The sequence below is a fragment of the Rattus norvegicus genome, chromosome 3 (assembly GCF_021556685.1).
Source record: "Rattus norvegicus strain SHRSP/BbbUtx chromosome 3, alternate assembly SHRSP_T2T, whole genome shotgun sequence".
NCBI lineage: Eukaryota > Metazoa > Chordata > Mammalia > Rodentia > Muridae > Rattus > Rattus norvegicus.
Genome location: NC_141536.1, coordinates 166,887,824 through 166,959,912, shown reverse-complemented (window position 1 = coordinate 166,959,912; position 72,089 = coordinate 166,887,824). Strand labels below are relative to the sequence as shown.

General features: G+C 46.6%; 1 long non-coding RNA gene and 1 pseudogene across 1 annotated transcript; one reads left to right on the top strand and one right to left on the bottom strand.

Moving 5' to 3' along the window:
- Positions 1 to 19,197: 19,197 nt before the first annotated feature.
- On the bottom strand, positions 19,198 to 39,383 carry LOC147995864 (uncharacterized). Its single transcript, XR_015684096.1, has 3 exons — positions 38,758 to 39,383; positions 37,166 to 37,320; positions 19,198 to 19,823 (listed from the first exon to the last, which is right to left on the bottom strand). It is a non-coding gene; the product is annotated as an uncharacterized LOC147995864 (long non-coding RNA).
- Positions 32,631 to 34,991, top strand: Tada3-ps3 (transcriptional adaptor 3, pseudogene 3; annotated as a pseudogene).
- Positions 39,384 to 72,089: the final 32,706 nt, after the last annotated feature.

Sequence of the window (72,089 nt, the reverse complement as noted above, 5' to 3'; positions counted from 1 at the left end):
TCTGTCTCTCTGTGTGTGTGTGTGTGTCTGCATCTGCATGTGTGAGACAGAGAGGGGGAGGGGGAAAGGGGAGGGAGAGGGAGTGGGGTAGAGAGAAAGAGAAGGTCTTGGGATGGTGCACACATATCTGGCGTGATTTCCATCCCAGGATCCTGACTTACTTAATTTTGACTCCTCCCATCACTATGTTACCCATACTCGGCTTTCAGGAGGGTGTGCCAGAGCCCCAACTGGACATCCACCTACCTCAGCATGGTCTGAAGCCCAAGCAGCCTCCAATTTTCCACCAGCAGGAGCCAGCAGGTAGGTGCTGGCCCAGCCCTACCCCTCTTCTCTGAGGAGCAGAGCAATATAGATGGGATTTGCCTGTCTCTGGGAGCTTTCCGCCAGATCCCCTGTGATTGCTCAAAGTGTGTGCTTAATCGAACAGCTTCTTTCATAGGTCTGAAGTGAGGTTTATAAAATACCAGTGCGTACACATGATCACGGGTGTAGCTTGCCTCTGCATATGTGGGTGTGCGTGTACACCCGCTGAAATGGCCTTTTCATTAATTGCAACTTGTAGTTTGGCTATTTAAAAACAAATTGGCTTCCAGCAAATTGTCGTGTTTTGGCAGGGAACTGGAAATAGACGGGGGTAGGCTGCTGCCGCATGCTATGATAGTCATTAATCAGAGCTTTCGCCCGGTGACTCCTTCCATGGAGCCTGTGTCAGAGAGATGGGTGGACGAATGGGTGAAGGGCGGCCTGGCCCCCTTTCTTACACATGAGGGGCTGCTGGAGGTAGAGGAGTCGTCATGGAAGCTGGGCAGAGTGTGGCTTCCTTCATTCTGTCATAGTACGCAGAGCCTTTGAGTGCACAAGACACTGACTAAGGGGCAGAGAGGCTGCAGGGATCAATGTGTTAATAGGATATGGATCCTGCTTGGGGGCCGTTGGTGTGCAAATCCAGTGAGTCTCACAAATACACATTATCTGTGCTGGATACAAGAGGCAGAACTCAAGTCTCAAGCATCGGGACACACCTTGAGGCAGATAGAGAAAGTGGGCGGAGTCCAAGTCACTCAGCCACCCATTAACTCACTCAGTCACTTACTCTCAGTCATTAATTCACTCACTCAGTCACAGAACCATTCATTCATTCATTCATTCATTCACTTATTTATTTATTCAGGATTTGGTGAGAGTCAATTATGTGTATTCTAGGTACCTGGGAGAGTATGGACTCTGAGAAATAAATCTGATTCCAGCAGAGGGTGAGGGGTGGGAAGGGCTTTCTCCACGTTTCCTCCTTCCAGTTTGTCTTGCAGCAAATTCTGAGTTCTGGACTGCTGCACTCTGAGCTTAAGTTGTCTGTAGATTGTTCTGTTAGTTCTCATCTTTCCAAGCTGACCTTGTAGGCTCAGGGACAGCAGTGGCCTTCATGCCAACCTAATCCCCTTTGGCCTGGGCTTTTAAGTCTCAGCTTGGACCTCACCTCCTCCCAGGAAGTCCCTCATGGCTCAGTAGGTTCCCCCTCCTTCTCTCTGCTGTTGGCCTGTGTGGCTTCTGTGAATGTGTCTGACTTCAGCATGGAGAGAGAGCATGACACCAGACATGTTTTCTGCTGTGCCCTCCTTTTTCCCAACAGGAAACCCCCAGCCCATGTGTATAAGAAACAAACATCCTGGCCAGGTAGGCAGATGGTGCACTGTGTCCCTCAGCACTGCAAAATCTGGGAAAGGAGGCAGAGAACCGAGGAAGCTGGCTGGTGTGCTAGAAAATCAAGATTGGCTGGCAAGACAGGTGTTCCCATAAATTTCCTAGAGAGAACCACAAAGGTTTGAAAAGGCAATTCCCATTTCTTTTTTCTTTCCTTTTAAAGATCTCTCTCTCTCTTTCTCTCTCTCTCTCTCTCTCTCTCTCTCTCTCTCCCCTCCCTTCTTCCCTCCCTCCATCATCTATCTATCTATCTATCTATCTATCTATCTATCTATCTATCTATCCATCCATCCATGGTCTTATCATGTAGCCTTGGCTTACTTGGAGCCCATTATGTGGACCAGGCTGACCCAGAACTCACAGAGATCAGTGCATCTGCCTCTGCCTTCTGAGTGCTGGGATTAAAGGCGAGTACGACTGTCTCCAATAAAATATGCATTTCTGTATGTTGGTTCTATTACACATTCAGATAATTGTGGTGTCTCTTTCTGTAACATCAAATGGCTCAAACAACTGTGAATATGGATCATTAACTAATGCAAGGCATTAAAGATCAAACAAATATATATATATACATATATACATATATATACATATGTGCATATATATATACACACACATATATATCACCAAGAGGACAACACACAAAAGTTCCCTAGGATTTCTGTGCAATGTGGAATGAGCTAAAAGAAGGGAAGCAAGACCCTTCCCCCCCCACACCTCTCCTTTCTCCCTTCCCCCCTTCCCACCAAGGAATAAGCAAGAAGCAACCCATGCAGACTCAAGAAGGGCTTTTCCTGCTCTGTCAAGAAATCAAGCACCCAGTTGAAATTTCTGTGACAGGGACATTGAAGTGATGGGTAGGGTTGGGTCACCATCTTGTGAGTATGTCCTTGTACCAAGAGAGTGAGACCAGAGCGGGAAGACCAGAAGCGCCTAAGTGTCTGGGAGCATCCTGAGACTAAAGTGCTGGCTCGCTGCCTCTGCAACAGTATGAATGAGAAACTAATCTGAGCCACTGTGGTGTCAGAAGGCTTGGATCACCGTGGCCTAGCGGGTTCCAGCTGGTACTGGCCAGTGGGTGAGGCCCCAGCATTTGATCACTTAATTCTGAAATACATTATGGACTAGCTTTGAGCTTGGGTACTGCAGAGAAACTGGGGAGGACTCTTGTTCAGGCTCCAACACCGCCCTTCACAGGCTCTCCTCCCTCCTTCACCCTGGGAAGCTTCAGAGGTCACTGTAATGGTGGATAGACAGCAAATCCTGGCTTCTGGTTCCTCTTCCTGAACAATGCCATTTGAAAAGATTACAGCTTAGCTGAGGTTACTGCTAAACAGCCTGGGTGGGGCTTCTCTGCTCTGGCTCGGCTCCCAACAGGACTGTGTGCATAGGGCAGTGGAGCAGCAGCCCCTCCTCTTTGCCATCAGTAAACTAGAGATGTAATTCAACGACAAGTGATAGATATTCCCCAAGCCCATGGAACCACACTGGCCCTGGACCTATCTCACACTCTGGGATCTGAAAACTTTCACTCTATGACTTCCGTGAGACACTCATCTCCCGAAACACTCCTAGAGATGTGCAGGGCTCCATTGGTTCAGGCTTCCAGCTCTGCTTTCCTTCTGCGTAGCTACTGACCACCCTGTTAGTAACATCCCATGATACTACACCTGCATGATTGTACCTGCTCCCTCGGAAGCTTCCAGACTGGCTGAGGAAGTGAAGGGCTTGCCATGAGGACTAGAGTTTATCCCCAGCACCTATATAAAGACCTGGGTATGGTTTCATATGTTTAGCTGAGTGTGTAAGCTCCAATCTCAGTGAATGATCCTCTCTCAAAGGAGAAGGGGGGTATAGAGAGGGACTTCAGGTGAGGGGACAGGGGAAGGGGGGCGGTGATCAGGATGTAAAATGAATGAATGAATAGATAGATAGATAGATAGATAGATAGATAGATAGATAGATAGATAGAAGGAAAGATAGATAGATAGATAGATAGATAGATAGATAGATAGATAGATAGATAGATAGATAGATAGATAAAATAAGAGAGCAATTGATGAAGAAGACCCTGGATGGTGAGCTCTGATCTCCACATGTACACAGGCACACACAACACCCATGTTCAAATATTCAAGTGAATACATACACATACCCAAAACATCCATGTGCCTTTGTTAATTCTATCATCAGTTTCTGCTTTCAGAGGTTATTGACTGAGCCATGTACTGAGGTATGATGCTAGATACACCATGTACCTGACGGGAAAGCACAACTCTACTCTCTCAGCCCAAGAAGGGAGATGCTAAGTTTCCCTGGAGAAGGCATGTTGGGGACAGTTTTCCCAGACTGCCAACAATGTGCTTAAGGAGTCACTGCTTGGCCATGACAGTGGAGGAAGGCAGCTCTATACACTCTGCAATTGTGTCCTGGCCCCAGCTGACAGACACATTGTTTCTAAACGTTGCCTAGGCTCCCTTGTGGGACACTCTTACAGTTGGTGAAGAACCTTACACAAAAGCTGAGGACTAGGTAATCTGCAGCAGGAATCAGCACAGCAAGGCCACTGAGAGGAACAAGGCACGAGGCCTGAGATGTGAATGAGCTCTTCCAGAGCCCATGGGGGCAAGCAGGGAGTGTGCAGAGGCTTTGGAGGCCAAGGAAGTAGTCCTGAAAGGAAGAGGGCGGGTGGTACTGACTCACCCACCTCCCGCTGGGCAGGCAAAACAATGTTTCCTGGGATTGTTCCCTTCAAAGTTTTCTTTCACTGGGAGATTTAACAGATAGCGGTCTCTCTGTGTGCTGGTGACAGGTAAGACAGTCTTATTTTGTACAAGATCAGGGAAGCAATAAAAACAAAAAATTTGCATCTTTCCTTGGCAGCGTGAGCCACTGTGGAACTGGGAGGAGGGGTAGACTGGGTTGGGCCTTTGGTGAAGTAGCTTCCTCACTACCACCAGGAAAATCACAAAGTACCTGTGGCTTCCAGCCTCAATTTCCCCAGAATCCCATAATTTCTGGCAATCATACCTTATGTAGTAGTGCATTGTCTTAAGCCAAGAAGGGCTGGGATAGTTTGTTACACACCAGCAGCCTGTGATAGATTCAATTCTACACCTGCATAGCCAGGAAAAGTGTGCAGAGAGACCTGAGCCGTGGGAAATCAAACTTGGATTTTTCAGTTTATACTTTTGAACATATTTTCCAAGCATGTCCTTGTCTTGGAAAGCATTTTGAAGATGGGGGTGAAGGGTGGGGAGTGGGGGGAATTTATTTAAGCTCTTCTTAGCTTGCACCTTCCAAAGAGCTATTTCGGGGCTCAGCTGCACATTCTCAGAACATTTCGGGGGTAAAACTGAGGAAAGGGCCTAGAAATGAAGAGGATCAAGAATCCATTCCCTTGTGGTATACAGATTCATGGCCAAAGCCCAGCATTCTACGTGTGTTGTCATGTGGGCGCCTGGGGCTCCAGGTCTTACTCTGAGGGATTTGGTACTTTCTCTTTCTTTCTTCCTTCCTTCCTTTCTTTCTTTCTTTCTTTCTTTCTTTCTTTCTTTCTTTCTTTCTTTCTTTCTTTCTTTCTTTTTTTCAGTTGTTGACTTCAGGGTCTGGCCATTTGGAGTTCTGAGACCCCTGAGGCCTGTGTGAAACTCTCTGTTTTTCATACCAAGAACTCTCTCAGCCGGTGTCAAAGGCCAGGAGGTGGCCATGTCTGTTCAGGTGCATTACTTGGTTTTCTGTTCTATGGTCCAGATGTCTGATCTCATGCTGACACTGGATGCTGCTGTCCTGTGAAAGTCTGAGCAGGGCTGGGCTGGGTTTCTCTTGTCTTCTGCATGGGTTGCTCGGATCTTGGTGTCTCCATAGGATTTTTTGTTTCACACCAACCCCTGACATTACTAATGATATTCTGTTATGCTTGTAGACAGGAACCTAGCATAACTGTCCTCTGAGTTCTATACCCAGCAGTGGTAGCATCAGCAGATACCCATAGCCAAACATTGGACAGAGGTTGGGGACACCGGTGGAAGAGTCAGAGGAAAGATCAAAAGTGCAGAAGTCGTTGGGAACTCCACATAAAGACCAAGAGTCAATAAACCTGGATCCCTGGGAGCTCTCAGGATCTGAGCCTCCAGCCAAAGAACAAACACCGGCTGAAACAATGTGGCAGACAGTTAGCTCAGTCTTCATGGCTGCCCTGTCTGGCCTCAGTGGGAGAAGATGCATCCAATCTGCTTGGGTTGAAGGATACTCAAGGGGGTCCCACCCTCTCAGAGGAGAAGGAGAGGAGGGATAGGGGAGAAGGGACTTGAGGGAGAGCAGCATTTGGGATGTAAACAAATTAATTAATTAAAAAAAAGAAACTTGTTTGAGCTCTGGTTGAATGTATATGGACCTTATAGATCACTGTCCATGTTACAGGCATTTTGCCAAACCAATTCTTCACACTCTTGAACACGGGATATCTTTCCATTTATTTCTGTCTTGTTTAGTCTCTGATTATATTATGTGATTTTTCAGGGTATAGATCTTTCGCCTTCTTGGTTAAATACATCCTTGAGTATTTTACCGTTTTCAGTGTTATCGCAGGTTGGATTTTCCTCTGTTCGCAGTATAAAGAAACAACTCTTTTTGTGTGTGTGTGCTGATGTTTTATTTTACTCTGCAGCCTTCCTGATTTTGTTCCCTGGCTCTAACGTTGAGGAGGGAGGCTTTAGGGCTTTGTACACACAGAGATCGTGTCACTCTGATGGGCTATCTTTTATTCCTTCTTTTGCGTGATTTCTTTGCTTCATGCCCAGAGCCAACAGCTGCAAAAACAAGCAAGCTAGAACAACAGCAAACTAAGGAGCTGCACAGTCAAGCTCAGGGGTTATTGTTTGCTATGCACTCTACCCACCGAGCCACACCCCCAGCGAGTATTTTCTGTAGTCGCTTCCTGAGTTTCTGAATCAGCAAAGATCCCCCGTACCGCGTGCACAGCTGTATCCGTCTGAGAGTCTACCCCCAAATCCCCCGCCCCTTCCCTCCACCTCAGATGCTCACAGTGTCCCCCATCTTGGAGTTGATTCCAAGGAGCGTTCTGATAACTGCCAATCAGATTCTTAAAGGAAAATTCTCCCCTTGATTATATCCAAGCTTAATGAAAAGACAGGTGTGGAAAATATTGTCAAAGAGGCCAAGAGGCTGAAGCCACAGCTTAGCAAATGCCACAGTTCCCGTCATGTGGAGGACATTTCTAGGGTGCAGAGATAGAACGGTTACTTTCTGTATGTTGTGATGCCCTTTGGCTTTGTGCCTTCTTCTATCTGAGGACATTCCTGTAGCATATTTCTGTATTTTTACTGTGTATCTGCATTCCAGCTTTATTATACATGTTATAAATGTGTGTGTGTGCGTGCACACGCCTAAGTGTATGTCTGTGCACCATGTACACTCAAGAGTCCACAGAGGTCAGAAGAGGGCACTGGATTTGCTGGAACTGTAGTTACAGGTGGTTGGGAGTCACCATGTGGATGCTGGGAACCAAACCAAACTCTCAGGTGTGCTCTGTGACAGTAGAAAGTGTTCGAAAGTGCAACACCATCTCTATAGCCCCTATATTGGGTTTTAAAGATCTATTCTGTGGGATACTCTACCCAGCTTTCCTACAATGTCTCACATTACCACTGGGTCCTACATTTCAGTGTCTATTCATTTAGTTTTATGAAGTTCTATTTCATTTCATAAACTTGGGTAGCCTCAGTATATGTGTATGTTACTACTTCCATGTATGTATGTATGTATGCATGCATGTATGTGCATAGCTTCATGTTCAAAGACACTCAGGTAATATACACACGCACTCATACACACACACTCACCGTACATGCTTACATATACTCACATACAGTATTATACACACACATTCACACACTCACACACACAACACACTAACTCACACACCCATGCTCACATATACTCACACAGGTTCTCTCTCTCTCTCTCTCTCACACACACACACACACACACTCACTCACATACTCACATACATACACAGGAATGTTGTTCGCAGGAAAATGGATGGAATGGGAGACAGTCGTGTTAAGTGAATTAAACCAAGTTCAGAAAAACAAGTATGTTTTCTTTAATTTCTGGTTACTAGATTATGTCCAGACACAGGAAGCCATGTGCTCTTACAGAGCTGTCAGGAAAGTTAAAATAGTGACAATATTTAGGGGACAAAGCTCTGTGCTGCTGTTCTTTGCTGTCATGAGTTCTGACCCCACGGTTCATTTTCTCTTTCTACAGTATGAAAAGATGGTTCAAGGCACACACACTTCCTTCAAAGGAGTTCATGTCCAAGCTGTCCTCTGAGGCCTCTAGTGCCCCCTTCTGTAATAAAGGCCAGAGGGCAAAAGGGCCAGTTGAAACCACCAAACTCGTTTCTGGTGTTCTGGCTTTGTCATCTGTGATGGTTTGTATATGCTCGGCCCAGGGAGTGGCACTATTAGAGGGTATGACCCTGTATAGTAGGTATAGCCTATTGGAGTACAAGTGTCACTGTGGGCGTGGGCTTTGTCCTAGTTTCCTGGAAGCCAGTATTCTGCTAGCAGCCTTCAGATGAAGATGTAGAACTCTCAGCTCCCCCTGCACCATGCCTGCCTGGATGCTGCCATGCTCCAGCCTTCATGAAGATGGACTGAGCCTATGAACCTGAAAGCCAGCCCCAATTAAATGTTATCCTTTATAAGACTTGCCTTGGTCATTGTGTCTGTTCACAGCAGTAAAACCCTAATTAAGTCTCCATCTCTAGATGCCCTCCTATTAACTGCTTAAAGAATTACTGAAGACCCATAAGCTGGAAGGGACAAACAGAAGCTGTTCCCAGAAGAAAAGGGAAACCCATGCTTTCAGGGAGGACTCTTGCTTTCCACCTCCTCAGATTCTAGGGATGCTCTTGGGTTTCCTGCATTGTCTCCTCCCTCCCCATGCCGCTGTGACAACATTTGAGGACGTGGGTGGCTGAACTCCTTTCACTGGGGATACAGAGGTTTTAGAATCTAGACACATGTTCATAACTACTCCGGAAATCATTCACGCTTCCTGTTAACTTCTCCTCAGTGGCTGAGCCCAGAGGGCACTCGGGCTAACCCTTGATGTCTCAGTGCAGTTTCATTCTCTAACATGGTTAGCGTTTATTGATAAAGAGTTGAGGTACTGACTCCCAGTAAATGAGCTTCTAATTTGTTCTGTCCACAATAGGAGTGTTCCAATGGGCCAGCTTTAGGCTCTGATGGCTCTGAAGAGAACAGCAGAGGTCCGGGACCTTGTTATACTCTATGGAGATGTCAACTCCCTGGAGGACCGGGGAGAAAGAGGCCACCTTGGAGACATTCTGAGCTTTTGGGTTGGTGGAGGCCAGGGATCTCTCAATAGATTCCAAAAGGATTCACCAGTCAGCTTCAAGGGCGTTGGGTCAGACACAACTGAGCAAGGCATGGCTGTTAAGAAGGCTAATGACAGCCCAAGGTAATGTCTAATTAGGCTCTGAACCAGCAACTCTCAATCTCTCTCTGAGCATTGGAGTTCTGGTCCATTACTCAGTCTTGCAGAAGGCTCACTGGGAGGCGGGGCTTCTTCCTGGAAACTTCATTCACTATGCATTTATCTAATGAAAAAATAGTTTTTTGTTTGTTTGTTTAACCCTTGAGGCACAACTCAGTGGCTAGTGCTTCAGTCTTCCAACTACACAATGCCACAGGGAGCTGGGAACCCCTGGTTCCCAACTCAATATCCATGCATATAAGGCTGGGAGATATCCCGAGAGTGTGGAGGGCTCCATTTCTTCCTAGTGCTCCATGGTCAATACTCCCCATTAGCACCGTGTGGCTGTATCCTGCCTGGCAGTCTGCCAACCACATGGTTCCCATTCTCATCCCTTAGGTTGCTAGGGAGCAGGGTTGTGCCAATTCCTCTGAGGTTGCCAATCATGTGGCAAGGGAATCAAACCCCTCCCCCATGGTTCAATGAGCAGATGAGCTGACTGCCAGCTTCTAGCTGGAGGCACAGCCCCACACTGGGAAGGGTAGGAGACACTATCAAAAGTCCAGCCCCTTGAACCTCAACCCCCAACCCACTGCTCCAAAAGTGTAAATGGCGGTCATTTGTGGCCCCTCCCCCCCAGGACAGCAGTGTCCGGAAAGTTCAAGGTCTGCAGTACTCACCCCTGAGTGCTAAGGAGCTGTGAGACGAGACGTGGGACTCAACACTGACCTCTCCGGGCCTTGCTGCTCCTGGTGTGAAATGAAAAGATTAGGTGGCCAAGGACAGTTCCCACTCTCCTGGTTCACGGTCACTGCCCCACCGGCTCTGTAGAAAGCCAGAAAAGCCAGCAACGGAGGCTGAAGTGGGCACAGGCAGAGGTGAGATCCCAAGGGCAGCCACATGATAAACGGCTTCTGCTTCCTGTGAACAGTGCTGGGAAGCCGCCTTCTGTGAGGCCTGGAGGTCCAGATTCACAGCTCTTCGTGTTGTCTCCGGGGCTGGGTTTGTTTGTACAGGGGGATTGGGTGCATGCCTGTGCATGTGGGGGTTCAGAGACGGGCCTCTGGTGTGATGCTCGGGGAACCCCCTCACCTCCTTTTGACATGGAGTGTCTCACTAACCTGGAACTCACCAAATACTGGCTGTCCAGCCTGTCTCCATCTCCTAGGTTCTGGGGTTCCAGGCATGAGCCACCACACCGGACTTTTACTCCTCATTTGTTCCCAGGCAAATGCCATCTCCTCAGGCTACGGATGAAGTTTAATTGGGAAATAGCTCTGTCCCTTTCGGGTCTGTCTCAGGCTGGCTTTCTCCTCATGGCCAAGGGACACTTCTTTGGCACCCTGGGGGCAGCCACACCAAGAAGTCTGCACACATTTGCATCCGTATAAATTGAAAGAGCTTTGGCTTATGTAAGTCTCTGAACTTGTGGATGCCACGGGCGGTTTTCTTCCTTTTCTTTCCTGTTTAAAAGCCAAAAAAATCGAGCAGAATAACCACACAGAGGCTCGGTCCTTGTCATCATGGGGCATTCGGCCATTTCCCCCTTCCAGTCACAGATCCAGTGATGGGACAGGAGGTATGTGGTGGGGGTGGGGAGGACCTCACAGAAGCTCTGTGGGGCGAGTGGCATTCAGAGAAGAGCAAGAACTGGGCTGAGGTTTCTGGGTATCTTCCTGATGAGGAGTCCAGGTAAAAAGTGAGTGTTGGGGTGCAGCATCACGTATAGCCTCAGGGTCTTTTCTGAATTTAACAGAGCATAGCCCTGCCCTCTCCTGGGTGTGTGGGGAGAGGACTCAGTCCTCACTCTTCTGTGTGTGTGTGTGTGTGTGTGTGTGTGTGTGTGTGTGTGGTTGGAGGACTTAGCTCCCAGGAGGTGAAGGAACCAGCCTGACACTGTGGGGTTTTCACTATGGTGAGGCCTCCTTCTTGCCTTCTGTTAAATATTATTTTAAAAATATTTGTTCCACTCACACTATGAAGCCATCTGCTCCTACACATACCCACCAGCCCTGAGAAATAATCGTACCCAACCCTTGGGAAAGTGGGGGTGGAGTAGAGCAGGTGTGAGAAGTCTCCAGTGGGAGCCAGGGCCCTCCTTACCTATTCTAGAGTCTAACCAGGGCCCTCCCACCCTGGGAACCTCACTGTGCAAAGGCTCTGGTCAGGAGGGCTACTCCCACCCCACCCCTTAACCCTGACTTCTGGGATTTGAGACAGGAATATAAAGGATGTCGTGGAGCATTTGTCAGTGGCAGACACTGTAATCTATCCACTGCCACTGTGATTGTTCTCTTTGGGGACATGTCTTTTGTCACAGTGGCCAGGTGAAGCAACTCACAGAGCTCCCAAGAGAGAATGAGATGTCCTGGAACTAAATTAAGGGTTCCGTGACTTCACATAGTCAGGTGGCATCTTGTAAGCCAGGGTTCTTCCTGGTGGCTTTTCTGTCCAGCCCACATCCCTGGAGGCTACAGAGACTCCCTCCCCATGAGGATGCTTCTAACTTATGAGCATGGCTCCTCCCACTGATTGCTGGCTGGAAATGAGTGAGTGACTGACCCTCAATGGCCCACGCAGGTTGAAATTATTCACTGCAGGTGACTTGACTGAGAAGAGATTTAACTTTGAGGCTGGAGTTCCTGTTGTGCTGGAGAGCCCTGTTCAGATACCTGGGGGCAGGAGGGGGGAGGGTGAAGAGAATAGGGGAAGGGAAGGAGAGGGGAGGGGATGGGAAGGGATTGAACACTAGGAATAGAGAGGAGACAGAGAAGTCCCCAGCGCAGGCACAAAGGCCTGAGACCAACTTGGTGCACACTGAGAGGCAAGAGGCAGAGATGTGGTTGCTGAATGGCACCAGAGCAAGGTTGGTGGCAGACTATGGGATCTCCTTGGTTGCTGCAGCTGACTAGTGCCTTTCCCAGAACACTCTGACCCCATCTTCTGTGAGATTAGCCTGTATTTTCCCAATCATCTCCTTTAATTCCCCATAAAACCTTGGAACAGATTTCCTCCATAGACACTCTGGATTCCTGTCTTTCAAAACACAGTCCACTCCTGTCTCCTTCGTCCTTAGCTCCACCTCCTATCCTGTCTTTCTCAGAATTATCCTCCACTTCATTAAGTTTCCCTTCATCTGTATCAAGTCTTTCAGTCATAGAAAGGATGGAAACATGTTGTCTCCATGGAGGGCCTAATGTAAGGACAACATGGATGTGTTATGTGGGCAGAAAACCGAACTGAGTTTTAATTATGATTACAGAATGTTGATGCAAACTCATCTCAAAGGGAAGAAAAGTTTATTCTAAGATGAATGCGAGTCACTCTGGCCCAAGAACGAGGATTCAGGTTGTCCCAAGTAAAATGTCCCAATATGGAGGCAGTGTTTGTCGTGAACTTTGTGTGGTTGCAGAATGAAAGACAGACAGGTCTTTTACAGAGGACATTGGTGGGAACATGAGGCAGGCAGCACAGCGTTCTGCTGTAGGTTGTAGATACGGTGTTGCTGTCTGATGCTGCTCTGGGGTTTTGGTTGGTGGGAGCCTACAGTCTGTTAAGAATACATCCCAGTGTTTTACCCGTCAGTCAAAGGGGTGTTAGGTCAAGCAACAAAGTGTGGGCAACAAGTGGCTTTAAGGGATAGTTTGACTCTGGGTCTGCAACACTTCAGTTCTCCACAGTGGGATGTTCTGATCAGTCAGACAGCATTTTAGACTCGTTAAACACAGGTGTGGCTTTTTCAGGGAAGTTTGGTCCAAGGTGTTTGACTAGTTAGTTAATGACTATTCTTCTGAACCCTGTTGTCTGGGGTAGTTTTCTTATCTTTCATTTTTACATATTTAAGGTTGTTTTTGTTTCCTCCAAAGAAGTAAAACAAAATAACCAGCAGGCAGGAACCTCAACCCCAGTGGATTTGGGGGTGAATGGAGCCCACTAAAGGGACTGCAATAAACACGGGAGGTGACTTTGCAGGTTACAAGGGGAGGGCTATCCCTGTGGCCAGTGAGGAAGAGGTGATTGTCTTCTGACAAGGTGCTGCACAAGCAGCCTTCAAGCAGACCCACTGACAGGAGCTCACCTTCACTCACCTGCTGAGTACCAATGCTCTGAAGAGGCTGTGGCTGTGCTGTGGGTCAAACCCATGTTCCCTCCATAGGTCCTGTTTCTGTCACCTCACAGCTCACTCAATTCTCTAAGGCAGGATTCCTGAAGTAGAGCAGTAGGTAACAACTACAGGTAGCCACCAAGCCAGGAAATCATGAGCAGAAGTCTGCTCACGACAATCCAGACGGGAAAGATCAGATGTGGAGGTGAGAGCTCTGGGTGTGCGTGAATGGACACATGTTTGGAAATGTGAAGAGAGACCCAGACAGCTCCAAAATAACTGCACAGAAAGGAAATAAATAGAACTGTACATTCCACACGCACACAGCGTATAATTAAAATTAAAAAACTCATCGTACGGAATCAACCCATTACAGCAAAGTGAAGGGGAAATTGCTAAGTGGAAAAGAGCTCTGAGCAAGTTTAGAACTCAGAATAAACAGACACGGGGTGGAGAATATGAAGGGGGATGGAGACAGAGGCATGGACACAGGGCGTGTGGCTACAGGAGAGAGAGGAAGCCGGGAAGCAGTTTATGCTTCGTAGAAGACAGTATGATGACTACCCAAAGCAAAGCCAGCCATGAGGATGACCCCAGCCCTCCTGGGCAGGAGAATCGGGAGCTCAAAGCCATCCTTAACTACATAGCAAGTTTGCGGTAAAGGAATGAACAAACAAACAAACAAACAAAAAAACCCTGGAAACAAGCAACAAAACGACAACTCTATACTTGATAAAGAGAACAATACGGAAATCGGAGAGATTGCTGTTTTTATGATGGCAAAGAGGACTATTTTCATGTGCACAAAACTGAGATTGTTATTCAGAATAAAGCAAGGTGAGCCAGGAGGAGGATGAGGAGGAGAGAAAGGAGAGAAGATGAGGACAGGGAGAGCACAGGAGGTGTGGCCTGAGTAGACTGAGACACACAGGCCAGCTCTGCCAGTAACTCAACACCACCAGTGGAGCCCTGACCCTAAGTCAGAACTGTCCATCACCCAGGCCTGGCAAGCTATGTTTCTCCCTCGTGATGCAAACAGCTGCAGAAGCCTGTGCAGCCCCAGGTCAGCCTAGCAGCACCAGTAGAAGAAACTGGCTACTCTGCAGACTGTGCTGGTCAGAGGATGAAAAGTGAGGGGCAGATCCCACTTACCATGATTCCCTGAGGATGGATGGTCAGTGTGACCCTGTGGTAAGCTGGGGAGGATCTCCATGAAACCTCGCAATTAGTTTGAGGTTGGAAGCAAGTGACAATGTTACATTTGACCAGCCGGGGTCTAAGGAGATACATTTTCCTCTGGTTCAGACTAGAGACATGGTAAAGAGATACTACATTTTCATCTAAAGAGATACATTTTCATCGGCTCAGACTAAAGACATGGTCGCCATAGTGAAAAGGGGGAAGCAGAGTATCCTGTGGAGAGAGGATCCATGTGCTGTTTTGACATAAGTCTTTGTTCCTTTAATTAACAATTTTGACAGTTCTTACTTGCATACATGTACTGTGGTCCACTTCCCTCTCCCCACTGCCTTCTCTGATACCCCCCACAGCTGCTGACCCTTTCTCCCTAACTCCTCCTCCCACCCCTGCACAAACCTCTGTAAATAGCCATAAACTCTGCTTTCCTGATCACAGCAGTCCCCTGCCGGGTCCTGTCACTCCCAGAAGGCAGCATTCCATATCTCACTCTTGGCTCCTACTGTCTTCCGGGCCCTTCTTCTGCCATGTTCCCTGGCTTTGCAGTTGGCAAGGCAGGTGTCTCTTTTAGATCTAACATTCCTGTACCAGGAGCTAGCAGAGGTTCTGAATTCCCACCCAGCCTGTGAAGTTGCAGGCATAGAGTGTGGTCACCACTGCAAAGTGAGAGTTCTGGCTACTCACTCATTCCTCCTTCCCACGGTGGGAGGAAATTTCTCCTCTGCAAAGCTGCCAGTAGGACCAAATTGAGTGATAGTGGAAGGGGGAGGTGTTGGCTAATGCTGAAAATGAAAACTTCAGGAAAGGGAGAAGGATGTTCTCAGGGCCCTGAGAGTAAAGGGTTACCAACCAGGAGCATCCTTTCAGCTCAACCTCCCTCAACATCAAAGCCAGAGAGACATCCCTGGAGAGTAGGAAGCTGGTCCATTCAGTAAGTTGCTTCCATGTAAACTATCAGGTCCTGAGTCTGAAGTTTTGGTACCCGTATGAAATGTTGGGTGTGGCAGCATGTTATTGCAATTCCAGTGCTGGGAAGGGAGGGACGAGAGGATCCCAGGGGCCTGCAGCTCAGTGAATGAAGTCAAATTAGGAAGTTCTGGGTTCATCAAGAGACCCTTCCTCAAAGGATAAAGAGAAGAACGATGAGAAAGAGTCCTGACCTCCATCACTGGGCTATGTGTACATGGTTATGTGCACGTGTGTACACCCTCATATACATGTGTGCATGCGCTCGTGTATGTGTGTGTGTGTGGAGAGAGAGAGAGAGAGAGAGAGGTTCTAAATAGGTCTTAACAGAAAGAATCTGGCTAAATGGATTCCTTCCACTAAGGTGGAAGGATACAAGTGGGAACGCTAAACCACACAACAAAACAACGAGAAATTAAAAAATAGATATTGATTTGCCTTTAAAACTTTTCTTCTCCCACCTGTTTTTAAAGCCCATCTGGTCCACAGATAATGACAAACCCATACCCACGGTGTAAGTCATGAAGCCTTAATGTGCATGACAGTGACCGGAGGAAGAGAACGGAGAGGCTCAGGAGTAAGTGGTTGGAGAGTGTTGAGATTGAGTCAGTCAGTCTCGGTATACACTGGGCTGTCTAAAGCATAAGCTGTCTGTGTGTCGGTCGGTTGTGAGTGCTGGGGCTTCATGCCCTAACTTCATAAAAGGTGGAGTGATTATGTTAATAGAAGGTGAATTAGACCTTAAGCAAAAGAAAACAAACCCTGGTGGTAGAATAGCTTATAAGGTTAAAAGGGTAACTCACGGGGACAAAACTACTGTAAACAGGTAAGCCCCAAACAACACAGGCCCCAAATGCATAAAGCAAAAGCTGAGTTCACTGAATGAAGTAGTTGATTCAATAACAGCACTGGGGACACTCAGTGGTTTGGTGTGGAAACAAGACTGAAGAGCTCGCCAGGCTTCTCCCTCACGTTGAAGCTGTGTGCCTGACCTGCTCTCTGCGATACCTAATTTGCTGTTTGAGACACAAGGGATCTAGTCCCTGAGTCGTGAGATACCCAGGCACACCCTCTGTTCTAGGTTCCCTCCTGTGGCTGAGATAGAACAGTCTACCCGGGAGCAGCCTGAAGAAGAAAGGTTTATTTCTGTCTACATTCTGGGTCACAGCTCATCACTGAAGGAAGTCAGGGCAGAGACTCAGAGAGAATCCACAGAAGGACACTGCCTACTGGCTGACTCTCTGGCTTGCCCGTAACCTATGCTGTTAGCTTTTTTACATATCCCAGGACTGCCTGTCTAGGAATGGTGTTGCCCACAGTGGACTGGGCTCTCCCACATCAATTGACCATAAGATAATGGCCCACAAACACGTCCGCAGGCCAATCTAACCTCAGTGGAGGCTCCCTCTTCCCAGATGACTCCAGATTAGCGTCATGTAGATGATAAAACTATTGAGAATGCACACCCCTGACATTTCCTCATGATCTCCTAGTGCATTCTCTGTTGTACACGCAGGGAACAGAAGTGGGTCTCCACACCAAAGCTTATAAACAGCAGCTCACAGACGCACTGTTCATAACAGCCAGAACCGGAGACCGAAGCCACTGACCACAGAGAAATGGAAAGTATTAACTGGGGACAGCAGCTGACATTCTCCACACAATGGGCGAATCCTGAGTATAGCTAAATAAAGGTAGCCAGATGCAAGTGGCCGTGTGGTGTATAATTCATCTCTGTGCAATCTCCAGAAGAGCCGCAGAGAGACAGAGAGTACATTAGAGGTTGACAGCAACTGGGCAGGAGCACGGAGAGTGACAGCTACGTGATGGATACTTAACTGAGGTAAGCAGGCCGGCAAGACTGCTCTAAAATTTGGGTGTGTTTGGTGTGGCTATAGGAGCAGCCGCTTGCCAATGCGCTTTAAACCGGCAGCTTCTGTGCTATATAAAAGGCATCTCCATGAAAGTGTCAAGCAAAGACACTTCATAGTAAAAGGCAAGCGCTGCGTGTGTAAGGACAGCTCACCTGTACGTCGATTGACTTTCAGTAAAAACACCAGTATTTCAACAGAGAGGGGACAGCAAGCCGTGTCAGCAAGTGGTTTGCTTGAGCAGACAGATGCCAATGCTGGGATCTGAAGCTGATCCCTACCTTGTAATATATGGGAATCGACCAGATGTGGATCACAGACTGAGCTGCAAAATCCCTAACACCAGCATTCTCAAGTAATAAAATCCACGAGGGGACTCTTTAATCTTGTTGGGGCTGAAGTCTTAGGATAAAAAAGGCATAAACCACATGCACGCATATATACAACACACAAACTACACACAAACAGATACATACATTGACACACAGACATACACAGACACACACACAACACAAACAGACACAGACACACACACAACATAGACACACAACATACACAGACACACAACATATACAGAAACACACACAGATATGCATACACACAGATACATACACAGATAGACAGATATATAACACATACACACCACATATAAACATATACACACAGACACATAGATACACAATCACATACACACACAGATATACAATATACAGGCACACACATATGTATACACACAGACACACATATAGACACATAGATACACAAGCACAGGAATATAATATACAGTCACACAGATATGTACACACATAGAAACACACACAACACATACAAACAGATATACACACAGACATATGCAGGCACATACAGTCACAAAACACACACAAACACACAACATATACAGAAACACAACATATACAGAAACATATACAGATATGCATACACACAGATAAAATACACAGACAGACAGATACACAGCACATACAAACATACCACGTACAAACGAATGTACATAAGCACACAGATACACACACAGACACATAGATACACAAGCACAGACATAAACAGACATACAATATACAGGCACACAGATATTCACACACAGATACACATACAGACACATAGATACACAAGCACAGACATATAATATACAGTCACATAGATATGTAGACACACACACACAACACATACAAACAGATACATACAGACACAGATACACACACACAAATACAATCACACACAGACACATACACACAAACCACACACATAGACACACAGATACACACACAGAGACATACATAGACACACAGACACAAAGAAACACAGAATCACACATAGGCTAGCTCAAGGGCACAGTCCATGTGAAGCAGTTGGTCACACCTCATTCTTGGATGGGAAGAAGAGAGTGATGGACACTGAGGCTCAGCTTTCTGTCTCCACCAGCTCAGTCCAGGATCGCAGCCTGGGAATAGCGCTGCTCACAATGGCAGGTCTCCATGACTCCATTAATTAAATCAAAATAATTCCCAACAAGCATGTCCAGAGGCCAGTCTCCAAAGATCATGTCTAGATCACATCAGTTGAGTTGGCATTCACTACCATAAAGGCATAAAGACAAATCACAGATCAGAAAGATAGTTGCAACATACAGCCCAACAGGACAAGTGTGTACGGTATGGGAATCACCCTCACAGCTTACAGTGAGAAATTGCACAAAATGCCCACATGGGCACTGTAGCAGATAAAAGATACACTTACTGCTGTTTGGAATCATTAGAGAAATGCAGACTGATACCATGGAGCCAGGGCAGAGACAAACAAGGCTTTGAATGGGGTGCCCAGAATGGGGGATGGGCAAAACTTGTATTCACTACTGGGGAAAGACAATGGAGGGGCTGATGAAAGCAAGTGGACTGTTTTTGTTAAGATAAAGTTAAACTGAAGCAGTAAACAATTTGTCTTTCAGGTATCTACCCAAGAAAAATCTAGACGAATGCTCACACAAGTGGTCTTTTGACATCGGCTTTGTTTACAAGGCCTTCAAACGGTATAAAACCACATCTGTATTGTTGGTGAGTGTAGGGGTGTCACGTGTCTACACAATGGAATATCGGCTGCTATGTGAGAAAGTGGCTCTCAGCTTTCCTGAGCTTGGCAAGAGTCTGCACTCAAACTGTGCCTTCTGCTGTCTGCTGATGTTACCTCCTAGACAGGAATCAAGGCAGGCTGCTCTGCAAGCGTTGTTGGGGAAGGCAGGGCTGGGTATGAGGTACTAAGGGGGCTCTGGGAGCTGACGGAGGGATTCTAAAATGCCTTGGTTTACTGTCACTGCGTGAGTGGGTGCGTTGGCCCAACTCCAGCACGTGGCACACCTGCAAGCAGCGAGTTCCGAGGGATGTGGTTCATGCCTCAATAAACCGGACTTCAACAAATTGCATCTGGAATACCCAGCTCATCTGCAAAAGATGAAAAATGAAAAATAAATCAATTCCATCCGGGCTGTAGATATGAACATAAACATAAAAACAAGTCTGGAAGAGAACATGCCACAGGAGCAGAACATTTCACACCCTTCATGTAGCCAAAAGATTTTAAAGAGAACACACACATAAGATACACACAAAGGCCCAAAGGTACACACACACACATACACACATGTGCATGTATGCATGCAGACACACATTCGAATGAATGTATATCTGTATGGACAGATACACATGTACACACACATACACATACATTGTACATACAGACACACTTATATACATATGCACACATATACACACAAGAATGAATGTATGCATGAATGGACACACATGTACACATACATATACACATATACACATTCACACACAGACACACATACATACATATATATACACAGACACATGTATACACAGACACACACAGAGACACATACATACACACATACACACAGACCACACACACACACACACACACACACACACACACACAGAACCCTCTAACCATGGAGTAAATAAAGAGATAAATGTGATTTCTTTTAGACTGAAAGTTCCGATTTACTGAAGGACACCACGGAAAAGATAACAAGAAACTACAAAGTAGAGAAGACTCCAGAAATGCAGGCGCTGGTCATATAACTCAGATGGAAGGAATGCCAATACAATGTATGGAAAACAGTTTCAATAAGCACAGAGCAGACATTCGCCCGGTGAGCCTGCTCACTAGACAATAAGCATAGAATGTGTTAGTGTCCTCAGTACCCAGCAGGAGGCAGGCCTCTGGCCACAGAAATTCACCACTCTGTATCACAGACACTGAAGTTTAAAAGTGTTTCCAGAAACGCAGGGGACACTTAAAACTCATGCAGGGTAAGGGTATAAATCACCCCAATAGTTTGGTTGTACCCATCAATAATTTATCTCTTGAATATACACTCAAGATAAATATGTACACATACAATTCAAAAAATACATACACAAGAACGTGTATATTAGCTTTATTTACTGTTTTTCTGAGGCCAAGGCAGCAACAGTGCAGTCAATCAGCACCGTGTTTTCACAAACGTGAGACCGTTTAACAGGCGTGGACAAGTGCTGCAAACACCAAGCGTGAGTTAGACATATATGAAGTGAGCATCCCAGGAGTCTGTCTACGAGTTTACACACTGCTGATCCAGAATATGGCTGGAACAGGCAATGGTCACCTTACGGGTTACAGGTAGGTGTCAAACGTGCTTGCAAGACTCTGGATGCACATGTCTGCTTGTGAGGCAGCAAGCTGCTCATCTGGCCCCTGCACTTCCTTCTTCTCACGTGTCTTCTCCATTTTACAGAAGACTCACTGTTGAAAGGTTTCTTCAAGAGGCCATGCACAGGCGCACACATCTGCAGTCTCAGCATCTGGAGGACTCCGACAGGAAGGTTATGAGTTTGCAGCTAGCCTGGGCGAGATAGGGAATGTTTCCCACTGGTTACTCTTGAGAGTTCCTACCCCACCAGTCACAAACATTCTCCTAATGTGATTGTCCACAGTAAGTTCCCCATCCCAGAAAATCCACCACGCCATGCTTGGTGTTCAGTGGTGAGTCCTTTAACGAGGTTTTCCCACCAGCTTCTTCCAGGGTCGTTTTTGAGATCCCTCTATCTGCCCAACAAGAACAATTCCAGATCCACTGTTCTCCCCATTACACTGGCTCTTCTTTTGCTCAGTTCAACAATCAGTCACAAGTTGGGGCCATGACTGCCTAAGACCTCAGCACAAAGGATGTGTGGTGCACGGGAGAGGCCAAGGACGGGGAGGCAGATTCCAGATTCCAGATTCCAGAGCTGGCACATAATGCACCATGTCCCGGGTAAGTTCCTACTGTGTGTTTTCTAAGCCTGCAACCATGGGTTCTCATTCCAGCCCCTACCCCAACCCTGCTGCTCTTTAGCCACTCTTCCTGTCACTCCACCTCTCAGGGTGCCCTGAGAGTGGCTATAGCTCCATGCAGAAGCTCCAGAGAATGAGGCCTCAGCTACTCTTACAAAAGCTTGAATTACCCAAGTGTCCTCCAGAGTGCAGAGCGTCAGACCCTAGGGAGCAACTTCCAGGAAGGGGGATAGAAAGAATGATGGGAGAGAGAGAGCAAGAGTGAGAGCATGGGAGAGGGAAAAGAGAGAGAGAGAGAGAGAGAGAGAGAGAGAGAGAGAGAGAGAGAGACAGAGACAGAGACAGAGAGACAGAGACAGACACAGACACAGACAGACACAGACACAGAGAGAGAAGGGCAGAGAGAGGCAGAGACAGAGAGAACAACAGACAGAGACAGACAGAGAGACAAAGAGAAAGAGAGAGGTGATGGGGAGAGGGAGAAGGGGATCTTGGGAAGTACTGAGATGTGTACATAAAAGGAACAGCACCAGCTACAGTGTCTGTGTAGGGGGCAACAGAAAGACCAAAACAATGCCCCTGCCCCAGCTCTGGTAAAAGTCAATACACTACACATCAGGCTGTGAGAAAGGCAGAACCTTCCCCCATCACAGTGACATGGGCATAATGTGGCTCAGTGGCCAAGAACCACATTGGACCAGTGTCAAAATGACCTTTGCTGTGGGATGCACTTTGATCAGCATGGTACCCACTCAGAGACCTGGAAGTGCCCACTGACAAGACAGGATGGCTCTCCTGACACCTGGATATGTCAATGGTGTAGTGCTGGCATCCATTAGAGTCAAAGAAAAAGAAGAAAAGTCAGGTACCCTCCACTTCTGGTCTGATGAGCAAGTCGGGCACCCCCAGGTGACAGTGAGCTCAGCATCTGTCTGCTGACCTGCACAGGAATGGTATTCTGCAGTTCCCTGTAGGTAGGGTGTGATGGGAAGTTGTCCCGTTGTGAGGATACTCCCTATGCAGCTGGTTGCAGGGGTGAGGTGCCCTGCGAGCAGATATCAGTGATGAAGACACATGAAGTTGTCTCCCCACAACTGACAGCCTTGAAGTCCCCCTGGCCCATCTGTCTTACTTCTTCTATCCTCCGAGGAAATTGCTTATTATTTATTATTATTTTTATGAATGCATTCCCAGTGAAGAGAAAATTAAATATGCATGAATTTTAAAATGAAGCAGCAGAGCAGAGTTCTAAAAGCACTTCATGGAATCAGTCGGCCAATCTTTCATTAATATTTTAATTTGGGAGTAACCTGGGTCTGGCGAGGGATGCGGCTTACATGCTACGCTGGGAGGGAGAAGGGGATGAGTATTTAAGTCTGGGCTGGAGATGGAGTGTGTGTGTGTGTGTGTGTGTGTGTGTGTGTGTGTGTGTGTGTACACATGCATTGACTCAAGTCCCTGGAAACATAAGGCACGCAATTCAATGTGCAGGGCATTCTAACTGCCCCCTACCCCCTGCACCCAGAGCTTCTATGTCAACCAGGACTACAAATGATTTTGGATCGTGTTTTCAATTCCTGCCTTGTCTCTGGAACCAACTCAAGGGGGAAATGACTTAACTCTCGCTTGAGGGGTTATGGTCCCTTGTGGTGGGGAAGGCATAGGGTGGCTGCGGCAGCAGGAAAGTTAGGCTGCTTGTTCACATTCCAGCAGATCAGAAGCAGAAGCAGGAGTGGGCATGAAGTACAGCCAGGTCATACACAACAAGACAAGCCCCTCAGTGTCCCGTCCAGTTTTTCTAATGATCTTTCACTTCCTACTTGATCTATAACCTCCCAGAAAAGTGTGATCAGATGGGGACCAAGTGTTCAAACATACAGGCCCTCAGGGGCGTTTTGTAACTAAACCGTAATAGTCTGCTTGAAGGTTGGGGAAGGGTGTCTCCTCCTTTAGGGTACTAGGGTACTGCTCGTTTTAGCGGGTGCTGTAATAAAATACCCAGGCAAAGGCAGAAAGGGAGAAATGTTTGTCTTAGCTCACAGTTCAAGCCATGTCCATCATGGTGAGGAAGACAGGCGGCAGTTGTAGGAGCTTGAAGCAACTAGTCACATGGTGTCCACACCCAGATGAGACCAGTGAACATATGTTAGGGTTGACATCACTTCTTTGCTTTGATACAGGACATAGAAGATGGTCCTGCTCACAAATGAGATGGATATCCCCGCTTTGATTAAGGAGATCAAAATCTATGGAGAGAATCTCTGGTGAACTATGTGAAAGCATCACCTGCCAATAAGAACCTGATGGCCCCCCAAAAAAGCAGAAGGCAAGGGATAGAGGAAGGATTCCAGTAGAGAGACTGGAATTCTGGGATAGAGTCAGGTAGGGAGTTTTACCACCCACACTCTGAAGAAGACAGGTGTATGATACTAAGAGGAGTAGCTAACCAGCCATGTGGAACAGGATAGGTGAAACAGGTTATGTAAGTTACTAGACAGTGGGAAGGGGAGAGCCTAAGTTACACGGCCATAAGCATTATAATAATTAATAAACCTCTGAGCTGCTATTCAGGAACTGGGCATGGGTATGAAAAAGTCCACAGTTAAAATTTCCCCAACATGCACGCACAGAGGTTTGACTCCCAGGTGACCCTGGGGTCTAATGAGCTAACAACACTTAGAACTGACTTCCTCTGGACACCCACCGGTGTTGGCCAGTGGTTCTGAGGTCCACGATAGGTTAGAATCGCTGGAGTATTTTAAAGGACACTGCTGCCTGGGCCTTGCCCTGGAGATTCTGGCTTTGCTGTACTCACTTTCAACACTGAACAGGTGAGGGTTAGGATGAGGGAATGCCAGGTAAAGGTGTCTTGTTGGTAATAGAGACCCAGGAGCAACAAGCAAGAATCCATGCCTACATTGGTGACATTTTTTGCCTCCAAGAGAGGTTCAGTAATGTGGTTCCTCTAACGCTTTCTTAGAGTCACATGCTAGCTTTTGTCGCTAATAAAGTATGGTTTTTGTGCTGAGAAGGGGGATGTTAACTGTGGCCTTATAACAAAGCCCACCTGAAGGCAAGGAGCTTTGCTCTGAGTAGCATCCAAGCAGCCAGTACGTCACCTGCTCCTCAGCACCTTGAGGGCTCCACCCTGAGACCTGGTCTGAGTGGAGCCTAGAACCCCCACACTGCTGCTGTTGTGACAGCTCAAATAGGAAATATTCCCTACACAGTTGTGTGTGTGAGTACCAAATCTCCAGTTGTTGGCACTGCTTGGGGGGTTTGGAACCTTAGAAGAAATAGCTAGTTACAGGAGATGGGTTGCTTGTGGGTTGGCCTTAAGGTTTCTAGGCCAGCTCCATGTCCTATGCTACACTGGCTTGCTTCCCACCCACAATTGGAATAGCAGGACTGAGAAGTGCTCTCTTCACCATCTGCATGAGAGCAATCAGGGGCTAAGGAAGCCCTTTGGATTTCTCCACAACCCTACAGTACTCCAAAACAATCTACCCATCTCTCCCTTGTTCCCAGAGACATTCGAGAAAGAAAATCTCAGAGTGAGGTTCCTTCCAGCCTCCCCTGCTCTCCCAGGGAAATGGAGGCACCTTTCTCTAAACTCCTGCCATATTTTCAGAAAATAGTGTGTGAACCCATCTTTGGGGAGATGTGGGAGACATAGGGATCTCACAGCGGATGGGCAGGTGTGTCTGCCTCTGGGCAGGATGTCATCAGTTTCCCTGGTCAGCAGTCAGAAACTGCTGTATTCAGCAACCTAAGGGCAGAGAGGAAATGAATAGCTCAAAAGTCTTCACAGAGAGACAAGGAATGCAGTTCTTTCCCTCTCCCTATTCTTCAGTTGCTTGAGATACTATGTATCTGTAATCGCCCTGGATATTCTTCAGTTGCTTGAGTTTTTATTTTCACCAAACTATGTATCTGCAATCGCTGTAACTGTTGTGAAATGAGATGTGAGCTCCTGACTGCTTTCTACAACTCTGTGTTTGTTCCGTACACATCACCTGAAAGATTATGAGTTTGGGGGATCGCAGAACAAATTAAAATGTTTCTCGCTGAAATAAACTTGCTGGCCTTTCCACTCCGTAATTGTTCTCTCCGTACCAGAGTAAATTAAGTTGGGGCTTGGTGGATGGATAAATAGTATTCTGCCCAGTAATGAAGCTCCCCACAGATGGGGGACTGAACCGTGATCTCTCTTCGCTATCCACTGTTTCTGTGATGATTGCCGGTTTGCCAAATGTGTCAGTAATCAATACATGGAGTATTTCCAATGCATCCCCAGGCATGCACATGGTGACGAAGACATTGAGGGATGAATGCTCCTGCGGAGGCTCCACCTGTGGAACCCTGGCTCACAGACACGACCAGAAGGTGAATCTGGGAGGAGCCTTGAAGAATGGAGCACAGGAGCCAGAGGGACCACAAGTCCCAACACAGGCTCCAGGCAGCCTTGAACAAGGAGCAAATTTCAGAACTAAGCTTTACCTTCTGTAAAGAAAATAAAATCTTTAATAACTGGTTATTTTAGGAATAATTACATATCTGCAATATTGCATATAACATATGTATATTATATACAGATACATTTAATGCATTCAATATAAACATTACATACAGATACATTTATGCATTATTGTGTATATATTGTATTTATGTACATATTTAAAATCATATAAATATATATAATATATTCCATCTATATATGGTTCTTTTTTAGCAATTACTTCATATTCACAAGTCCCATATTCCTGGGGACTTTAGAGCAGAAAGCTCTATGAATAATGGAGGTCAGTTTGTATTCTCTTGGCTGTCTGTGCTTCTCAGAGTATAACCTGTCTGAGTTCTGCCATGGGCACCAACAGTCCCATGGTGGCATGCCTTAGCCAACTGCGAATGAATCCCTCCTTCCTGAATGTTCCTCACACAGAGAGGATGCTACAATTACAAGAAATCCTGGAGTTTCCCTTTGTGTTGCCTACATATCTTAAACGCTTCCTGGATATGTTTTTCAAGGAACCAGGAGTTAAAGGAACCAATCATGGGACACACCAGACACTAATATCTCCCTATGTGTCTTGTTTTCAAACACAGTGGAGAGCATTGAAAATTATGGGTTCCATGTGTTAGTAAGAGAGAGCGGCTTGCCTTTGGTAGTCCCGTGTGTCCTTGGCAGCTCTGGCAAAGCTCTAGTTGGCCCTTCAGTTTGATCATCGGCAGAGCCCATGTCTTGGGGCTGGAACAAAGCACGTGTAGAGCACTGGTTCTGCCCACTTGAGCCAGGTGAGCCAGGTGAGCCAGGTGAGCCAAGTGAGCCAGGAGAGCCAGGTGAGCCAAGTGAGCCAGGTGAGCCAAGTGAGCCAGGAGAGCCAGGTGAGCCAGGTGAGCCAGGTGAGCCAGGTGAGCCAGGTGACAGTTATTTAGGTGTTGACTTTGCCATACAGGCATGTGGGCTCTACTGCGTGTGTCTTCCACAGTCACCAAGACACTCAGGCAGGAAATGTCTGAGCTGCCAGGGGGGAAGTTGCCAACTTTGAACAATGTCTTTTAGAGCCAGAGAAACTGTGGTCCCTGAGGCCTGAGGGTCTAAGCTACTTTTGTTGATGCGATTTAGCAGCAAGGAGGACATCCTCAAGGCTTTGCACTGCAGGGCATCTGAGGTTAATTTTTGTGCTGTGTTGTGCTAAAGGAGGGGTAGGTGGACTTGGAGAAGAATGGCTTAGACAGAGCTGCTTCCCAGAGCATCCGGGAGCCTGTAACGGGCTGGGACAGCAGACAGCGATGTGTGATGATTATCATGAAACTGTGTGGGAGCTTAAGTCTGAGGACATGTTCCACAAGTATGACACAGAACTCAGTAAAAATCAGTAACTCACGAGAAGGCTCTGCCAGGACATGAAACGGAGACCCCAGGGCCTTAATTGGGGAACGCTGTCTCATAGTCCTCCAGGACATGAGTTTGTCTTCCTGTGGCAATGTTTGTAATGTGTTCTCACCTCACATAGCCATCCATCCATCCATCAGATACAAAGGAGAGTGAAGTGCTAAGAGGCTGGGGACAGAGGAATCATAGCATCTGCATAAGAACAGACCCAACTCCTGTCTTGGCAGAATGTCACAGAAAGCCGAACTCTCTCCATCCATAAGACATGCTCTCCCAAGACACACACAGCCTCAGGAACAAGCCTTGGAGGGCTCTGCTCTGACTCCTATCTCGGTCTTCACTCCAAACCCCAGCCTGTGAACAAACAAGCTTGTGGAACACACCTCATCAGGAACGTTGCTGAGGACAAGGGTGAGCTTTAAGGTTCAACCCTGGGAAGTAACAGAGGCCAGATCAGTAGCCATCTGGATCAGGGAATATATTCTAGTGTGAAGTCATATACACAGAGCAAAGAGAATATTTGAAATAAGAATCGTTACGGAAAATTCCAGTGCTGCAAAGGTACCTGGGTAATAAATATGTGCCCAGATGGCTCACTAGATTAAAGCTCTTGCCACATAAACCTGAGGACCTTAGTCTGATCTCCAGAACCCACATAGAGAACCACCTGCATTTCTTGTACTCCTACTATGAGATGAGCCCAGAAGCTCACAGGTCAGCTATACCAGTGTGTACAGCAGGGAAGAAATCAGACTCTGTCTTGCCAAGGTAGAAGGAAGGAGGACTTGACTCCTCCTGGGTCCCCCACCTGGCTACTGTGGCATGTGTATTTCCACACTTCCACACACATCAAACACAATTAATAATAATCATTAACTAATTAAAAGTATTGTGAATGCATCCCTCCAGTTACATCGATCTGAGGTCCTCTTTCTCCTCCTTCAGCTTCGCAAACTGCGCTTCCAATTTAGGATAGGAAGATAAAAGGGGCATTTCTGAGCTGCTTGGAGAAGTTCTGAGCCTGTGGAAGGCTGGTAATCCCTCAGGTCTCATTTAGGAGAGGATGGAGCAGCTCCAGGCTTGGCTGCATCCTTCCTGGGTTGACTGCTTTTGTGTCCTGCATAACCGTCCATCAACCTGCCTTCCTAGCAGAGCCCAAAAGCCACCTGAGGACTGCCTCTCCTTTGGGAGCAGAAGTGTCTCTGAAGACTAGCCAAGTAGAGGAGTGAAATAAACCTCAGAGGGACTATGAGTGGTTCTGAAATTGATTTCTCAGGACTCCAGTCATAGGAGAGCGGTTCTGTATCCCCAGACATCCAGCCTCCTTCTGCAAGCGTGCATGGAGGGTCTCAGAGTCAGCAAAGAGAATTTGAATTCTCCCCGTACTCACCCCCTTTCTGTATCTGGAAGTAGGGGATGGGCAGCTCCTCCAGCTTCCACTCAGAGTGGAGGGATGTTCTGTCACTTTTCTTCCACACTATAACTTAGCAGCTTTGGCTCTGAGTCCCTCCAACCCCTGTCATCTGAGGGATGGATGGCCCTGTGTTGTGGGTCCAGCATCTCCAAGCACAGGGTCTTTAAGAGGTCAAGGCAAATGCCATTCCTACAGAAAAGCATGTGTGGTGTGTGTGTGTGTGTGTGTGTGTGTGTGTGTGCGCGCGCGTGTGTGTGTGTGTGTGTGTGTGTTTGATGGAGATCATTGTCCTTAAGGGAGCTGAAGTACTGAGCTAGGGGCAAGCTGGGCTGATGCTGACAGATGACCGTCTGCTGGCTTTCCTCTGTACACGGTTAGTTTGGAGTACTTAGTGTTTCCTTACAAGAATAGTCAATGTTCTGATGGAATATTATGGTCCTTCATGGGGGGAGGAACCTACAGTGTTCTATAGTCTCTCTCCATCTTATGTCTGGGATAGCCTGGGATAGCATGGGATAGTTTGGGATAGCCTGGGGTAGCCTGGGATAGCCTGCATAATTACCTTGACTTTCCTTGGATCCCAGGAGCTACTTTGTCATGGCTCCACTGTAAACTTGAGATGGTATTGACAAACAGTACTGATACTGATCACAGGACACGTGTCTGTAACCTGGCACAGAGAACACACCTTCTTCCCGTCTGACCCTGCTCATAAATTTGCTAGCAATTTCCACACCAACCTGTGTGTCTTCTGCTAGTAAGAAGAAGCTGTATTCTTAATCTCTCCTACCCAGGCTGCTCTGATGATTTGCAGCTGCATCCAGATCCACAGCCCAGCCTGGTGGATTTGGTTGAATTCCTGCTTGGGCTGATGTGATCCTCAGATAGTCTCTCTGTGGAAATAAGAGACACTCCGTGGATGGACCTCTCCAAGCCAGGGTTCCCAAAAAGGTTTCATGCCCTCTTGGTGCAGACTTTCCCTGGAGAGCCTGGGGCAGAGGAGGGCTAAGCAAACACTTACTCCGGGATAAGTGATCAGGTATACATAGTATGGAGCTGCATGTATGGAATGTGTACCAGTGCATGGTGGTCTACTTGAGTTAGGCCCTTGGGACTCACCTGGTATGCTCCAAGGAATGAGATCAATACCAGATCACAGAGCAGAAATGGAAAAGACCAACCATGGTCTTACAGGGCCCATTGTAAGCATCGCAGAAGACTTTAACTCCACACTGGGACCAGTTCTCTGAAGCCAGATTAGAATAAAGGAGCTCAGTATGCAACCATCAGCAGAGTCCAAAAGGTGAATCCAGGTGAGCAGCAGATGCCACACGAGACCTGGCATAAAGCCAGAACCCAAAGGCTGTGTTCCCACAGCAACATTATGTCAGATGGCCTGTGCTGAAGACACGGATTCTCCATAGGAGGAGACCTGAAAGAGTGAGTTACAAAGATTTATAAGATAGTCTGGGGAGTCCTGCAATGGCTGTCTGTGCACTGGGGAGGCCGAGAACCCAGTAGCTGTCTAATCGATGAGGCTGGGTGCCTCACCACTTTTAGTCTGTCCCTGAATGCCTAGAAGATTCTTGGAGAGTAGATGGTGTTCAGTCAACATTTGAAACCCTCTGATGTCAGTAAAGAATGGCTTTTGTGGGAACAATAATAGAGCAGATGCACTCACCAGCAGGAACCAAAGACAGGCAGGCAAAACAGCCCTCAGACGTCTTTGTATTGATCTGTATAGATCTCACAGATCCATCCAAAGGGACATCTCTTAGTGCAGCAGTTCTCAACCTTCCTAATGCTGCAACCCATTAATACAGTTCCTCATACTGTAGTGAACCCTGGCCATAAAATTATTGTCATTGCTACTTTGTAACTAATTTTACTACTGTTGTGAATCACAATGCAAATGCCTGGTATGCAAATGGTCTTAGGAGACCCCTGTGAAAAGTTCATTTGACCCCCAAATGGGTTGCAACCCCCAGGTTGAGAACCACTGTCTTAGTCCCCAGCTCCATTCAAGTTGATAATCAAAGTCAACCACCACTGCAACTGAATAGTTTCTAGCAACTTTCCAGCACAGGTTTGGAACAGGGTTGAAAGTCAGTTTTGGGCCGGGTCTAAGTGAAGGAAGTCAGGTGTTAATCCAAGCCAGTGGGATTTGCAGGATGAAGCCTAGACAGACACAGCTTCATGTCTCCTGGAACCCAGTTATAGTGGATATGCCATGGCCAGCCTTTCAGATGTCACCTGGGACTGCCTTTGTGCAGTAGAATTGTCCTGACTTCACAGCCCTATAGAACCCAAAGCAGATAGATATCTAGCTTCAGCTGGACTCTAGAGCTGAGGTGAACCTGCCTTAAGTCACTATAGACACATTCAATGTGGGTTTATAAAAGTGGAAAGTCAGATATCCCTTGCTGTATAGCCTGACCCTTGTCGATGAACCACTTCTCAGTGGGGGACTGATTTAAAGCAGTGTGTGCACGCTTTAGAGGATTTCTTGATGTATCCCATGCCTAAGAAGAGCTGGGTACTGGAGGCAAGCAGGGAAAAAGACTAATTTTGTCCTCCTTCCACGCACCTCCCACTTCCCAGAGGTGACTGTCACAAACACATACTTATGCTCAAGTTTTAGGAGCACGGGTGGGTGTGTATCAGTGTGGGAGGAATCAACCTAGGACTGTGTATTAGGTCACTGAGATTCTACTTAAGGAACGAACGCCTCTCCACACAAATGACACTTGAAAAGAGAGCAAAGTGAACAGGACACCATGACAGGCATTCTGGAGGATATACAAAAGGAAAGCATTTGCTATCCCAGAGTAAAGAGATTAGGGTAATGGTATCTTACTGAGTGAGGGGAGGAGTGGGTCCAGTGCATGCATAAGGAGTAATGAATGGCTTTGGGGCCCTCTCTCTTAAGGATTCCTTAAGTCTTTTTTTTTTAAATTGGATTTTTATTTACATTTCAAATGTTATCCCCTTTCCTGGTTTCCTGTCCATAAACCCCTATCACATTCCCCTCCCACTGCTTCTATGAGGGTGTTCCCTCACCTATCCCTTCCAGCCTCCCTGCCCTGATATTCCCCTACACTGGGACATTTGGCAGGACCAAGGGCTTCTCCTCCCACTGATGCCCAACAAGGCTATCCTCTTTTACATATGCAACTGGAGCCATGAGTCTGTCCATGTGTATTCTTTGGATGGTGGTTTGGTCCCTAAGAGCTCTGGCTGGTTGGTATTGTTCTTATGGTTCCTTAAGTCTTTTGCAGGCTCTTTCCATAAGCCAGGACTATATCTTGTCATATGTGTAACACTGTAGTATATTGGAAGCTGGGAGGACTGTTCAAGAGCTCATCAACAGGAGAAGCCCAGAGTCTCACATCTTACTGAAGCCCGCAGAGGAAGACTCAGGCTGTAGGCCACAAAGGCTCAGAGCCCAAGGGTCAGAGGGCAAATCCAGGGGAGGTGAATATGAAGGAGGGGCTGCAGCAGGGCACCTATGGGAAAGCCTGAGAAAAGAGTGGGTGCCAGAAGATTTGAGGGAGGATGTCTGCATCAGTCCAGTCCTTGCTGTCCTGCCCATGGGACATGGGCAAACACTGTCCCGGTGTGACCTCAAGCTTACGTGGTATCCAGAGCACCATCTGACTGACATAGTCTCAGAAATTGCTGGAAGCATCTACAGCAGGCAGTGGCCATGGTCAACAGGGCTGCATTTACAATTTCCCGGAAGACACATCTATGTGTGTCTATGAGAATGTTTCTAGCAAGGTCTACCCAAGGAGGAAGATCCACTTTGAATGCACTCTCATCTTTCTCATGGTCTGGGGTTGTCTGTTGAATATGAAGGCAAAATTGAGAGAAAGAGCTAAATACCAGCTCTCATCTCTCTCTGCTTCCTGACAGCTGATCCATGGTGAAGAGCTGCTTCATGTTCATGCAGACACACGATGGTCTGTACCTTCAACCTGAGGATCACAATAAACCATCTTCCCCCACGGAGCTTCTGCAAGGTCACAGCAACAAGAAGTATAGCTAACGTAAAAGCGTGGTAGAGATTTAACATAGGGGTGATCGCTGTGTCAAAGGCTTTTTTGGGTAAGACAGAATGTTCAGAATGTGTAGGGAATTTCAGTGGGGGCATTCCGCATTGGAGTAGCAAAGAAGAACACCTTATTTGGACTTCCTGGTGGACTTGTGTACATGGAGCATGAGTGAAATGTGAAACTAGGTCAAAGGAATCATCTAGGTTTAAACTCAAAAATATAAACTCAGAACACAGCAAATTACAGAGATGTGGGAAAAGGCCAAACAGAAATAAACTGAACGCTAGAAGCAAGAATGGAGAAGGTGGCACAAGGAATCCCTGAAGGGTTAGGACTTGTAACTTTTTAGAAATAGTTAAAGACTCAAATCCACACACCCATCCACCAACCACGACCCTCAACGACGATCAAAACTACGACATACATAAATATAAATTAAGAAAAAATTGAAGCAAAGTAAAAAGTCTTGAAAGAATTCAAAGAAAAACCTGATATGAATTGAGGGGGAAACAAAGAACTATTCATTAGAAAATATTAAGTCAGAAGACGATAAAGAAAAATTTTAATTAGTGGGAAAGTGTACCAGTCTAGAATTCTGTGTTGTGTTTAGTAGTAAAACACACTACATGCCCACTCTGTGCCAAGCACCGAACTGGACACTTGACGAGCATCTCCTCTTAAACTTCAGAACATTGCAGGGAGAGTCCCATCTCCAGGGCCATACATGAACTCAAGGACTGCCCATTGCATTTCCATGACTTCAAGTCTGTAGACCACCTGAAGGTCTGACCCTGGTAAACAGCAGTGCTGGCCTATTCCCAGGAGGGTGTCATTGGTCTGAGGAGCTGGACACCCTGCAGGCGGAGCCTCAGACTCTACTGTCTCCTGCAAGCAGATGACTGCATGTGCTGGAAGTTGAAACCCAGTTCCTTACTGACTGGCAGGATAGAAAAGGTGACCAACAATTCCTAAAGTTGGGTCAAGACCCTGAGCTTGGAACTCCCCCCACCCCCCGAGATATGGGAAGCCCCAAACTGAAAAGAAAGACAGGACATGGGCCAGAGCCTGGCTCAGGATGACCCAAATCCAAAAACATTCATCCCAAGACCCAAGAATATAAATTCAATGATGACCCCATTGAGATGCCTCGGGTCCCCAAGAATGATGCTCCCAACATGTTCTGGGCCTCTGTGGAGCCTTGTTGTGCTGACATCACCAGTGAGGCGGTACGAACACCAGTGGAGTTCATAAAGGCCTTGAGCATAAAGCTGAAGGTTGTAAGATTCCACCACTGGGGATCCACTACTCCCAGCGCTGGGCCCAGGAGGATCAGCTAGAGGAGCAGAGGAATCAATAGCTGTGGCTGACAAGAAGAAAGACCTCATGGGACCACTGACTGAACTGGATACAAAAGATGTGGCTTACCCTTCTGAGGAAGTCTGAGGTCCAGCATGAGCAGCCAGAAGATGGATGACCCTTTGGTGGTCTGACACATCCAACCTGCTGCAAGCCCTGGTGAAGGAAAATATTTCCCCTATGGAGGACTCTCCGATTCCTGACATGTCTGGGAAAGAATCAGGGTCTGATAGAGCAAGAACCTCTCCCTGAAATCACAAGCCCTCCAGTGTGCCATATGCCAAGTCCCAGGAGAGCTCTGTCAATGAGGAACTGATTGCCCAGGGCCTTCTGGGCTCCAAGGACCGGCCTTTTTGAGGACTCAAAGGATGAGGTCCTTGCTGAGCTGTGCAAACAGTAGGCTGAGCTGAAGGCACACAGTGTGCACAGCCACACCAAGAAGCATGGCCTGCCCATCCTGGGTTTTCATCCTGAGAACCAACTCCCTGGTGTAGCCTGTGTGTCTGCTTCTTTTCTACTTCCACCACCAGAAAGGAAGAGCTGGTGAGGTGAGGGTTCGTTATGTTCTATTTACATTGTAACTTTGGAGCCTGGTGTGTAGAGACAGTCCGTATGTGCTTGCTGACTTTCTGACTAACAGCAAGCTCGCGGTCCTGGGAAGGCTCTGTGTGAATGGGGATAGTCCTGAGCTTGACCACAGTAGGGAGATTAGGAGTTATGTCTGCAGGGAGAGAGGGGGCCTGAGGATGAGTTGTGTACACTTGTAAGGTGAGGTGTGGAAAATACACAGAAGATTGCTGAAATGAAAGATACATTTCAGGTCAATGGAGTCCTGAAGTAAAGATCAGAGACATGAAGTCAAAAGACACGAAGGAATCCAAAAGAATTTCTGGTGTCTGGGACTTGCATTGCACGGAGTGGGGGCTCGGGGGAGTTGGATAGTCCATCATGGGATGGGTGATGTCTTGGTTAGGAATATTGACATTGGCCTTGAGGTGCTAAGAACCATCACATTCTCTGAGTTCTTCCATGGTGGGATGACATCAGGGGTGATGGCTCAGGCTTGCACCCAGCAAGCTCTGAGCAGAGCTCCCGGTAGCAATGGGGAGAAAGGCTGAGTCAGAGGGACATGGAATGTGGGACAGGTGTGTGGAGAGGCTGAGATAGCATCCCACGTGTGTAAGCTGACTCACGGGATGTGGGTGGGGATCAGAAATGTCAAAGATGCCCTTCAAGGTGAGGCTGATGAGGCCAGTGATCACCAGAAGAGGATTGTGGGAGCTGCAGGAGGGAGACTCCCAGGTCCTGAACTCTTCCTGTGAGAGGTCCAGGTGGAGGATGTCAGTGGGCAGTGGACGTTAAAACCAGGTATTGGGAGTCCGCAAACATGGCAGTCTCTGAAGTCAGATGAGGGGATCGAGAGTCCTGCCCTCCTGTGTTTTCCCCTGACCTAAAAAGTAATGTTTTTATTGCTTTTCTTTCTTCTAGCTTGTTATACTTTCATGTGTCTTTTCTTGTTTTCTTTTTAAATAAGAGTGTCACAAAGAAAATATGTAAATATGTCCAGATGCAATTAAGTATCTCCCAAAGAAAGCCGAGTTGTTTCTTTCTATCGATAATTCTTGTCTGCAGGTTGCCATAGCTGCTTGTCTTTTAAATATCTCGCGCATGGTGTCTAGTGCCTCGTCCTTCCCTGGGTGAGTGCTCAATAAACGCTAGATGGTAATAATCGTGCACACCGCTGCAGTATCTGCCGGAAAACCAGCCGCTATTGAATTCCATAAAGTCAAAGTTGTAGAACGAAAAAACAAAGAAACGTGATCTTCTTTTGTTTTGTGGTTTATGAGAGGATTGGATCAAAATCACGGTTTCAACCCAAATAATAGAATAATAGAACCAGCTTCCTGGGCTGAAGGGAAGGAGAAAAATAGCATTTATACAACACTTGCCGAATGCCTGTGCTCGCGTAGATTAAAAGGTATTTTAAAACCAGCACGGAGATACAGAGTACATACCACAGAGTTAAATCATGGCATCTTTCTGGTAAGATCGCAAGAGCTTGTGACTTTCATCTAAAGGAGGATTGCCCTGAGACCAAAGTGGCCTGGGAGACAGAGTGAAAAAAAAATACAAGTTTGATTCCTAGTGCCCAGGTCAGGAGACTTATAGTTTCCTGTAATTCTAGCTTTAGGGAGATCTGATGCCTCTGGCCTCTGAGGACACTCTCACTCATTTGTGTATGTCCCCCCCCGCCTTTTCATGTATGAGCGCACATACACATATACACGCACTCTTACCCACACCCACACACAAATCTTTAAAACTTGCATCTCAAATTTTATCTACCTTATCTATCATCTACCATCTAGCTACCTATCATCTATCCACCTATTTATTTATCTATGCAGAATCTATCAGTATATCATCCATTCATCCTTTTGTCTACTCACCCACCCACCCACCCATCCATCCACCCATCCATCCACCCATCCATCCATCCACACATTCATTCATCCACACATCCATCAATCTGTATATCAACCCATCAATCCACACATGTATGCATCCATCCATCCACCCACCCACCCATCCATCCATCCATTCATCATTGTCTATCTTGTATCAAAAATGGCTTTAACTACAGTTTCTGTTGACATGCTCAGCCTTTCTGCATCTGGACCCTGTCCTGGGAGCCCAGGGGGAGCCATTGTAAGCATGTACCATACTCTGCCATCTTTTGATGTCTTTGAAGCCTCTTGTGCTCTCCTTCATTTACGACTTTGTTTTGAGGGCAGTGTTTGCAGAAAAGATCTGTGGGCAACATAAATCTGGAGTTGTTTTTCGTCTCTCTTGACTTCTGTAACATTGTTGTCATTCTGGAGAGAACACAGAAAGAAAAGAAGGAAAGCCCCCCAGTTTAATCACAGACACCTCAGTGATGGGTCACAAAAGGAGCTCTTGGGGCACACCCTGCAGATGATGAAATGGAGCCATCTGTGTCTAGTTGGTCCTCTCTCACTACCGTACCCCTTCCTCCCTATCCCAGAGAGAAGTTGGTCCTTGCAACTTTTATCATAATGGTTCTCCCCCTTTGCTTTGTAGAATCGGTACTTAAATGTGTATCTGTGATTGCTGAATTTTGCTTTTTAAACTGTGAAACGAACTCATGCCTGTTTGGTTTTCCTCACGTCCAGCTTCTTTCTCTTGGTATGCGTGTGTGTGTGTGTGTGTGTGTGTGTGTGTGTGTGTGTGTGTGTGTGTGTGTGATATACTCTTTATCTTTACTTTGTGTATAAATAATAAAAATCTGATACAGAAGGAAACAACAATACTATAATAGCTTCCTGGACCAGGTCCTTTCCCCGGGGCTTTGCTTCAGTTTGCATCAAGAGCATCGGTGTGCTGTGTCCCCTTTTGCCTGACTTCTAGGCTGACTCCTGAGTGCAGGGAGAAGCTCAGGGTGGCCTTCTCTTATTTCCTGGAGGCAGAAGCATTTTCCTGAGCTATTTCCCTTGTTTCTTTTAAGGGTCTCTTTCAGCCTTCTTCCTGTTTAATTATTGATTTGAGGGTGTTCTTTATGCATTCTAGGGAGGAGTCCTTCAGAGGTCAGATGAATTATAAATGTTTGTCTCTATCTAGTGGCTTTTCTGATTTAATTGTGTCTTTTGAGGCCCATGGAGTACTTAATTTCACTGCCATCATATTTAGACACGCTTTCCATCATGGTTAGAACTTTTAAGCATTCTGGATTTTTTAAAGTGCCTTCCTAGGTCTGACTGAGGTCGTAAGAATTCTCTGTACCATGAGCAGTTCTGCCCCTGCTGCCCATGTGTGATAGCCAATTGTCATCCTTGACTTCACTGCATTTAAACTTACTGTGGAAGCTCATCCCTGGTGTGCCAGGGATTTCCAGAGAGTTTAAACTAAGGAGGGAAGACCTATCTTGGATGTGGGAAGAACATTTATCATCCCCACCTCTCTGCTCCCTGACTGTAGAAACAACACAACCAGCTTCCTCATGCTCCCACCACCATGCTGTTTCTGCCATGATGGACTGAACCTTCAAACCATAAACCCCTTCAGTAGCATTTGTCAAGCATGTTGCCAGTGCAGTGAGAAAAGTAACCGACACTTAGACGTGGAAGCCCCCCTCCAAATGGACACAGGATTGCTCCTCCACTATTTGTCCTAACCTCCTCTCTCTCTTGCTCCCTGTGGTTACCCAGGTATCACCCGTGGGAGGGGTTTTAAGGGCTTGTGATTACGTTAGTAGGCTGTCTGTCAGTCCATCTAGCATCTAGAAAGCATTCTACCTCATGCCCATTGCTCTCCTCACTCTGCCTCCTCTCTTGTGTGATGACAATGGCTTCTTCCACATCCCGATGCAGAGGCGCCATCCCTCATGCAGAGGCTGTTTCCATGGCAGCCCTTCTTCCTGGATCGCCAACTCCCTTTACCCGTTAGATGTGTGGTAACGCCTTATTGTTGCTCAATGCTTTAGGTTATTAAAGCTTAGTGACCTGCATGGCATCATGGGAGAGGTCAACAGAGGCACTCAGCTAGAAGGCCTTCGCCCCAAGGGGGTGAAGGAACAATGACTGCCCGTTACCAGATGATCTTCTCTACACGGAGCACACTGTCCATCACTCTGGCGTGGAGAGGTGGAGCCTGGGGCTTCGAGGTAGACCAGTCAGATAGTGAGTGCCGAGAGGACGAGCGCAGGAGGAAGAGGAGTTGGAATGGCCCAGGCTCCACCAGAATCACTTCCTGTCGTAACATAGAAGGGCCCTGATGAGCCTGTTGGATCTGCCTAGGGGTGGCTTTGGGTATTTGGTTGAGTCCAAAGCATGTACGCAATGTGAACTGCCATAAGGTTGGCCCAGGGAGGCTCCTGTCTGTGGTGCTATCCTCATCGTTCTTGTTGTCCTTCCTTTCTGTTGTCTTGGAGACCCAGTCCAGCACCCGATATGTCACGTGAGCTCTCCATCACGTGAGTTCTCCACCACTGAGTGATGTCCTAGTGCTGGATTTCCTCTTTTAGAGAGAACTTCCAGACTGTCATCATTCAAATTTGAGTCTCTATGGCGCCCTACATTGGAATATGGCTAGGTCTGGCCTCATCTCTGCTGTTTTCAATTTCTCTCCGTCTTCTCTCACCTGTGCATTCCCTCAGGCCCTTCTGTCTGTGAGGGACCTCAGCATTGTCTCTCGGGCTGGTGGCTGCTGTTGGAGTAGCCCAGTCTGTATCTGCCTGAAAACTTATTTCCTCACATGGCTGAAGGCTCACTGTGCTGGACAGAATTCCTCCTCGGCAGCTATTTTCTTTCTGCCCCCTAACGTGTTTTTAATCTCCCTGTCTTCTGGTACGTATCTCTTCCACTAAGAAGAGACTTGTCAATTTCAGTTAACATGGCTCCTTTGAAGGCACCGGGGCTCTTCCCTCTGGCGAGTTTTGAGAATGTTTAAAATTCCCTTTGCCTTCACTTTGAGGAAGACTCGCTGTTATGTACCCGAATGTGTAATTGTTTATTTAATGCTCTTGGCTTTGTGAGGGTTCTGAGATCTGTGGCTTTTGTCTTTTAGGGGCTTTGGGGAGCCCTCTGCCAATATAACACTGCTTCTGCATAGTCCCCTCTCTTCAGGAGTTCTAAGACACGTGCATGCACCAGACCCTGTCTAGTGTCTGCAATATCCCTCCCTAGAGTGTCCCTATTGTCGGCCCGTGGTTCACGCTTGACCTTGACATCTGATCTTTCCTTTCTGCATGTGATTGTGTGTTAAATATGCTGACTGGGTTCCAAGTTTGCCTGTTTCTTCCCAGCCTATGACAGCCTAATGATTCTTTTTAAAATGACTATCCCTGTTCCTCATAAAAATCTGTGGTGTCTTTCTTGGCATAGATGGCAAATTTGGGCTTGCTTGGTTTTGCCCTTCCTTCCTTCCTTCCTTCCTTCCTTTCTTCCTTCCTCCTTCCTTCCTTCCTTCTTCCCTACCTCCCTTCCTCCCACCCTTCCTCTCATTCTCTCTCTTTCTTTGCAAGTGCAGGCCTGGTCTAGTTGCTGGGACCCATTGACTCTGTCTAAGTTCTATGTATTTGCTACCGTTTTCAGCCATGGAGTCTTGTTCTCCCTGTGGCTTTGTATAGTGTGCTGGTGCTGTATAAGCCGTCTGTAGAAATGGTTTGGGGCCACACTGCAGCAGCGTGAGCTCCACTCCAGCTAGAGCTCACGATGGGATCAGTGAGAAACTGAGCCACAGCCTGTCCACCTCCTGCCTGCCACTTGGTCCTCTCACACGGAGGAGCAACCCTCTCCTGACCGTTTATTGTCACGTCGCGCACGATGTATCTGCTCCCCACGGTGGTGTTATTTATTGAGAAGTTGTATAATTTTCTTCCTCTTGCTGTTTTCACGTTGAAGCTTGGGCTCGTTTACTTTCTGCACTGTTTTAAGGAGATTCATTTGGATTAAACAAACATTTGCTGAGGCACCACGGCACTTGCTGGAGAGTGACTTCCCTTTAGTCTGTCAGAGGGGGCACATGGGAAATGGCCTCAGCGCATGGCATCCCAACTGCAGAGACCATCCATCTGACACAGTGAGGAAGGCCCTTGGAGGATGTGCGAGGGCTGCACGCAGAGCCCTCCCCATGGAGTGTCTTTGCATGCAGAGGGGACGGGACGTCACAGAGTGACTCAGGCATGCTCCTGTCTCCTCTCCAACACAGCTGCATGCCAGCCACAACAGCTATGCTTTGAGGGGTGCTGACCGGCTATGCTTACAGACCAATTGTGTAAGAGGAAATGAAGGCAGATGTGGAGAAAGCTTATGAGCCATTTAAAATTTAAACAGTGCTCATTGTCACAAAGGCTTCGCGGTGCGAGCAGTCTGGCTGCCTTGGAAATCTATTCCCACATGTTTATACGGGCACTTCAAAGGCCTATTAAAGCCAGCTCTTTGATGTATGACCAGCTACTCCAGTGGTGACTCTCTGTTAAGTCAGATCTGAATTCAGTAGGGAAAGGGACAAATTGGCTGTTTTATCTAACACTTTCAATATCAACTCACAATGAAGAGGGGCGTTCTCTCCTACTTAAAAGCTACAAGATGAGTTTGCCACCAGGACAAAGAGAATAAATACCCAGAGACAGGTTACAAAACAAAATTAGACTTTCAGTGGTTGAAGGGAATGGACCAGAGTCCCCATAGGCTCCATCTTTCTCTTCAGGGACTGCAACCAGTGGCCGGGCAAGACTCCAGTTCCTGAGGATTCAGAGCTCTGGGCAAAGCCTGAGAAAGGGTGACATATTCCTGTGTCTGGGGAAGTCACTGGTGTGTGTGCTGGTGGAGGACAATGCCCTGTACTTGGAGCTGTGTTCGCTGTAATACCTGAGGGATGGGGGTCCTCAGGCTGGCCATAGGTTGTGATGATGGAGTAAGGGTGCAGAGTACCTCTACCAGGTATACCTACTTCGTATTTTCTCTTGGAGAAGAGTCCTGGTTGCCATCGCAGCAGCTTCGCTCCTCTCTGTGCTCACAGCTCCATGGAGCACTGGCAGAGGCAGGCGGGAGAAGGAGACAATCCACCAGGGGAGGGATCTTCTGCCTTAGTCCTTTCCCCAATGCAGAGAACTTCCTGGAAGCAGAGTTGCCATAGAGGAAAGCCCAGACAGACTTGTTGGAGGTCAATGGGACATTCCGATTTTTTTTAAAAAAAGGATCCTTTGCGAGGGCTCTTCCTCCTCCCATCTGCAGCTGCCTTGGCCAAGTTGGCATTTTGTCAACTGAAACCCCATTTCAGGTCCAGAGGCCGAGTTCCCAAGTTCACCCTTCAGCAGGCCTGACTCTGGTACGCCCATGAGCAATGGTAACTCTGGCTGCTCACACTGCCTTGAGAATGAGGCCTTCACCTTTGTGTTAAGGACACCATTCCTGTGTGTAGCTCTCTGTCCTGTCCGAGCCTCTCATCCCTTATAGGGCTGCTGGATTAGGACCCACCTCGGATTGATCCAATCAACGGTCAAGCCTTAAAACATTCTCATCAGAGAGTAGTGGGCATTGGGACAGCAATGTAGGAATTCAGAAGCCAGAATTAAGCCCAAAATACCTGCTGAAAAGAAACATTAACTCCCAAAATAGCTGTATAAAAGTCCAAACAAAAATAAAATGTAAAAGTTCTGAGTTGTAAGATTCCCAACGAAAACAAAGAAAGAGAATGACAGGTGTGGAGGCATGATCCTGCTCTGTCACCCAGGTTAACTTGTCCACAGACACACAGGCATATGCATATATAGACATATGCATGCGTATGTAGACTGCTCCACGCATGCACACACATACACGCACACATGCACGTATACCTATATACATGCACACATACATGCGTGCATAGACATGTACACATGCTTTCGTGCACACACCATTACAAAAAAGAAACTTGTCTTGAAATAACTGCTAAGAGAGAGGGCATGAATTGCTCAGAGAACTCAGAGAGTGGCATTGCCTCTGTTCTTAGCCAGCAGATCAAGGCTCTGCATCCAGTGCCCACTGACAATGATTTCTTCTCAGCACCTGCTTAGCAAAGGCTTACTGGTCCACACTGCCAGACTCTAGAATGGATTGTTTATTAAAAGTCTACTGAGGGTGTAAAGAGACTTGAGTTCTGTGTTAGACATTTTGTAAAATGTAACACAATTAATTACAATGTATCAAACCTTTGACTTAGACGTTTCACCCCTATCAGCGCCTGCTAAACAGACCGGCCTGTGTGTAACAGACCCCAAGCAGAAGGTCAGCAGGGGCATCCTTGTGAACTGTAACGACATGTTGATACAATCTGAGCTGGAAGCACGGGAGGTTTAGAAAGCTCCCATGTTGAGAAAATGGGGCAGTCCTGTGTACATGGATGAGACAAAATTCCAATCCATATTATTTGGAAAAAGCAAAAACAGAATCAGTGTGTTGTGATTCTGTCTGTTTTTTTGGATTTAAACTGTACCCTAAGGACTTGTAAGGTGAAGGCTTGATCTCCCAAGGCTGTGATGCTATCTCCAGGCAGCAGTTGGATCATGAGGTTTCCAACTCCATCAAAAGATTAATTCATTGATGGCCTCGAAGTCTGATGTTCTATTGGGAGGTGAATGGGACAGTTTTGGCTGCAGAGTGGGTTCTCAGAGGCATGTTTCCAGGCGACAAGTCTCCTGTGGACTGAGGGTGCCTCCAACTGTGTTTTGCAGCCTCACCAGGTTCCAAAGCAAGAGAGCCCCGTGACCCGGGGCCGACCCCTCTAGATCTGTGAGTCAGACCGAAGTCCCTTGTTTGAAGTTGCTTTCCTCAGGTATTTTACCACAGCCACAGGCTATGACATGCTTTGTCATTCATGGTAAAATGTACAGCCAAGGTATACATTCCAGTATTCCTGAGAGTGTAAACTGATGTCTGCTAATACGAGGGGGGGGTGGGGGATGCAAGAAAATTAACTTTGCACCTGGAAGGTGGAAGTGAGAACACAAGGCACCTTTCTCTTTGCACCTCACAGACATTTCAGCCAGAGCCCTGAGGCCAGCATGACCCTGCTAAAGGCTATACCGAGGTGGGTGTGGGGACCATTTGTACTGTTATGCTCTGATCTTTTAGCGCTTATTTCAAATGCTTCATGATTAAAATGTAAAAAAAAAAAATGAGCATTCAGATGTCTTTTTTTCCTACTAAATTTTCTAAATAAAAGATTCCCACACATCCACAGCTAAATCTGGCCCCGTTTTTTGACTCTGACATGCACTTTATTCAGCATTTTCTACATCTAAAGGAAAAGAAACATAATTCAAGCTAGTTCGAGCAAACCCAAGTCTTATGGCTCCTGTTTCTGGAAAGTTCTGAGAGTTGCCTTCGGTCTTGATTGGACTCAGAGGTCATAGGATATTGTTCTCCCTTTCTCTCGACTTCTTCTGTCTCCACAGGCTTCATTCTCAGTTCAGTTTGGTGTCAGATCTGTGCGTACCTGTGTCTCTTCTCAGGGCTTTGACAGAACCTCCAGGAAAGCAACTCTTTTAAGACAGGGTTTACTCCTACAGTTTAAGGGTAAACACACCTCAAAGAAGGCAGGATGGTGGAAGGGTGAGGCAGCCGGTTGAGTTGCATACGGTCAGGAAGCACACAGAGGTGCATAGCTAAGCCTTCTTCTGTTCCCTTTTGATCTGATCTCTAGTCCATGGAGCAGATCTTCCTCCCTGTTCACGATGGGTCTTTCTTCCTCAGCCAGACCTTCATGGGATCGCCTGGCATACCCCCAGGTCTCCTCATGGATGACGCTAAAGCAAGGTGAGTGGACAGTGAAAATTAACTACGACAGTCAGATCTCACACAGACTGCACTACGTATTGGGATAGCTGATGGCGACCCTGTTGCTACAGTTAACCCTTCCTCCTCGGGTTCCCTAGGGAACCACTACTGGGCTGGGTAATGTCAGATTAAAAACTATTCAACAAGAGCATGTCATGGGCCATGCTGCTCACCTTTTCCTGGTTTTACCAGGAAGCACAATGGTCGCAAGCACAGTCACAGCTCCCACCGGATCTGATAAACCCGTTTCCCCTTTTGCAATAGCAAGGCGATCCTTTGTGTGGGCTGCAGAAGCCAGCGGCCATTGGCAGAATGAGAGTGATGGCCATTTTCGTGGCAGCTGACTTCTTATTTGCTTTTACCTTGTCACAGATTAGGCTCCACACCACCCAATGCTACCTGGGAGAGATCAAAGCAAGGCTAAGTTCAGTGCCTGCCTGTAGTTGAAGATGATGCCCCTATGGCAGGACCCCCTGAGTACCAGCAACCAGAACTCACTTAGAAAATGGTCACCTGGTCCCCTGAACCCCAGGCAGGCCCTGATATATCCCTGGTTCTGGGTGTGGGGGTGGGAAGCTGATCCCTGGTCTCTGTGGACTTCACTCCCTGTGAGGTATTTGCGTTTCTTACCCGTTCTTTGAGGGAGAGAGTGGCTCAAGTCTCCGCAGTCCATGAGCCCTGAGGGGTTACTGGTTTCTGCTGAGTTTTGCTTTGTATTTTAGTAACACTGTGTGCTCTTGGTTTTAAAAACTGAACTTTTACAGTTGCAAACACTGAGGTTTGGTGACAAGGGCTGTTGAAGCCATTCCAAGCCTAGCCAATGTAACCGCCTTGGGCACACCTCCAAAGTCTTTAAATTCTATTTTCTTTCCATAGAAAAAAAGTACTGAACATGGAAGATGGGATTTTGTGTTATTATTGTACCTGAAGGGAGTTGTTTCTGATCCCCTTCATAGAGCAGAGCTGGAGTGTGGAGAATTCCTGTGTGTTGGAGATTGGGGAGGGGGAAGGGAAGGGAGGGAGTGAGGGAGGAGGGGAACACATGTGTGTGTATACTTTAAATAATGACTTTATTGCTGCTTCCAGTTCAAGTTTTCAGTATGGGTTTTATTTTCTTACCTTTTGTGAGGTTGTCTATGTATGCATCTGTAGTTACTCCTAATGGCGTTAAACAGTGATTTGTTCTAAAAGACACATTAAATGGTGTCAAATTTACGGCATTCAATTTACCACTAGCAACAAGAGCTTGGGGGCGAATGCTAAGATTTCTCTATTGTTTGATTTTTTTTAATCCTCCCAATGTAACCAAGGCTGCCTTCGAAGATTACTTGGTATAATTATGATATGTGATTTTTTTCCCACATCGATGTAAAATTAGGTTCATTTCCTCCAGTTGTCTTTAGTTTGTGGGTTCTGGGTTGTTTTGCCTCTCAAGCCTTTATAATGTATAAAGTGTATATGGGTTTCAGATACACAGGAATCTAATTTTCACACACACACACCCTTGAAATTCTGCTGTTTCCCATTGATTTTGGGAGCTTCTGCAGTCAACACTATGGTTCCTCTGTGCCTGTCAGGCTTTCTTCTGTCCCAAGGGAGGGAAGAGAAAGCATTTCCCAAAGGGTGACTTATAACATGTCACATTTCTGAGAGGTTCCCCCCAAAACTGTGCTGGAGAAGCTGGCACAGGGGAGCCCATAGATTAACCTGCTGTGATGTGTCTTAGGTGTCTCTGTGAAGAGTTAGTCTCCTTTTCTTCACGGTAAGCATCGAAAAGCGATTGACACTTAGAGACACCCTGCAGTCCACAGGTTACCAGGCCCTAAAACCTTAAAATGGCTACGTTCCTCTGAGGAGACCCTGCATGCAAGGGTGTGTGTGCCCTGTGCTGAAACACAGCCTTAGAGATGGGTCTGACACCTGACATGGCACCTGACACCTTCGCTGCATGGGAAAAGGACACCTTTTGTTTCCCTTAGGAACCAGAGCCTTCATGGCTGCTGATTGAAGGTGCAGTATGCTTTTATCTTGCCTTATAAGTTTAGAAAGTATATAGGTAAAATATACAAGGAAGAGACTAAATAAACACCTAAGATCTCTGAACAATATCAGAGGGAATGTCACAATAAAGGTGCAATCAAGAATCTTGGAGCCTGTGATATTTACACTATGTCATCTATCCAAAGCAGAAATGAATGCGGAGACTAGCTGGAGACACAGTTTAGAATTCTCTCCACAAAGCACATTCGAGGGAGTGGAAAGGGGAACAGCGCTCTTCAGAGGGCTCTGAGGCCAGTCAGAAGAACGTCTCTCAGACAACTGGGACAGGTATGCATAGCTTAGCTCTCCACAATTGTTTTAACATTCAGAAGTCCTCAGTGCTTGGGTATTTAGGGAGGACCACTCCGCAAAACAACATAAGCGTATAGCCAAACACTTTCCCCGTGTGAATTTTATTTCGGACTAATGCTTCCTTTGATTGCTTTTAGGAAGCTTTGGTGTGGGCCAAACCATGGGCAAAGCAGAATCAAGTGCGGGGGTTGTTAAACTTTGCTTTCTGTTGCCGTGAAGAACACTGAAATTGGAAGCGACTTGGATAGAGGAGAGTCTGTTTTAGTTTATGCTGCTAGGCAATAGTCCCTGACTGAGGGAAGGTTAGCAGGAACTTAAGGTGGAGCAGAGCTGGAGGAACCCTGTTTACTGGCTTCCTGTCTGACTTGCTCCTTGTCTCATGCTAAGCTTGCCTAGGGTTGGTTCCGCCCATAGTGGGCAGGCTCTGCCTGCATCAACCATAAAAGAAAGAAAGGAAGAAAGGAAGAAAGAAAGGAAGGAAGGAATGAAGAAAGAAAGAAAGAAAGAAAGAAAGAAAGAAAGAAAGAAAGAAAGAAAGACAGACAGACAGACAGACAGACAGACCGGCCTCATAAACATGCCCACACCTCACCCTGATCAAGATAACTCTTCAACTGAGGGTCCATCTTCCCGGGTAACTATCATATGTACCAAAATGACAAGAAAAAACAAGCCAGCAAAAGAACAGTCAAAAATAATAAGTCAATGTTGGTTTATTAGAAGGAAAAACTGGGCATGAGACATTTAGGATTCACTATCTTTATTTTGTGGAGTTTTTTTTTTCTTTTTTTCGGAGCTGGGGACCGAACCCAGGGCCTTGCACTTGCTAGGCAAGCTCTCTACCACTGAGCTAAATCCCCAACCCCAGGATTCACTATCTTTATGATATTCATGTAAATACCAATGTATTCTAAAATACTTTTTTACTAAATTTAGTAACAACAAAAACAGTACAATAACCCCCTACTATAAGAGCCCAGACCCAAATATTTCAATGGTAAATTCCACCCCTAAACTAAATATTCTCTTAGTCACAAACCTATTATTTGCCAAACCCTCCAAAACTTGGATGGAAGGTGTCCTTATAAGTTTTTATTGTCAGCTTGGCACAATCAAGTGTCATTTGGGAAGAGGAAGTAACCATTGTAGGATTTCCAAGATCACACTAGCCTGTGGCCCTGTCTGTGGTGCATTATCTTGACTATGTATTGATACCGGAGGCCCAGACCACTGTGGATTATATAAGATGGTCTGGAATTATGTATGAAAGTTGTCTGAGCACAAGCAAGAGAGAGCAGACCAGAAAGCAGCCTCCTCCAGGGTTTCTGATTCAGTTCCTGTTTGATTTCTTGCCCATACTCCTTAAGTGATGGCCTATATCCTAACAGCATACATATAACATGCATATAGTATACATACAGTATACATATAGCATACATACAATATATAGAGAGCATATACACAGCATACATACAGCATACATACAGTATACATACAGCATACCTACAGTATACACACAGCATACATATAGCATATGCACAGCCTACATACAGCATACATACAGTATACATGCAGTATATATACATGACATATATACAGTGTACATATAGCATACATATAGTATACATACAAAACACATATGGCATACATATAGTATACATACAGTACTCATATAGCATATATACAGTATACATATAACATTCACAAAACATGCACACAGTATACATATACATACAATATACACACAACATATATACAGTATATAAATAGTGTGCATATAGAATACATACAGCATATATATAGTATACATACAGCATACAACAGTGTATAGACTGCATATATATGGCATACATACAGCATACATACAACATACATATCGCATGACATACAAATATTATATATACAGCACACATACAGCATACATGCAGGGACAGATCACTACACATTCTTTCAAGTTGCCATTGTTCATGATCTTCATCATAAAAAGAGGGAAACAAACTGGAATAGAATGAAACATTTCTCAAATAAGTCTTCAAGGTCATTTCCTCGATTCTAAAGCAAAGCAGTCCCTTCTTATGCAAAGACAACTACAGACCATTATCACTCAGGCATGTAAACATGGAAAGGCTACTACAAACCATTATCACTCAGGCATGTAGACATGGAAAGACAACTACAGACCATTATCGCTCAGGCATGTAGACATGGAAAGACTACTACAGACCATTAGCTCTCAAGCATGTAGACATGGAAATCTTCAACAAAACACTCCCTAAAGCCCTCAAGATTTCAAAACAACCATGTAACTCATGTGACTGAGAAGTGTTGGGCTTGAACAGCAAGGCTGGTTCAGTTTCCAACGTACCATTTCCAACACCACACCATGCTCACAGGATGAAGGGCACAGTGGAGCCCTGACCAACACAAGGCAGCTGAGGAAGTTCTTGTCAAAAGATCTGACAATCAAAGGATGGAAAGGAACTTCGTGTGTTAAATTAAAAGACAGTCAGTCATAAAAACCCACAACTAGATCCAAATCAAATAAATACTAAATTCTCATTAGTACTTAGGTAAAATGCTAAATTAGTTTTCATTAGATCATGAACCAAACATGGGCTTTTCCTCATCTGAGGTTGTAATGAAGCTCTTCTGAGGGGAATTTTAAAAGGACTAAAACAAATTAAAGATCTCTAATGGATAACCCAAGTTCATAAACCAGATGGTTGGGAAAAGAGCTAAACACCGATGATCGGCAGCTTCAAAGTAATCCCCATCAAGGTCTCAGTCTCTATTTCTTTAGGAAATCCTCACAATGGCCACCGAGGTTCATGTGGCTATGTAAAAGACACAGGGCAGCCAAGCTGGCCTTGAAATATCAGAGTCAACTTTTAGGGCACACATCAGCTTATTTCAAACTTACTGTGCAGCCCCTAAAATCAAAACCATGCTGCATTCTTATAAGGACAGGCATATAGACCAGCGGGCTAGGTGGGGAAAAGCAGAAAGAAAACCATACCTTATTTGTACATTACATATGTATGATTGATACATTTGTGTTAGTGGCTCTGGAGCTGGGGTGGATGAGTCAAATGGTAAAGACCTTGCCTTACACGTATGGGGACCTGAGTTTGATTGCCGAGCCTCGATATCAAAAATAATAATAGTGAAAAAATGTGGTGGCAAAAGCTTATAATCCAAGTGCGGGGGAAGGGAGAACAAGAGGATGCCTGGGCTCACCGGTCGGCTAAGCCTATGTGTAGAAGAATGCTGGCTCAGTGAGATATAAACAGAACAAAACAAAAGCCTACTACAATAAAACCATATAAAGAATTCAATTAGGTCTCCTTGTTACCCAAATTGGGGTCACATTACCCCACCTGTCCTCATCCAAACTAAAACGGTCAAATTAATTATAAAAGGCAGAAAATGATTTATTCAAAATGGTCCCATTGGGAAGAGGGACAAAAGATTCAAGGACACCCTCTAGTCCATCTCTAAGGTCCCAAAATGAGGGCAAGGTTTAAATAGAAGACGGGGGTGGGGCACGTCTACACAGTACTTAGGGATGATCTGATGAGTTGTTGGAGATTTGTGGAATCTCTTTCCAGAAGATAAGTCTGTCTCCCCACTCCCCACACCAGACGGAGTCTTTTCTTCCTTTCACCATGAGATTCTGGCAGAAAACCTGTGTCATAGGGCCCACCATGTCTGGTAGCCAGAGAAACATGAGCATCTCTTTAGGTTATCTTCAACTCTGCCAGGTCATTTGCAAGCCTTATTTGACCACATACAAACACTAACTTATACCAGGTGGAAGACCTAAAGACAAGCACTGAAGACACTGGGATGGAGCACTGCAGACACTGGAATGGAGCATTGCAGACACTGTGATGGAGTACTGCAGACACTGTGATGGAGCACAGCAGACACTGGGATGGGGCCCTGCACACACTGGAATGGAGCACAGCAGACACTGCGATGGAGCACAACAGACACTGGGATGGGGCACTGCAGACACTGGGATGGAGCACAACAGACACTGGGATGGAGCACTGCAGACACTGGGATGGAGCACTGCAGACACTGGGATGGAGCACTGCAGACACTGGGATGGGGCACTGCAGACACTGGGATGGAGCACTGCAGACACTGGAATGGAGCATTGCAGACACTGTGATGGAGTACTGCAGACACTGTGATGGAGCACAGCAGACACTGGGATGGGGCCCTGCACACACTGGAATGGAGCACAGCAGACACTGCGATGGAGCACAACAGACACTGGGATGGGGCACAGCAGACACTGGGATGGAGCACAACAGACACTGGGATGGAGCACTGCAGACACTGGGATGGAGCACTGCAGACACTGGGATGGAGCACTGCAGACACTGGGATGGGGCACAGCAGACACTGGGATGGAGCACAGCAGACACTGGGGAGGGGCACTGCAGACACTGAGATGGGGCACTGCAGACACTGGGATGGAGCACTGCAGACTCTGTGATGGAGCACGGCAGACACTGGGATGGAGCACTGCAGACACTGTGATGGAGCATTGCAGACACTGGGATGGAGCACAGCAGAAACTGGGATGGAGCACAGCAGACACTGGGATCGAGCACTGCAGATACTGAGGTGGGGCACTGCAGACACTGGGATGGAGCACTGCAGACACTGGGATGTATCACTGCAGACACTGGGATGGAGCACAGCAGACACTGGGATGGAGCACTGCAGACACTGGAATGGAGCACTGCAGAAACTGTAATGGAGCACAACAGACACTGGGATGGGGCCCTGCACACACTGGAATGGAGCACAGCAGACACTGCGATGGAGCACAACAGACACTGGGATGGGGCACAGCAGACACTGGGATGGAGCACAACAGACACCGGGATGGAGCACTGCAGACACTGGGATGGAGCACTGCAGACACTGGGATGGAGCACTGCAGACACTGGGATGGGGCACAGCAGACACTGGGATGGAGCACTGCAGACACTGGAATGGAGCACTGCAGAAACTGTAATGGAGCACAACAGACACTGGGATGGGGCCCTGCACACACTGGAATGGAGCACAGCAGACACTGCGATGGAGCACAACAGACACTGGGATGGGGCACAGCAGACACTGGGATGGAGCACAACAGACACTGGGATGGAGCACTGCAGACACTGGGATGGAGCACTGCAGACACTGGGATGGAGCACTGCAGACACTGGGATGGGGCACAGCAGACACTGGGATGGAGCACAGCAGACACTGGGGAGGGGCACTGCAGACACTGAGATGGGGCACTGCAGACACTGGGATGGAGCACTGCAGACTCTGTGATGGAGCACGGCAGACACTGGGATGGAGCACTGCAGACACTGTGATGGAGCATTGCAGACACTGGGATGGAGCACAGCAGAAACTGGGATGGAGCACAGCAGACACTGGGATCGAGCACTGCAGATACTGAGGTGGGGCACTGCAGACACTGGGATGGAGCACTGCAGACACTGGGATGTATCACTGCAGACACTGGGATGGAGCACAGCAGACACTGGGATGGAGCACTGCAGACACTGGAATGGAGCACTGCAGACACTGTAATGGAGCACAACAGACACTGGGATGGGGCACTGCAGACACTGGGATGGAGCACTGCAGACACTGGGATGGAGCACAGCAGACACTGGGATGGGGCACTGCAGACACTGGGATGGGGCACTGCAGACACTGGGATGGGGCACTGCAGACACTGGGATGGAGCACAACAGACACTGGGATGGAGCACTGCAGACACTTGGATGGAGCACTGCAGACACTGGGATGGAGCACTGCAGACACTGGGATGGAGCACTGCAGACACTGGAATGGAGCACTGCAGACACTGGGATGGAGCACAACAGACACTGGGATGGGGCACTGCAGACACTGGGATGGAGCACTGCAGACACTGGGATGGAGCACTGCAGACACTGGGATGGGGCACAGCAGACACTGGGATGGGGCACTGCAGACACTGTGATGGAGCACAACAGACACTGGGATGGAGCACAGCAGACACTGGGGAGGGGCACTGCAGACAGTGGGATGGGGCACAGCAGACACTGGGATGGGGCACTGCAGACATTATGATGGAGCACAACAGACACTGGGATGAGCACAGCAGACACTGGGATGGAGCACTGCAGACGCTGGAATGGAGCACTGCAGACACTGTGATAGAGTACTGCAGACACTGTGATGGAGCACAGCAGACACTGGGATGGAGCACAGCAGACACTGGAATGGAGCACTGCAGACACTGGGATGGAGCACAACAGACACTGGGATGGGGCACTGCAGACACTGAGATGGGGCACTGCAGACACTGGGATGGGGCACTGCAGACACTGGGATGGAGCACAACAGACACTGGGATGGAGCACTGCAGACACTGCAATGGGGCACTGCAGACACTGTGATGGAGCACTATAGACACTGGGATGGGGCACTGCAGACACTGCAATGGGGCACTGCAGACACTGTGATGGAGCACTATAGACACTGTGATGGGGCACTGCAGACATTGCAATGGGGCACTGCAGACACTGTGATGTAACACTATAGAAACTGTGAGGAAGGCTTTGAAGAAAGCACCAAGTGTCCTCACCAGCATGTCTGGCCTAGCACATCTTCAAAATAAATACAAAAGCAGGGAAACAAAAGGCAGACTGGAATGGAGAAAATACAGCTCACATAGTTGCTGAGGGACTTGAACCTGTCTGAAGAATTAATGCAATCCTTTATATATTCTGTACATTTCTTTGCACTAGATATTGTGCTTTGAAGCACACACACACACACACACACACACACACACACACACACACACACATATATATATAAATTCAAAGAGAACAAACATAAAAACAAAACAAAACAGCAGCAGCTGACCTTGACCTCTGAGGATGTGGGAGTCAGTTTTCTTCCCTAGTGTAGGCTGGAGTAGGTTGCTCACCTCCAGTGATGGTGCCTTATATCCAGGCACATACTGTCAGCACCCATCGGATCCACTCAGGATTATGAAGAAGGAGCAGGGGGAATGGGGAGGGGGAGTAAATGAGGTTGAAAGGGTGCTGTGGTGGGTCTTGAGGAGGTACAGTAGGGAGCAGGGATCTATGTGGTCTAAACGCAGTGTGTTCATGTGTAAAATGTGTGAAGAACAAATAAACCAGCAGACAGAATGGCAGCTGGTGCTGAGGAAGAGGAAAGACCTCTCCCACACATTCCCTGAACAACAGGTCGGCCACAGTGACAGATCACCAAGGTTCGTCATGCAGTGGCTGGATGACCTGGCCATTCCGGGCCCCTGAAACCACAAACATGTCTCCCATGAAGCTTCTGCACTGATGTTCACCATTGCCGTTGTGCACAGTAGCTCAGAAGGAAAAGAAGGCACAGATGTCTCCCATATACTAAGTGCTTAGAGAAGATGCATCGGTCTCCCATGCTGGAAAACAACTTGGTGACCAAAAGAACTGAATAGTGACAGGAGCTGGTCACAGTGGCCTGTGTGCTGTGTGCCTTCAGTCATATGACCTGTTCAGAACAAGGGATCTGTAGAGACAGAACACAGATTAGTGGTTGCCTTGGAGGGAAGCACATGGGGCAAGAGGGGTGTCTGTGCCTCTTTTTGGGTGGCATCCGTGCCCAGAAATGGCTGTGTGATTGCCACCGAACTCAATTCCACTCAGAGAAATGGAGCACTGTGTTCTGTCTGGGTAAGAGGGAAAGTTTCTCTGGATTTGTTAAAACAACAGTACAGCACAAATGTGGGTTATATGGGGACTCTGTGCTATATTCACAGTTGCTTTTGTAATTTATGATTCTCAGAATAAAATGTTTACGATAATAAAAACTCTTCGGCTCCTGGTATATCCCCCCACGGTTCCCACTGCCACCCAATGAAACAGCTCTGATTCCAAGGACGGTCCTGTCTGCACCAGAGGGAGCTGGGCAGATGTGGCACCTGCTTTATCCTCAAGCAAAACTTCTTGCCTGGTATAGCCACTCTGCTTCCCAGTGACAGAAATGTGACCGGATGTCACACAGCAGACGGTTCTCTGAGATGGAATGAACCGCCTCCGGCAATCTCCAAAAGCCAGCAGTCAAATGAGTACATCCCTGTGTTAATGATGCACCAGTGCAAGGTTAACGGAGAGTGGACTGTGCAAAAAGAAAAAAAATACATCATTTAAAAGCATATTTATCCGCACCCAATTTTCCAATTATGCTTGTGCATGGAATTACACACCCCCCAGTAGTTGAAAAATTTTCCCTTGTTAGCAACACAGTGCATTTGCAGAATAGAATAAAACATGATTCTGCTGTATTTAAGCCACAAAGATAAAAATTAAAGCGCTAATGTTTATTCTTTCAACCTGAAATTGTAATTGAACCACCCTCTCCAAAAGGGTCAACTGGTTCATGAATGTGTGTCAGCAATCAACATTCAATTTCTGCCTGGGGAAAAGAGAATCCCATCAGGAGCGGAAGGCCACAGACTCTGCCTCGTGTCCCATTCCAAGTCAGGTGGCTGCCCCCCTGTCTCAAGGCAGGGTAATTAAACAGTCCAAAGAAACATGAGCAGGCTGCAGGAAACACCAAGGTGGGAAATCCAGATGCCACCATCAGGGTTTCGGATCTGACCGCTGCTCTTGCTTTCCTCGGCAAAGTCGAATCGATGAGCCAGACTCCGAGATCGAAGAGGACTGTGATGGAATGCCACCTTATGAAGTAATTGGCCTCACGGATCGGCCCAAATGAGTCATGAAACTATTCGTCAATAGCCTTGGCTGTGACTGTGAGCAGTTACACGGTAGCTCCAGGGAGAGCGATCGGAAAAGCTTACAGTACAATTCCTTCAGCAACACATTAATCATCGTCACCTTGAACTAGGAGCATCGGGGAAGAAACAAACACCACTGTCACTGTGAAACCAGCTAACAAGGACCTGGCTTCTCACTGATACATAGAGACACAAAGGCTAACTGGCTCGCCAGGGAAAGGGCTCACTATCTGCGAGGTAAAGGCATGTTCCCTTCGGCCAGCATGTGTCGATGGGTGCAAGAATTCAGATATGCATTGGAGAGTGATGTCATGGATGTTTTCTGTTCTGCTCATGGAACTTCTTAGTGAGGTGCTTCTGTGACAGGAACCCCACCTGAAAAGTTCCAAACTGCACAGCTTCTGAGTAAAATAAAAGACAGGCTCAGGACCAGTGATCGGGAGTAGAAAACTTCACTGGTCAGCAAGTGGACTTGAGATATTGGTCAGGGCTCTCTCTCTTCCTCCCTCACTGTGTGTGCATGTGCATGTGTGCGTATGTTCATGTATGTGAGGGTAGACATGTGTGCAGGTGTGCGTTTGTGTGCATGTTCATATGTGTGAGGGTAAACATGTGTGCATGTGTATGCATGTTCATATGTGTGGGAGTACACATGTGTGCATGTGATGCATGTTCATATGTGTGGGAGTACACATGTGTGCATGTGATGCATGTTCATATATGTGAGGGTAAACATGTGTGTATGTGCCTATGGAGGCCAGAGAATGACCTCAGTTGTCATTCCTCTGACACTGTCTAGCTTGTTTGTTGAGACATGGTCCCTCACTGACTTGGGCTCAATAATTCAGCTAGGATGGCTGCCAGTTGGGTCTCAGAGATCCTCTTGTTTCTTTCACTTCTTGCCTGTGATAATATGCTGCCATGCCCCTCTTTTTACAAGGATGTTGTGTGTGTGTCTGTGTTATGTGTGTGTGACTGTGTGTGACTTTGTGTGTGTATTGTCTCTGAGTGTATGTTTGCATTATATGTGTGTGACTGTGTGTGACCTTGTCTCTGTGTGTGTCTGTGTCTGTGTGTCTATGTATCTGTGTGTGACTGTGTGTGACTTTGTATGTGTGTGTATATTTGTGTCATGTGTGACTGTGTGTGACTTTGTGTATGTGTCTGCATTATATGTATATGAATGTGTGTGACTATGTCTGTGTATGTGTCTGTGTGTGTTTGTGTGTGTTTGTGTGTGTTTGCGTGTGTGACTGTGTGTGACTGTGTATGTGTGTCTGTGTGTGTGTCTGCATTATATGTGTGTAATTGTGTGTCACTATGCCTGTGTTATGTGTGTGTGACTATGTGTGTGTTTCTGTGTGTGTCTGTATGTGTATGTCTGCATTATATGTGTATGACTGTTTGTGACTGTGTGTCACTATGTCTGTGCGTGTGTGTATGACTGTATGTGTGACTGTGTATGTGTGTGTGTGTCTGTGTGTATATGTCTGCATTATATGTGTGTGATTGTGTGTGACTATGTCTCTGTGCATGTCCGTGACTGTGTCTCTGTGTGTGTCTGTGTGTGTCTGCGTATTTCTGTGTGTGTACATGTATTTGGATTTTGATGGATCATTTTTTACAGTTGGATGCTTGGTAGTCCCACAAGATGTCCCTGCAAAGACGAGAGACCCAGAGACGTCCAAGAAGATGGAAGCCTCAGAACAAGGAGGATCACTGCTGTCGTCCATCCAAGGCTGAAGCTCTGCTGATGTGCATCCACATCCAAAGGCCGATGAACCTGGGGTCTGGTGTGTGTGAGGGTACCAGGCGTGTCTCCACTGCCGAGGGGAGCTGACATGTGTGACAGGTGCTATGTCCTAACATGGAACGACCACACAGGCCACTGGCAGTGTGGCTTTGGACAGTTGTGGGGTCTAGCTGGACACCCGATCCTGGGGACTATCTAGCTCATCCCTACTTCTGGCTGAAGTTCTCTGCCCCCCATTCTCCCACTATCATAAACCTTTCCACACCTCTGTGACTTCTCCAAATAAATCTTCCTCCCTGAGGTTGCTGTTGTTAGAAAAGTGACTAACGCAGTGGGCTTCCACCTCCGCTGCTGCTGCTCTGTGGAAACCAGCATGCTGGGTAATTCTTCCCACACCGAGGGTGCAGGTTCTCATAGATCACTGAGCTGTACGCTGACAGTTTCTGAGAGGGTTCTCAAGACACATACAAGATTATTGAGCATCTCTCATTCAAATACACAATTTTAACCTTCATGTCCTCATGAAGAGGTAGACTTAGACTTGCTTGTCTGTTGCCAGGGACCAAGGCAGTATTGCATAATGGACCAACAGTGACAGCTGAGGTCAACAATCCTTTCTGCAGGGTACGGTCACTTGACCTATAAATAAATAAGAGTGTGTGTGTGTGTGTGTGTGTGTCCACCAAAGCCTGAGGCTGATAATGAGGATGTGGGTTTGGAATGGAAGTTCACAGATTGGCCCCCGTGGTATAACCTAGAAGGTGACACCTAGGGAAAACTCATAGAAATTCATGTCTGACTTGGTTTGCAAGGGCTTTTAGAACTCAGTGGGTAGAGCTGATATGGTTGCTCAGTTGGTAAAGTGCTGGCCTGGTAGGCGTAAGACTCTGAATTTGATCTCTCAGAACCTGCATTAAAAAATGAAACAAAAGGCCTCTGTGGTTCAGGACTCTGCAGCATCCTCACAAGGCTCTCAGGATGGCTGTCTGTGCTGTGTGGACCTTGTTTGTCAGTCCAAGCTCAGATTTCTGCACCCCAGCATGTCCCCTTGCTAAGAACCTTCCCTGGCCTAAGCTGACTTTGTATCAATAGAAGACAGAGACAAAACACCTGCTTCCTGCTAACCCCTGGTAACAACAAGGAACAATATAGGACCTAAGTCATTATCCTGGGTCTTCCATAGTAAATTCTTGCTAATTTGGTGACTTCAAAGAACAGAAATCCATTCTCCTGCTGACCTGAAGGGCAGAGAAGCTGAATGCACTGATCTCCAAGGCCCATCCCCAGGAGGCTCTGGGGTGGGCATCACCTTCCTTCTCCTCTGGTTTGGATATCTCAGAGCAAACTTGTGGCCCCTTGTGTGAGCCCAGATCCATCTTTTGTCTAATAAGAAAACTATTACTGGGTTCATAATATAGAAGCAAGATGGGTATGTTTCTAAAGCCCCAATTTTCTTTATTTTTATTTTCTCTATGTCTCTGGAAGAGCTTTTAACTTTCACCCATAGAAAATTATTTCACAAGTAATGAAAATATAATACCCCAAGTTTGCAAGGAAACTTCTTTCAAGGTGTGCTTCAATCACCCACAGAGTCAAGCCAAGACTGACACCTCTATGACCAGGCTGAGTGAGGCACTGTGGCTAAGATTTCAATGAGTTCTGATTTTTAAACAATGTTCTAATTACCCTTTTATCTCTTTCCTGCTTGTCTTCTAGTCATAGAAGATAATTATAAAGAAAAAATAGTCTTTTTAAACATCTCGCTACAATGTTCAAAGAAATCAGTAATTTTTATATTTCTAAAATTTTAAATCAGTAATGTTTAACTGCTGACTTTGATAGTCTCACTTGTTAATTCGATGAGATCTAGAATCAACTGGGAGATGGGCTTCTGGACATGCCTGAGAGGGGTTATTTTGATTACATAAATTGAAGTGGGAAGATCTGCCCACTGTGGGTGGCACCATTCCCTAGGATGGAATCCTAGACTGTACAAAGCAATGAAATTAAAGTAATCAGAAGCATAAATCACTCTCTGCTTTTTAAACTATGGATGTAATATGACCAGCCATCCAAAGTTCCTGGTCCTAGGACTTTGTGTCCTGAAACACTGTATCCTTGAACTGAGAGTAAACATAATCCACTTCTGCCTACATTGCCTGTGTCCAGTGTTTTGTTGCAGCAACAGGAAAGTAAGCCATTTCCTAGATATTCTACCTCACCTTGGTATTACCCTTAGAGCTAGCTTTTTAACATTTGATCAATCAGACTGACCTTTTATTGGGACTGAGCTTCTCTCCCCAGATTTATTCTTTGCTCACATTCCAAGACTGGACTTCAAGTGCAGCTAATTTTCTGTTTTCGAAGTACTCAAGGCCCCAATCAGCATCACTCTGTCAAGTCAGTCAATAACTCAAGTCAAGAATGGCTAAGAACAGAACATTCATGGCCAGGAGGCTACCCAGCTCTGAGACATGATTTGCTGAGGCCACCCTTTCTCTTACATGCTTTGATTGAATTGTAGATGTTTTCTAAGGCCATGTAAATGTTTCATCCACGATTTGGCTTTGTGCTTTTTACAGTGTTTGAATAGCCCGCCTGAAAGCCTGAGCCTATAGTGTGTTCGCTATTTTCTTGATGGCTGCATGAATTTCATACTGAGCTCAGAGAAGGATGCCTGGCTTACTTTAGTTGCTCAGTCCTAAGGTGCTGTGAACACTGGCTGAAGTTCATGATGGAATTCTCAGCAGAGGAGGACCTGGCACAGTCTTGGCTCCCACCTTTACAAAGACCCATTCATGGCATGGTCTACAGAAAACCTTCAGGGGGCCATTTCAGCTGCACCATAAGCAGATGCTTCTTATGCATACCTGGCAAGAAAACCAAGGAGGTGGGTGGAAGTCAGTCCCAGGGAGGCTGATCTCTTTTCCTTCTTATATGGCCCAACCTTGAAAGAGTGGCAGTGACCAAAGAGCCTTCCATCAACCGACAAAACATAACAATGAAGGATGGAACTCACACAACAATGGCTGAACGCGCCTTCATTTACCTTTGGGCAGAGATGTCCAATATGAAATTAGACAGCAGGCTGACTATGGTCACGTGCATAAAATTTGATACTTTGTGTTGGAAATCTAGGTCCTGTGTGAGAGGGATGGCTTGATGGTTTAGAGCATATGCTGTTCTTGCAGAGGACCTGAGTTTGGTTCCCAGCCTCCAGGGCTGGTGTCTCATAACCATCTGTAGCTCTGGCCCCAGGGAATCTGAAAATCTCTGCTGGCCCCAGAAGGCATCTGCATTCACATGTGCGTATACCCACACAGAGAAACACCCATGTCCACATAATTAAAAATAAAAGAAAATCTTAACCAAAAGAGAAACTCACAGGTCTAAGAACACTAATGTCACAAGTTACCCAGCATTTCAGTATGTTAGTCGACACCCAGACGAAATTACTTTAAAACTTCTTTCAAAGTTAAGAATAAAATGAAACTGTTCTTAACATCCCAAAATCCCCCAAAGCTGATTGTCACACACTATTTTGAAATAGTGACAGTCGCTCTCAAGACAAACACATTGCTTGATATTGATTGCCTCACGACAAAAGCTCATTGGGAGGAGGGGTGGGATCATGGATAAAGAGACAAGCGGGAATATAGGACAGGAGAATCCAAAAAGACGATGTCTAAGGAATGAAGGGACATCTTGTAAATGGCCTCTGTATATCCACTCACCTCCTTTAAAGGTCACCGTGACATTTTTGTGTACCACTGTAGCCAGAAGAAGATTTCACAATGAGGGACAAATCCGAGTGCCAAACGGTAAAGTAATAAAACATACAGAGAAAACTATGATACCTTTTTACAACTTTGAATAGAATCAAAGACCTTGATACAGACTCACGATCTACTAAGCACTAAGTAAACTCACCCTGTTGGTACTGAAAACATCCGTTCAATGTAAAATAGCTCAATGGATCATGTGTATAAGCCTGAACTCCAGACCAACAGGGTACAGAGCCAAAGAAGACAGGATCCAGGGCATTTGGGGCCATGTCCTGTGGGGGTCATAGGTGAATGAAACACATGACTTATGGGAAGGTGAGTGTGAGAGATGAGCAAAGTATAGATTCTGGTGAGAATTAAGTAGAAGAACATGGAAACCCAGTAGTAATTAAGAGAGTACAGGTAAGGGGCCAGAGAGATTGCTCAGGGGTTTAGAGTGCTTGTTGCTCTTTGAAAGGACCAGAGTTCAATACCTAGAACCAATATTGGTGGCTCACAATGATCTGTAACTCCAGTTCTGTACCTTCACACACACACACACACACACACACACACACACACACACACACACACACACACACAGAGGCACAGAGGCACACAGACACAGGCACAGGCACACAGGCACACACACCCCTGCATGCACACACATATACACAAATTTATTTAAAAATCAACTTTAAAGAAAGTACAAATCATAACTACAAAAGAGATGCTCACTTGCCCACCCCGCTCCCCCTGCCTTATCATCTGAACATCAAAAAGACGTTTCATATCAATTCTGGCTGGGACCACAGGGAGCAACTTGGCAGTCTGCTGAAGGAAGTTGGAAGTTTGAACCACATTGTTCTGTAAACTCAACCCCTAGGTAAACATCATGCCATGGTGTCTGTTTCCAAACCCAAGAGGATACATGCACCTTTGACTGTCATGGCAATAAGGGATTGGTGGCAGATGTGAAGGAGGAGACATGTGGGTGGACAATAGCCTGCTGAGTGGGCATGGATACACGGGGTACTTGGGGTCCTCACTCGTTACTGAAGGTCTCCTAGAGAAGGCAGGCCTGAACCCCACGTTTCTCCTATAGGCAGAATAAGCCTGTAGAGTAAACAGATCGGGATGTGCACTTGTGGTCTGAGGGCTCTCTGGCCTCCTGGCTTAGGCTTTTACACTTGGATGCCTGTGTTGCTAACCAAAACCTCCTCAAGCCCTTTTGGTGGGTGCAGGTGATTGCCTGCCTGACAGGCACTCTTTCTCTCTCTTCATCCAGGGAATATCGTGACAGAACAAGATGCTTCTGTAACCCTCTTCAAAGCTAAAAGAGGCTTAAGAATGCAGACCTGCCCGAGGGAGAAGATGGATGGACACCTCTAGCTAAGACAGGAAGAAAGAGAGAGGGAACAGAGGGCTAGATCTCTCTCCAGCCTCTGTATTTGGAGAAATGGCTGACCTAGTGCCGAGTTCCCATGGAGATTAATTCATGTGAGGTTAAGACAAAGCGAAGGGAGCAACTCATGGGCAGCACAGAGCTGCTCGCCAGCCTGTGTCCTCTCTCTGCTTAGGTAAGAGAAACAACCCCTCTCCCCTGATTGCTTCTCCGATGATAGAGCTTGCTGATGAATACCTTCCTGTTGGGTTGAAAAGGTAATTGACCAGAAAGTGACTCCAATTCCCACGGAACCTAGCTAATACTCAGCACCTGGAGATTTGTGGATGCTTCTGGAAACTTCAGCGCTCATTACGTGGCCCTAATTCACAGCCCAGATTCCAGGAACAAAGACCCTTCTGTGACTCCATGGGTTTCTAATAGCAACCTGCCTCCATGGACCAAGACGGTCATGTGATGCAGGTCCTGGAGGCTGTCATTTACCTGGGGCCACCTGAGGGTGGAGTAGGTAGATGGTAGGAAGAGCATCTGCCGAAGACCCAGGCATTTTCACTCTGACTTCCTTGCAGAGTGCACAATACCCACTGCTCCCTTCCCTCCCACAGTCCCAGAGGGCCGATTTCACAAAATACAATAGGAAGGTCAAAGCAGGGTTCCCCAGCCCGGAGCTGAGGAATGGATCATTATTAATTATGAAAACAGTAATTACAAAACCCCAGCGGCACACATGGCCGTGTGCTGAACTGACTAAGCAGGAGGCTCCTTCTGAAGCTTTGCTCTAAACAGCAATATTTTTTTTTTGCTACACATTCCTTGTTAAATACTTCCTCCTCCTTATCTTTAACCTCGGCATTATTAAAACTGCACCAGGAATCTATTTTAAAAATCTCACCCTGACATTTCAGCAGAAAAATGACCTTACCATTTTACGGGTGCCGTAATCATTCGACAAGATACAAGGATTCTTCTCCTCCCCCAGTAAGTCAACATTCTAGAAAATGCTTGTTTAAAACTCTTTCTTAGACTGTCACTTGTGAGTGGGCTGGGTGCTTCCGAGCACACGGCACAGAGGATGGTTAAATCGTGAGCAATTTCCATGTCCAGGCAACAGGCAATCTGTCTTTCATCTTGATTCTGCTTCTCAACCCGTCTCCAAGGTGAGCACAAGTCTTCCTCCGGCTCAGTGCAGTGTCTGGGAGCCCAGGGCACCACAGGTTCCACATGCTAATGAGAATCACTTAAGACTGTGGGTCATGGAGGCATACTTGAAACTTTGTTTCTGGTGCCTTTTGTTTTCGTACGCCTGGGCTCTAGCCACACTGCACCTGGAACAATAGATGTAGACCTGGGTGAGGATGCTCGTGTGGAAACCACAACAGGCTGCCGCTCAAGGATGTCTGAGTTGGTGCTACCTTTGATGGTATACACAGGAGGGTGGTGATGGCTGACATGGTTGTGTTTTACAAGGTGATGGCAACTTTAGGTATGAAGCCAAAAGTTTTTTTTTTTTAACTACCACATGGGTACTGCGGGATGCAAAGCCATTCGGGGAAGTTTGGTAAGGTAGAGCAGGTCCAGATCCAGAGACAGGTGGCTTTGATTTAATAATTTCCTTTGATCCTCAGAGCACCTGAGGGTTCACCCCTCCCTTCTTTCCTCAGTGAATGGACCCCACTTGGGGTGCAGAGACCATAAATGTTTTCCTTCATCTAGAATGATATGCAAAATCACTATTTGACAGTCTTCTAGTTAGAGAGTGGGGAGACACAGGCTTGGGTCACCTGGCTAAGATGTGGGGGAACGGTTAAAAGATGTCAGAACTAGGGGTGGCTCAGTGCAGAGCTGGTCACTGATGATGGATTAGCACAGAGCTGACCATAGCTATGGGGTCAACACAGAACTGGTCACTGCTGACAGGTCAGTACCTACAGGTTTGGAAGACTCTTCTAAAGAAAGCACATTAAATTGAGGGAACTTGATGTTAAGATTTGATTGGACTGTTGCTTCTGCAGTATGGCTCCCTACACACACTGTGAGGGGCCAAGGGTCCTGCATTGAGTCTCAGCATAAAAGCAAGCCCCTTGTGCCTCAAGAACCCCAGGGGTGTTATAAAATCTTGCCCCATGACACTAGTTGGTAAGTGGTAACCACTGCAGCTGAGCCTTCCACTGCCATGGTCTATGAGAAAGAAGCCATGACCCAGGGTGCATGCTGTCCTTCCATGCTGGCTAATCTCTGGGCATCAGGATGGAGGTGTCCCATGGGCTCTCAGTCCATCTACAGTCCACACACTGGCTCTGTTTCTAGTGGCTTCCTGTCTCTTTTTATCTAGTAGCGTTTTATTGATGAGCTCTCCCCAGTCTCTCAGGAGTGTGTGTGCAGAGGTAGAAAGAACTTGCCCATATGCTCAAAACCAGATTCTTAGAAGTATTGTTGCCCGAGAAACACAAGCCAGCTTCTTGTTTCTCCTCTTGACAATACTTTTCCATAAATACAGTTTTAACTTTTCCCCCCTCAAGCTGAGTATAAAATAGCTTCAAACTTAGCCTATGTTTTTTTTTTCCCCCAAAGAGGCAAACAGTAGACTATGTGAGAGATTTTGATTATGTCTCTTTCTATATTTTAAACTGTCACTTTAGGGTCTGTTTCCTAGAGGGGACTCACCAGGTAAAAGGGCACAGGACTTTTTTTTTAACTGACAAAACATAGCACCCGCACATTACATCTGGGAATGGCAAAGGGTGGGGCTGCTGTAGAAAGTGGTTTGAAGATTGAACATGCCTCTACCATACAGCCAGCCATCGCACTCTGCAGCATTTATTCCAGACAAAAATGAAAACTGAGTTCACGCCACGCCCTGTGTGTGAAGCTGGGAACAGCTCTCCCTGCAGGGCCCCCCATGTGGAAACAACCCAGGTCAGGATAAAGGAGCTCAGATTGTGACTGATCTTACCCTACTGGATGTTACACAAGGATACAAACTTACGAGCTGTGTTATGAGCTGTGGATACAAAAGCTTGGATGAACCTGGAGGAAATGACCTGGTGTGGGGAAAAAAAACAAAAAACAAAAAAACACGGCTCCTAAGGCCTTCCAGAATACTTTCATTTGCATAGCGCTTTTAAAAGGACAACTTCTCAAAATATGAGAATAATGCCTGCCGAGGAGGGGTGGAGTAAGGGTGAGCTGAGGGGCCATGTGATGGATTCTAGGCAGAGCGGGATAGAGATGTCCAATTACCAGTATTGGTGTGTCCACCCAGCACGTGGCCATGGCCATAGGTGTTCTCACCTCGACGAACTGAGTCGGTAATAAGCAGTCTGTCATGACACACAGCTGCATATGGCCCACGGCCGCTGAAAGTTAAACGTTTAACCATAAACACATTGAAAAGCTGGAGGCTGGAGAGGTGGCTCCGTGGTCAAGAGCAATGTTTGGAGAGGTAGCTCAGCGGTCAAGAGTGGTGTCTGCTCCTGCAGAGGCCACTGTTATAGATCTATTTCTAAGAGATCCAATAATCTTCTTCCTTAGGTGGCACACACAAGTGGCACACATACAGACACACAGACAAACACACTAAAATAAGTAAATCTTGAAGTATATTGACAGGTTTTATGTAAGTAAATACTATTGTTATTATCATGAAGGCTTTTTAAAATATGCCTGTATATGCACACATATGTTCTAGTCCTGTGTGTATACATGCCTTCATTGATTGTCCTCAGGTACCCATCCCACTTGGTGTTTGAAACATGTTCTCTCACTGGCCAGAGAGTAGCAGGGGTCGTTCTGTTTCTGCCTCTCAGCAATGGGATTTCAGTCTACGTGACTGGTGGGTGGTCTTGCCTGTTTTATTAACCGGTTCTTCAGGACTGGACTAGGACGCATGGGTTTGCAAGGCAAAGCCTGCAGAAACTGATGTACTGCTCCATCACCCCAGTCCTCTTCATTGGATCCCTTGAAACAAGTTCTTGCTATGTAACCCAAGCTGGTTTTGAACTCACACCCTGCCAGACTAAGCCTCCCAAGTCCCGGAATTGCTGGTATGTGCATGCTCAGCCTGACAGATCCTTTTAAAATAAGCTTCTTTAAGACAATGTTGGAAGAGCTGGATTGCAAGACTAAGTCAGCAACTTAAATTGTTTTTTCCGGCACCATGGCTTGAACCAGGCCCCCCACATACTAGGCAGTTGTTACTACCAATCTGTATTCATAGCCCTGAGTGCTTAGCCTTACCTCTGGCAGAGCCATCTGCGGCACACACATGCAAGTGACCCCAGTTTATCCAGAGGAATGACGCTGCCTGGTGACAGTTCCTCAGCTTTGATTCTGTTCTCAGCCAAATAACCAACAAAGTGTATTCTAATTAGGTGACAGTGCCTGTTCTAAGAGCACCATCTCTCCCTGGACCCTTTGCACTTCTCTGTAAAGTTAAGTGAACCTAAGGGGTTCTAGTTACATTACATAGGAGCAGAAAGGCCATGTGCCCAGAGAGGTGGCTGTAGTAGAAACACACCCCATTTGTCCCCGGGTCGCCAGTTGGAAAGTCAGAGTAGAAAGTGCCCTGTGGGCACCTCATTTAGATGCAGTGGGACTTGCCTGTGACTTCTGTCCTGTAAGCCAGCACGCTGGGCACCTTGTCTTCCTGCTGTGGGGTTTCTCTCTCCATTCTGGTCTCGTGCCTTCGCGTGCCTTCACCATTGAAGCATTCAGAGGCTCAGCCTGGGACTCGGGGCTTTGATTGTCTTTGAAATTTTCAAAGGAAAGCTGTCATCTTTTCAAGTGGCACTTCGGTCTAGGTAAAGAATGTTTCTGATTTCTAGAGTGCCTATCAGAGGCAATTATACCCTGATTGACCCGTTTGGCATTAAAATGTCTCCTAACACGTGCTCCCGTGTTGGGATGTGACTATCTTATTCCTATTCTTCCACACAGCCCTGTGGGCTTTGAGAGTTCAGCAGAGTTCTAAACTTCAGGGATGAAAAGCGCCAGATGGTTGTTGTGTACTTTCCTTATGCACAGCTAACATTTTTTTTTTTCAAATCAATATTTTAAGCTCACGGAGAACATAGAGTCTTGAATTTATCCCAACCCAGGTAGGATAAACAGTCAGCTTTCTCCGAGGGACAGTGACAGATGCCAGGGATACGAAAGTAGAAACAGACAGGAGATCTGACTATTACAGAAATCTTTATCTGGCCAACCAGGCTGCAAAGTCACTTCAGTGCTATTCTGGGCAAGTTAATGAAGCTCTGTCTCGGAACCAGACTCACAAGACAGGCTGGGGACATGGTTGAAAGGTGGGTCCTTGCCTAGCATTGGACAACACCCTGGTGTCATCCCCGGCGCCCAGTTTGACTTGGCTTTTGCATGGTGGTTGGAGGAGGGATGTGTACAAAGAGGCGCCATCCGGCCCTGTGGATAATGGGCTCTGCTGCAGGGTCCTGTTCCCTCTGCCTCGACAGGAAAGGGGCTATTTCAAATATCACCATGTCTAGGAGTGCTGTCCCTTCCTGAACTCATCATGAGTTTGATGCTCAAGTTGGGCATCGGTCCCTGGCAGATCTACTAGTTCTGATTGTTTGTGTTGTCAGCTCTCCTTCCTGCCGGGATACTTCCTTTTTTCTCAGTTTTATCTTGCATTTTTTTAAAAAATTCTACATTAATTATAGAACAGCTTAACTGTACAAAAACAGAAGCCTGTGTTTTGCTTGCCTTTGAGTCACAGGCTGGCCTCAAGCTCCTTATGTAGCCCAGGATGACCTCGAACACCTGATCTTCTTGCCTTGGCTCTGAAGTGACTCTGGAGTGCTGCAAGTGTGAACCACCACATCGGGTTTATACGGTGATGCAGATGGAACCCAGAGCACTGACCATGCCTGCAAACAACTCAACCAACTGAACTACACACCTGGCCCCGCCCCCGAACATATCTTACATAAGAAGGGAGTGCAGCAATGAACACCAGTAAAAAGGAGTAATTCGGTAGCCCTCCCTCCCAGCTCTTCCCTCATCTCCTGGGTTGAGATGCCTCCTTCTCTCCTTCTCCTCTCTCTCCCTCCCTCCCTCTCTCCTTCCCTTCCCCTCCCTTCCTCCACCGTCCCTCTCCCCATCTCTCCTCTCCCCTCCCCTCCCTTCTTCCACCCTCCCTCTCCCCCTCTCTCCTCTCCTTCTCTCCTTCTCTTCTCTCTCCCTCCCTCTCTCCCTCCCTTCTCCTCTCCCTTCCTCCTCTCCCTTCTCTTTCCCTTCCCCTCCCTCTCCCCCTCTCTCTTCTCCCCTCCCCTCCCTTCTTCACCCTCCCCCTCTCTCCCTCCCTCCTTCCTATCTCCTCCTGCCTTCTTCCCTTCTTTGCTGTGTGCACCAGACCATTAGTCTGTGCTTTATATTTAATTAAAATAGTAGATCACACCAAGCATCTGCTTTTGAATTTTTGCTTTTTCTTCTTTCCCACCATGCTGAAAATTTTATACTCTTAGAGGTATCCCACTACTGCATCCCGAGTGCTCTACAACAGGTCTGGGCACTTTCTCTTCCAGGGATAGAGAGTAAATATTTCAAACTTTGTAGGCCACAGGGAGGTTTCTAACCCTTGCTCTCTAGAATATCACTGACTAACATATTTTTATCCACTTCAGTGTCAATCTATTTTCTAAAAATTGCTTTAAATTTTTTATATTATAGGAGTAATGGTCATTATATTTGTCCACAGACTTCCTGTATACACTGGTTGCAGTTGCTAGGGAATATTCTAGAAATTACTCACTTGGTTACTATTTCATTGGAGTTCCTCCTTTGACCTGAGGGAAAAAAGTGGCCTAAATATTAAGCTTCGTGTGAAAAAAAATAAGTCTTGTTGGAGCTGGGGGGGTGGCCCGGCTGGTAATGTGCTCTGCGCAGAGGCTGTGCATACTGTGATCCATGAACCACAAAAGGCCAGGCACTGGGAGAGCATTTTGATGGAGGCAGAAGCAGGAACTCAGCTAAGGATCCCTGACGAAGCTGCCAAAGCAAATCAGCAGCTCCAGACCAGGGGGAGAGCTTATTTCCAAACAGCAAAATGGACAGTGTCTGGGAATGCCAACTCAGGCTGTACTCTGGCTTTCCCCACATAAGCATGCATATAACACATGTCTCTCTGCACACAAGTACCCTAGAATACACACAAACATGCATGTGTACACAAATGTGCATGTCTAAACATGTATGTACACATGTATACACACATGTGTGAATGTATGCACACATGTGTCTAAACACATACTGCATATGTACACACATGTGCATATCAAACACACATATGCATGTCTAAACACACATGTGCACATCTAAACACACATGTACATATGTACACACATGTGTCTAAACACATATGTGCATATATATACACATGTGCATGTCTGAATACATATGTGCATATGTATACAACACACACACACACACACACACACACACACACACACACTAAAGCTTATTGGTTCTATACCAGCTTGTGTATCAAGATAAGACAAATTAAGTAACTAAATTGTAACTTCATTGAGAATTCAGATTTAATTTCTTATTAAAGTGTCATCTGGAGTCTCCTGAAAATATCTCACATTTAGACATCCTTTTAATTAATGATATATGTGCAAATCATAGTTTTTTCATATTAAAAGGTTCTTTGGCAATGGTGCATGTGGTATAGATTGGTGCCAACAACCTTAAACTTTCACCCTGAACTTCTGGGCTGGACAGAGATCAAACACCTTCCTGAAGTGAGCTGCTTGGTCTTCTCAGCTGGCTTCCCCAGTGGCTGCTGATGTCCTGAGTGCCTGCCTGTGCCCAGGGGGATTACCTGGGGGCTGCTCCATTTGCACAGCTCAGGGTTCATTGTGCTTCTTAGATACATAGATTCTTGTCTCTCGGTTATGGAAGTTTCTAGGGTATTAACTCTAATTACAACTTGTGCCTTCTCTCTGTCATTGCTGAACCCCTCCCTTGGCCCTCCTGCTCACGACCCTCTGCATCCTGTTTTTCATCCCTTTAAATCCCTGCACTGGATCCTCGGAAATTGTCTAATGTGGGTGGCTTATAAGAAGGTGGAAATTAAACACCCCTAATGAGAACAGGAAGATCTAAGAGGGGCTGATCAGAGTCCTGGGGTTCTAAGGTCTGCGTGTTCTTTGAAATGAGAATATAAATATTTATTCACTTTTAGACTTTGAAAGTTGAATGTGTTAAATTTTTAAGGATTACCCATAAAGGAAAGGGGGAAAAAAGGTAAAACTGCCAAGTCTGATAAGATATTGAAATAAGGAACAAGGAAAATGAAAAGGTACTTAGTATAATATGCCATAGGGGGAAATCACGAGCACAGTAAGATTGTGCAAAAAATTCTACAGTTAGAAAAATAAATAATTTTAAAAATTAATTTAAAAATTTTAGAAAAATAACCAAATTCTGTTTGAAAGGTAAAAAGTGCAGATTTGATTATTTTATAAGCCAACAATAATATACTAGCTATAAAAGAAAAATCTACAACGTGAGGCTCCCGAAGACTAAAAGTGAAAGATTGAAGGAAAATGTATTGTGTGGGAACCGGAGAGGCGTCTGAGACGTTAAGAATGTCTGCAGTTCTACCAGAGGTCTGAGTTCAGTTTACACACTCAGCGGTGTGTGGCCCAAACCACCCAACACTCCAGCTTGGGAGGACCCGACTTCCTCTTTTGGCCTTTGTGGGCACCTACGTGCATGAGACCTAGAATCAGCCGAGAAGGAGTTCAGGGCTGAGGGAGTTACAGGGTAAAAGGTAAATCCTGCACAAAGGAAAACTGTTTTGTGGGAAGAAGCCCCAGACCACTATCTTGCAATGTACGGCCTTACGATGGATACAACAGACACTGACTCTAAACGGGGAAACTGAGGCTGATAAAAGTAACCAACATCCTACGGGATGAAAGCCGACACAGCCAGAACACACAGGAGGAGCAGGATTTAGGCCTAGCAGCTCTGGCCCATAGCCCAGCGACTAGGAAGGCATAGGACAATTGCAAGTTCAAAGCCATCTTGGACAACTTCATGAGACCCCACTTGAAAAGGCTGTGAGAGCAGAGTGTGAGGCTTAGGGTTCAACGTAGTTTCCTTTTTGCCACTGTCACCAAAGGACTCTGAAAATGGGTCTCTTATAGAAGGGCGAGACCTGAAGATCCGTGGGTGAGCAGA